Genomic DNA, 72,089 nt, shown 5'->3' with positions numbered 1-72,089 from the left:
AGATACTACATTTGCCATGCTGCAAATGCACAAAAGCCTACTTTCGCTAAAGCTGTGTTCATTTTCCATCAATTAAAGCTATGTTTTGGATTATGTTGCCAAACAAAATTAAACCTGTTTATCCAACGGCTGATGGACTGGACAGAAGGCTAATTTTAGGAGCTTGTCTGAGGGCTAATCCACTCAGCAAGCCAGCAGAGAAGAGCACAGCCTGTCTGTCTTAGGGTTAAGCAGGTATCATGCGGTCTAGGACGGTCACTTGTGCACTACGCCCCGTGTCATGATTTGATCCCAACTATATCTGACAAAGCATTTGTCTCATTAACCGATAATTAAAAGAGAATGCCAGTGGAGAGAGTAAGGAGAACAAATGCTTTGATGCTTGTCTGAGAGTGGCAAGCTTTTACAGCTGAGCGTAATGAGAGAAACAGTCGCCAGCTGGGAGCTTTTTGATGACATCATTGGCTTTGATTTCTCAAGCGTGCATATGTCATGTGCATATGGGCATTGGCTAGTTTAGGATTCCATTAAGAAGGAAACATTTTCCTATGGAATTATGCAAACAAAACTGTAAAAACATTCCTTCCTGTTGTTCACTTGATAAGAGCGCAGTTGAGAGCTCATGTTTTATGAGTATTGAAAAGATTCACTTTATAGCTGTTTACATTTTATAGTCATTTAAAGACCTCTCTATGTTGTTCGTACAACGATACCCTTTATAAACTTGGATTCTCTCTATCTTGGTATTTACAGTGCAGAAAGCCTGGGCTACATTTTGTTGACAAAAGAAAATATTGGAGAAGCTGGGAGCAGTATAAATTGGTTTCTTGTTAGATACATGTTCAGTAGACTTTAGGGCACCCAGCTATTGTTCCTGGCTTCCCTTTGCACAGTTCTTTTAACAACAGGCTTTGTTTTCTGTTCCAGTCTGCCAGCATCTGCTGCAGCAAACATTTTCATTAAAGTCTGGCTAAAAAAAGGCTTGATTTTGGATTTACATGAATACGTACTTGACGATTTGGCCTGTCGAAATGCTTTTAACCAGCCTGATGCTCAGAACATATTGAGCCATTTATCAGTACTCTGGTAAATAAAAACCTTCAAGGACAATCAGTTTTCTCCACTTGTCATGATTTGGTGGTTTAATATGTGTGCATGTGATTTACATGTTAATTTTTCCTAGGAAAGGATGCAGTATTTTGGCTTTCAAGCATTTTTTCAGAGCTGGTATTTATACTGTTTTTACTGGTTGAATAACTATCTCATCATGAAGGAAAAAAAACGTAAATGCCCTCAGAGAAGCATTCAAGATTGATAGCAATCCAGTCGCTCAATAACCTCAGGAGGTGGTTTGAGATGCATACAAGATGCAAAAGTGTAAATGCATCAGTGGTGTGCGGTGGTGTTCTGAAATGAGAAGGCAAAGTCCTTTTTTTAATCAAATGTCACATTTTCTTGGTTAAATAAACATTACTTACCCTATCGGTAACACTTTCTATGAAGCCTGTATTTATAATACATTATAAGGGTATTCTTAAGGCATTATAATGAATGTATAATGCAATTATAAAAGACCTTATATCTACGTATGAGTATTTATAAGAACAGTTTTAATGTATTTGTTTGATTACCTCCTCATTGTATTATCGTATTATAAGTCCCATATCTTGCCATGTTACGCATGTTACTTATATCTGCTTATATCTAAGTGTTTTGTGTTAAGTGATTTGTTTACTTTCTTTTTAAAGTCCCCATGAAATCAAAATTAAAGTTTTTTGGCTTTTAGTATGAATATGTTAGCCTTAAGGTTATTTATAAGCTCCAAAACAAGGACAAAATTCACATTTACAAGATATGATCATTCAAAACATTCTGTCCAATCAAATGCTCTCTAGAGTCCATAGCATCCCGCCCTTACACTATAAATAGACGTTGAAGCTGCGACTGAGATCGGTCACCTGTTCACAGTGTTAGTGTTTTCTGTATGGTGAATGGCATGTAGTGCACAATGTAGGCGATAGGGAACGACTCAGACAGTGTAAATTTGCTTTCCATTGGGGCACATGAGGTCTGGTTTCACGTTGTGTCACGCAAGCTGTGGCAGCGCACACAGTCTACTCCAGACTTCGGTCCAGAGACGCGATAACACGGAGCAGATCATATGCGCAAGTCGGCCTGTATTAAACTACACAGCCTCAGCATGATTATGATCAGTTTTGTTTTAGTAAAGGTAATCTATTAGACTGTGGCTGTCATAAGCTTACAAATGCGGCTTTACCAAACTCAACGGCTCTGGCCCGAGCAGACATAAATGGAACGCTATTGGCTATTTAAAAAGTAGGTGGGGCTGCGCGATATGTCCCACCCTGTTTTCCTGTTTCAGTTAAAATTATGTCACCACATAGAATAACACTGCATGTTTCAAGGCACTTCAGTGGACCTTTAAATTAGTCTTTCCATTCATTCCAGACTCGGAATACACAATAATACAAAAGGCAGGATTTATCACATGATAATCATATCCGATCATATCGCAATGAAGACATTGCCTCCTCTCACATGATTTTTCTCCATTCATTCTTAATAACGCCCCACAAAACTCACCACATGCTTTAGAGGCTCTGTTAAAACTCAGTGGGCTCAGGGGAGGCGTGACAGATGCAGATTCCTGCTGTAATTTTCCCTGCTGGTGTCGCTGACAATGTTTCTTTAGAAAAATGAGTGATTTATACACTGTTCGGTGTTATATTAGATTTTTGTACTACAAATTTTTTGTAGTGCACTGCCTCCCTTGGTTTCTCGAAGAAAACACCCTTGAAATGCATCTGGTTGTTCAAGGCATAACCTTCACTTCTCCCAAACAGACCTGTCTCAGCACATATGGACGTTTGGAGGCCTTGTGTTCCACATGTGAGCATGCAATCATGTATAAACAATTTTAGCCCCCTGCTGTTTTTAGTTTTAATGAGCCACATTAAGTGCAGCAAAATTATGCTGCTCGCTATTAGCATCATCGCGGAAGTGAATATTTGCATACTGGGCAGGAATATAGATCAGATTTATATGTTTTCTGGAGACACATTTATTATGGTGGTATTTGCATACACTACCAGATAAAAGTCTGAGAATCTAAATAAGCCATGAGTGAATGAAATTGTAGTGGTTCATCCTTTAAAAAAGTTCAAATTCAATCCATAATGAATGAAAGAGTGTGGGTTCATAGAAAACACCGCAGGCAAAACTGAAAAGTTTGTTCAGAGTATCTGATAATGGCTTAATCATAACAGCTGAAAAACTTGCTTGAATGAATAATAGATTTGGAAAGGAGTAAGGACACAAGGAGATAAAAAGAGAACAAAAAAGAGCAAAGGAGGGCAGAAGCTGTCTACATTTTTGCCAGGATGTGTGTGTCTCTGCAAGGCACATGCTTTTTAAGCACCCCAAAGATACAGCTTTGATGGAACACTGTTATTTCCTAGTCTCACCATGTTCCATGTCAGACACTGTTGCTGTAAATCTAATACAGCAGGGTAAATGCTGCACTGCAGATATTGCCATACTGTTTGATATGTAAGCATGGCAACCGCTTTTTCTTATCCTTTTTCTTGTCCAGCAAAATGTGTGTGTGTGTAGCCTAGATATATATATATATTTAGTGTATATTGTATATTGTGTGTGTGTGTGTGTGTATATATAATTACACTTGATTATATAGAAATATGTTTATGTATATTTTTGTTTGGAGGTTATTTGAAGGCTAAATGTGCTCCATCATTAGAGAAGCAAATTGAAGTTATTATGACTGCGTTTTTTCCCTTCGTTTTACATTCACATTTACGAAATACTCCATCTGACATTATGCATAATTACTTTTTTGTTAGGGCTATATGAATATTCATGAGGGCCCTCACTTTCAATCTTGTTCATGTCAGTCAGATGTGAAGCACAATGAGTCACCGCTCAGAGTATGATAATATCACAGGAATGAATATTCATGAAGGAGGAGTGTGCGGCGAACACGCATGTGTATTATGAGCAGAGGAACCGTGTCAGCTATAATTAGAGAGTCTGAGCTGCTTTTATGCAGGTAGCCCAAATCCTAAACCATTAATATTAAACCAGGTCCTTCATGTTCTTGAAAATTGTGCAAAAAGAATTCGCAAGGCTTGTCTGCTGCTTGTCATCCTAAGTTCACTGTCCCTTCATCTACAAATGACATTAATTCACATCCACAAGTGTAACAAAACACACACTGCTGGAGACTCAGTCTTATTTTCCTTTAAAACATCCTCCTCCGCAACAGATTTTCTTGCTTAAAACCAGCCAGTCAACAATGTTATGCACCAGTGGATCCTGTGAGACCCCAGCACATGGTCTGCCTGATTCACCTCAATCCTACAGCAGAAATGGAAGCACAATGGAGGAGAATCTCTGTGGCTATGAGTAGTGTGTGGATGGTGTATCTTTAAAGCTGTCTTCCCACAGCAGATAGTGAGATTAGTGAATCCTCTGGGAGAAGAACCAAGAGGTACAGTTAACCCAGTGACTACCAATAACTAATGCTTTATGGCATCATTTCATATATATATATATATATATATATATATATTATATTATATACACACACACATTATATACACACACACACACACACACATAATTGTTTTTATACTGTACAAACTGTATTTTCTATCCCCTTACCCTAACCCTACACCTTAACCTACCACTTCGTTCTATATGATTTATAAGCTTGTTTACTCATGGGGACTACAAAAATCTCCCCACAAGGTCAACATTTACTGGTATTACTATATTATGGTCTTCATAATCAAGTGAATACCAGTACAAACACACACACATCAGTCTTACTTTAATATATCTGTAGGGGAGAGCAGGGCACAATCTAACACTTTTTGAATTTCGCGGTTTATGTAAATCCACGTGGGGTTCAGAGTACAATTTTTATCCACATTATTTTCACACTTGTCTAGTACAAATATATCGCTTTGTTTCATATTTACAGCGTATACGTTTTTCGTTATTTACCTCAAAACAAAGGAAGTGAAACGTGACAGCATGCCTCGTAGGTGGGGTACATTGTAACATCGGAGGGGTACGTTGTAACACGACAATATGACATCTTAAAATGTTATCTGATCGAATGAAAAAATATACACAACAAACTAAAATATTTTGTCAGTAAAATACATGTGTTAACTTTCTCAAATGAAGTAATGACGTTTTTAAAAAAAATGAGTTTGACAATGAACACATCGCAACAATGCTTTGAACGGCCCTGAATCGCAACACACAGCTGTACAGTAGTACAATGTGGACAAATAGATGAAACACATTTAGACATTCAGAAAAACACTCCCCTCCCTCCACACACAGCTCTCATAGAACACCACACACATATACAAGCCAAAATGCTTTATATTTCTTGAAATAATAACATCTGAACATTTAACATTGATTGTCAGCCTTTACTTACCTGTTTCTTGTGGTTTCTTATCAAAATCCTTAGAAGTAAATAGTGTAAATTGCGTCGCTAATGTCACAGAATAGCATAGTTTAATAACAGTGGGGCATATTGTCACACAGTGTTACAACGTTCCCCATCTGCGCCACTGGAGTTTAAAACAGGTTAGTGTCTTCTGCTAGTTTGCGAAGCATTAATAAACTATCTAAACTGATAAATGACAAACTGGAGATTAAAATAATAGCAGTTTTGTATAATTTTAAATGAATACTAAAAACTGAAATGAAAAGTTTACTTCAGCCAGAAATGTACTTTTACTATGGTAAAATAAATATTCAGCAATATCTTCAAAATGCTTTTGAATTTTGGCGCTCTTTTTTCTCTGCATAGTGTTGCTATGGCAACTAGTAAATACCGTAAATTTGGTTATGCTAGCATGTGTGGAAATATTTGAACCACATGTGTTACAATTAACCCTGCGTTAGGTTGTGCCCCGCTCACCCCTATATATGTATGTATACTGTACATAGAGTGCATTTTAACCCTTATTAACCAATTTAATCATATAGATATCCCCTGTATCCTGGCAACTGTACACTTTTACTGTCATGTGACCATGTATTTTGAAATCACCAGAGGTGGGAACAAGTCATTGTTTTGCAAGTCACAAGTAAGTCTCGAGTCAAGTCCCGAGTCAAGACAGACAAGTCACAAGTCAAGACGGGCAAGTCCAAGTCAAGTTGCAAGTCCTCAACTTTAAGCTTCAAGTCCTAAACAAGTCATTAGTGCTGTTTACCCAAATTAGTTTTTCTGTATTAATTACTACAGTAAATTTAAAGTCAATAATAGTCTATAGTAGGTATAATTATAAAAGATAGGCTACAATAATTAGTGTCATTTCATTGAGGAATTATTTATTGTTTGTGAACAAATATAGGCCTAATTGAATTCTAGCCCACATAATTCTAGCCCACTTTCATTTGTTAAGGATTTTGATGAATCAGTTGAGTCAAATATTTAATAACTTGCTAATATTTAATACAAATGTTAATTTATCGTGAATCCATCAATTTCTGACATGAAAGTGAGTGGCTAGTAAACAGGAAGAATAGAATGAACTTTATATGTAGGCTACATATTTCACATGTTTGACGTGAAAAAAAATCTAATTATATTTGAAAGGTTTAACCAATTATTAGGCTACTGCTGTTTCAATATACATTGCTGTTTCTTCTTCTTATTATTATAAGTAGTTTATAGTGATTATGTGTAATTTACATGTCTAAAAGTCATCAAATTTGGGACTCGAGTCCGAGTCAAGTCTCGAGTCATGCGACTCGAGTACACAACTCTGGAAATCACATATTATTTCTGCTAGACTGTGAAAAGAAGAAACACATGGGAGAAGTGGAAGGCACCCATTTACTCTAACAAAACGTTTTTGGCTTGTCAAACTAAAATTTTAGCATAAAAGATGCAATGGCTGTTACATCAAAATAAATGTATCCAGGTCTAAAAAAATTTATGATGCATATAGGTGATTTATCAATAAAACCATGCAAATCGTTTAGCTAAATTTTAGCCTGAGTTGGTAAGCTAGCTATTTTTTTTTCCAAAATGCCAGCTATGGGGCAAAGTGAGCCAAATCTGTGGGGTAAGTTGAGCCAGCACTTGAACTTACCCCCACAATGTGGCACTGTAGTTAAGTTAGATCTCTGAAGTAAAAACTGGTATTTTAATGTGATATTACGCAACTAGTTTATCATCTATATATATTATTTGTAGTTTATTTGATAGGGACAGTTTACAAGTGCATCAAAAACCAGAAGATGCTTTTCATCACATTATAATCAAATGTATCTTTCCACCTGTAGTCCCTAATGGCCGGTTTGATATTGCAGAAAAGCTATAATGCCAATAATCTTTTGACTAAAATATTTATTAGTTTCAGTAATATTTAATCCTTCATTGTAATCCAGTTTTTATTTAATTTTACTCAACAAACTTTGGTGTTCAACACATTGTTTTAGAAATGCAGTTAAAGATTAAAAATTCTTCATTTGATTGGTTCTATTTTAAGTTAGCTTTAAGAAAAGAAATATGACTGTTTGTAAAATGTAAAAATTTGGTCAATTATTAAGTTAGTTTTTAAAAGAAGTCTTTAAAAAAATGAATTAGCTTGAATCAGATTCACTCATCTTACCCCCCTTACTTGGGTCAACGTACCCTTAACCCGGGGCAAATTGGGCCACAGGAACACTTTTTTTTATAAGAAGCCATATTTTTAGAACCCTTTGTCATAGATAAATTCTGATCATTTAAAATGATAGGAAACATCCTGAAATTACTTTAGAAATTTTCCTTATCTTGAGGACCACATAACGTCACCTTAGAATTAGAAGGTTCTATCTGCGTTCTAAGTGGTTTTGAGAAATTGAGCTTTAAAGATTTTGCATTTCATATAGCAAAAACGATATAGGGAACAAATTTCTTTACTAAAAATCTTCTTAAATTTTAAAATGGGGATTTTAGGAAAAGGTCAAATGCAGATAGAACCTTCTAATTCTAAAAAGTAATTTTCCGCTTGGAACTATAAGGTTCTATCTTGCAAAACATTAATTAAAGCAACTGTTTTCAAGAAATACTTGTAAATACTTTTAATTTTTAGTTTTAGTTTACTTATAATTTGTTTTAAAACATAAATTAGTGTTGTAACAATGTGTCAACATGTATGAGAAAGGTAAATTTAATGCTTTTCACATGTATTTCATATTTTAGTATTAACTTTTTTTTTTCTTGTTTTAAGTTAGGCATAAAATATGCAAAATAATTTTGTCCATAGCAGCTGTTAATTTTAGGTAGGATTATAGTAGGTAATTACACATTATTGCAAAAACAGTTAAAGCACCTACTCCTAATTCATCTGACTGGGACTTTATTCCTTAAAAAGTGGGACAGGGAAAATGTCTGTCTCTAGATCGGTATGGTCGGGACAACATGCTGATGTTTTTTTGTTATTGTAATTAAGACTTTAAATCTTAATATTGTCATATTTAAGATATTTTAAGACTTTAAACTGCATAAATGTTTCGCCAATCACCATATGAATCTGACATGGATGGACATATAAACTACTGCAATAGGAAAAAAAAAACTCTCTTGATATTTTAAGAACAGTTACAAAAGAATTAAAAATGCATTCCTTACCTTTATAAAACTTATAATGGTTCGATTTGAGCAGCTGATTTTACCATAACTGCCATCATCAGATAATATTATTTGTTTTATGTCTGCGGTAATTATAAGTTAAAAACAATTGCGTCATCATTATATTTTAAACAGTGCCGCTTTGAGGAATAAAGGTGAATTGCACTTGATTCTGCAGACATGTAATTGTTGTTTAACGCTAATCTTTGCTGTCCCAACGGGGCACTCACTAATTTCCAGGGGTTTCATTACCACGACGTAAAATGGGTGTTTCTGGGGGCGTTAGGAAAACGCCCCTTTCTAAAAAAAAAAAAAAAAAAAAAAAAAAAAAATATTAAGAGAGGTCACCGATCATGTGCAGTAAGTCATTTTTTTTTTGCGCGGGCATTTCAAAACCACTGATGGATAATGAAGGACAACACTAGGGTTGCCACCCGTCCCTTAAAATACGGAATCGTCCCGTATTTGAGAATGAAATTGCGCGTCCCGTTTTGAATCAATACGGGACGGGTTTTGTCCCGTATTTTTTATAATTTTTTTTTTAAAGCAGCGTCTAATGCAAATAATCACTGCGGTAAAGCCAGCCGCGGTTCAGAAAAACACGGTCAAGCCAGCTGCGATTGATTTTAAGTGTGCGCGCATATTACAGTGATTACGGTAGTTTCAGGAACAACACAGAGAGAACGCGCTTGCAGAGCGCTTTTCATTTAGACGCCCAGGACTGAGAGATAATACTACAAAATGCTCGTGAATTTTTACTTATTTATTTGCATTTCTGCTTTAATATCCGTTTTATTTATTGGTGTACTTGACGGTTCTTTTCTGAGAAATGGGACATTATTAGACTTTAGAGTCTAATAAGTAGAAAAAAAACAATGATCAGTTCTTATTCAGGACGGCCCATATTATATGCAAAACTCATATGAAACCTTTTTACTGCAGCATTTTTGAGATATGGGACATTATTACATTTTAACGGGGTATATAGACCCCATTTCTAAAAAGTAGAAAAAAACAATGACCAGTTCTTATTCAGGATGTCCCATATTATATGCAAAACTCATATGAAACCTTTTTACTGCAGCATTTTTGAGATATGGGACATGATTACATTTTAACGGGGTATATAGACCCCATTTCTAAAAAGTAGAAAAAAAAACAATGATCAGTTCTTATTCAGGACATCCCATATTATATGCACAACTCATATGAAACCTTTTTACTGCAGCATTTTTGAGGTATTTCATGATACTGTATATGAATATAAATATGAAGGGCACGAAACCCCTGCGATCGTGGCCAGGTATTTCATGATACTGTATATGAATATAAATATGAACGGCACGAAACCCCTGCGATCGTGGCCAGGTATTTCATGATACTGTATATGAATATAAATATGAAAGGCACGAAACCCCTGCGATCGTGGCCAGGTATTTCATGATACTGTATATGAATATAAATATGAAAGGCACGAAACCCCTGCGATCGTGGCCAGGTATTTCATGATACTGTATATGAATATAAATATGAACGGCACGAAACCCCTGCGATCGTGGCCAGGTATTTCATGATACTGTATATGAATATAAATATGAAGGGCACGAAACTCCTGCGATCGTGGCCAGGTATTTCATGATACTGTATATGAATATAAATATGAAAGGCACGAAACCCCTGCGATCGTGGCCAGGTATTTCATGATACTGTATATGAATATAAATATGAAAGGCACGAAACCCCTGCGATCGTGGCCAGGTATTTCATGATACTGTATATGAATATAAATATGAAAGGCACGAAACCCCTGCGATCGTGGCCAGGTATTTCATGATACTGTATATGAATATAAATATGAAGGGCATGAAACCCCTGCAATAGTGGAGGTATCTGAAGCAAATGTACGGTGGCCGACAGAGGCCAACGCGCTGCAAACAAGAAAACACATGCAAACAGAAAAAACGACAACAAATTAAGAAAACATCTTCATCAATTTGACAACACAGGCGCTGCAAATCCTCGCAACGCAAACACAAATACGGAAACGCGCTGCAAATTCTCACAACACAACCAAACTCAGAAACGCGCTGCGAACACACGAGGGCGCTGCAAACTAACAAACGCGCTGCATATAGCTCGGTCCACAACGGAAATGTTTCAGGGGGACCTCAAAAGGTGACGAACTCATCTGGGACCTGATTATTTTTATCACTATATTACCTGATTATTTATATCACTATCACCTTTAAGTGATACTATACTATCACTAAAAGGTGATAGTTCACCGATAACACCTCTGCTCTGACCAACAGCCACTGAATAAATAATCAGGTCCCAGATAGGTTCGTCACTTTTTCAGGTCCCCCTGAAACATTTCCGTTGTGGGCCGAGCTTTATTCAGCGCGTTTGTTAGTTTGTAGCGCCTTCGTGTGTTCGCAGCGCGTTTCTGAGTTTGGTTGTGTTGTGAGAATTTGCAGCGCGTTTCCGTATTTGTGTTTGCGTTGCGAGGATTTGCAGCGCCTGTGTTGTCAAACGGATGAAGATGTTTTCTTAATTTGTTGTCGTTTTTTCTGTTTGCATGTGTTTTCTTAAGTTTGCAGCGCGTTGGCCTCTGTCGGCCACCGTACAAATGGCTTTTCCCTAACTGCGCATGATCAGTGACCAATGCAAATTCTCAAATAGGCCACGCCTGCCTGGTGACGCAGTATCGCTGTACTGAAACCCCTGGAAAAAAAAAGTGCATCCCGTAACGGAGCAGTCTGGCGACATGACAAAGAACGTTGATCCTGATTGGTCCTCTTGTTTGCATTCGAAGTGCTGATTGGCTCACAGATAGAACCTTATAGACCTTTTTCCTGAGTAAACGATGAGCGCCGCAATTACGAATTCTAACGTCAGATTGAATGCTTTTCTGTTCCGGTTTCCATAGGAACCCATTCAAATAGCGTCCATCTGTTTTTAATGTAGATAAAGTCCGCTGCTTCGTGTCATCTACACACTCATTAAAGTGAGGCACTGACAAATGACGGTCATTGCGACATTGCCAAGTGATGGCGCTATTGAGCCATGTGCTTTTTAAAAACATTTTAATAGGTTTAACATTAGTTTATTAGCTCGGAATATACCCTAATTTGACTAGAAACAATGCAGACCGGAAATGCAAAGCATTCTTTCAGTTAAGAGTCGGACTTACTTCTGTGTTCAGGAAAAACGTCTATAGAACCAAGTTAGAGTCCGACTCTGTAGATAGAACCTTTTTGTTTTCTTAATAAAACGTCCTAAAATGTACACAACTTTAAAAAAAAAAAAAAAAACATTGCATAATGTAAATAAGTTGTCACAGAATAAGAATATGTGAATAACTCAATTTTGACAAAAATGTCAGATAGAACCTTATAATTCCAAGGTGACGATAAAAAATGTAAAAAATGGCTCATCTAACTCCATTCACCCCTCCTGCTTTAACATCGTTATTTCCTCAAGTCATCATGAAAGCAGCATGAAAAAACGTACACAAACAGAAGATGAAGCTATTGGGAGTCATTGACCACACTAACAAGGGTAATTAATAGGAATGTCTAATAACCAACCATCTGTCAAAAAAATCTGTTGCAAAGGTTTTGAACATGTTAATGTCTCTTAAGTGACAGTACTGAGTTACCACTTGTATTTATCCCTTGAACTGACTTTTTTTTCTTTATGACTTACAATCCAAAGTCATGAGGAAAACAGCATGAACCTCCATATGAATTACATGTTGGAAACACATTTCATTGACCTTATGAACATCACTTCTCTGAAATGTAACAGATTGTTGGAGGAACTATGAGGATTTAAGATTTAGTGTTTAATGCAGACTGCATACCGAGAGCTAGACAAAGATTAAAGAAAAATACCAGAAGACTGCTTTTATTCAACTGTCTCTGGGCTGTGTTTCAGTATCTCACATTCTGTGGCAAAAGGAAGAGGTGTGGCAGCATAATACTCCAAGATGGAATTACTGGAATTAGAAATATCCTCTCTCCTTCCTACAAGGAAGGGCTTGTTCCAGTTTGATAGCAAATTGCAGTACAGGCAATTGCCTGAAATCAAATCCAGATAAAAAAAAAAAAGAAAAAAGAAAATGTCAAACATTATTAAATCGCTCCTGTTAAATGATTATAAGGGCTAAAACTGCTTATCGTTGTCTCTGAGTCACATATCATCCCTCTACACACACATTTCCTCGCATGACTCCATCCTTATTTATTAATTCTCCTACTTACTCTGCACCTTTTGATCCGCTCTCTATAAATTGGAACAAATTGAATCCAATTCATTATCTGAAACAGAGAATATGTCACAAGTCCAAGGATGGCACCGGTCCTAAATCCACAAGCTATTTTCATGTGGCTAGTCTCACCTCACTGAATGGGAAGGACACTAACAGCAGTACAGGCCTGTGAACCTGCAGCGTGCACAGCATGCATTTGGACGAAGGCACACTGCTTTCTGATTAATGAGAGTGATCTGTCAGCTTCTCCGTATTAATATTTCTCTTGCTTTCTTTTTTTAAAGCATTTTTTTCCCTTTCAATAATGTCAGAGACTTGCTGAATGTGCAGTTGTGATTAAATTCCTCTCAAGCCTGCTCTGATAATGACAAACTGTCCTCATTTCCCCTCCTACAGAGAAAGCTACCCAACCATCGCGAACGGGAGACGCCGGTCGAGCTCACGTTGAAAGAGGAGCAAGGGTTCAAAATACAAAGATGGAACAGAGTCAATATTCATGTGCCAGTGTCGGGAACAATATGCCTGTCATTAGCCAAATGAAAGACTGCGTTTATTAGCATTCAGGGTGTTTAGCAAGCTGAGAAAGCAAATATGGAGCAGTCATTTTTATTCAGTTCACTTTCAGCGTTAGCTGCTGCTTTGTTTTCATTTGCATCGTGACTTTTTATAATGTGTATCTGAGCGCCATTATTTACAACAGATTGAAAATTATGGCAGGCTCATCAAGCAAAGGAAATAGATTCATGCGTATTATCTTATGCGTTTGCTCCTCTCTAGCTTTAAGTGCTAAGCCAGAAGAAGATGACGGCTGGTGGGACGGTTGCAAGCGATGCCCGGAAATCGATGTGCCAAGTTGCATCATGAATCAAAAAAACACAACTTTCCTACAGAGCCTAGTTCCTTCTTATTTAATTCAGCTAAATGGCATTAAAATACCTTTTATCTCACTAACCGCAAACCACAGCTGAGACATTTTTTAAGTTGTGATAAGAAGCACTAAAGTATAGCATGCAGGAGAGAAATGTATTTGCTCTGGCAATATTTGGGTAAGATTAAAAGAATGAGTCCCATGGTAAGCAAAAGCAAAAAATAACTACACATGAAGTGGACATAACAATAACAATAAGTACAAAAACTCCTTTATACTGTCAGCAAGCGCTATCTCAAGGGGCTTGAGGGGAAAAATGATCTGGGCTTGTAATTCATCTTGAGGAGACATGTTTATTTTCGCTTGTGCTCCCTTTTTAAACCTACGAAAACACATGTAACGAATCGTCTCCTGGGCTGGAACCAAAGTCAAGGAAGTCATCCTACCGGATATTTAACTATAAGCCTGTATATGCTCAAAATGCCGGTGCCAACAATGAAATGGGATGGCTCATTAATTAAATCGCTGAGTCATCTCGTTCCTCATCTAAAACATGCATGATATGTTATTAGAAAAAAAAAAAGCCATTGACTTCAAGGACACCATCATGTCGTTCTGTATTTGCATTTCAATTTATTTCTCTCTTGGGCAGTTTACTGAGATGTCATGCTGATCAGAGCATTTCGGACTGGAACAAATACATTTCATCTTTAATACTCTGCTTGAATCTAAGCACCATCTTGCATTCGGGATGGTAGAGTGTTTTTGAAGAGCTGTGAAATATAATGGCCCAGAGTGGTTTTTAAGCAAATATGTGGCCACATGGTCAAAGGCTAATCACAGGCAGAGTATTTCAATGCTCCTGTGACACTTCCTCTATGGATTGTCTGATTTACAAGGCTGAATGGAAGGGCTCTCTGCAGGAGCTTTGCCCATGTAGCCATTCCTTCATGTCCTTTCAAATAATAGAAGGGTAATGACTTCCCAAGGCGTCTCTGTTTAGTCTGATTAAGACTCTGCAAATTGCAGGATGTAGGACCATCTATTCTCCTGTTCTCTGCAAAGATCGTATAAGGGAGGAGAGTCTTGAAAAAAGAAACCGGCAATGTCGACAACGGTGTTTTATCTGCTTAGCAAAAGGGGACCCATCTCTCTATCGCCCGACTCCTCACACTTGATACCTATCCCTCTCGAAATAAGTACAAACCGACCCGTCAGAAGACTTACGGCACTATATGGAATGTTAAAAATAAGGAGCTCAGGAGAATAGCTCCCAAAGGACCCACAAATTGACGTCACCCTCCTATCACTCAATGAGCTCCCCGTCTTTACAACCTGCTGGTGCAGTTTGCCGCAGGCAATGACTATACTTGGCAAACATTGTCACTACTAGGAAAGTCACAATACCTTCATCTCTGCCGCTATGTGGAGTTCTCTCAATGCTTCTGTAATGATTTGACTGTGGAATGCTGTCACCATCCCATAATTAGCATTAAAGGATTGTTATGAAACATGCACCTTTGCATCATTTCTCTCGAGTTTTCTTTCGAGGGGATGTCTTTAAGTTTGTAAAATTGAAAACATCAGCATGCAGTCTTCAGATCAATACATTATTACCTTTAAAACCCTCTAAATTCCTGAATTAAGCCTGAATAGACACAAGAAACTAGGCTTAATGGGAAACAAATCACACAGGCACCTCACTAACTGGAAGGCTTAGAATCTAAAGAGTGTGATTTATGTTCAAGTGCCTCGCTGTTGGCTTACACAACTAGGTAGTCCTTCTTCTCTAAGGGTTTTTGGCTAAGGGATGCCCACTTTAGGGTTACTTCTATCCTAGCATGGCTCTGCAATGTGCATAATGTTTCATTTATAGACTCTAGCACAAAGCCTACACACAAAAAAAAAATTCCCCTAAGCACTTCATACAAAGGGAATCTTCTCATTAATGGTATCAAATTGAATTTCCGTCAAGGCACCTGCGTCCTTGTTAAAAAGCGAATAGCAAAACTAACAGAACATCATGAACAACAAATTGGAAGGCAGGCACAGACTGAGAGACTGCGAGAGTTATTTGTCTGATGTTATGTAACACTGGGTTTATTTCAATCCTGGTTTATTTTTGTGTCTGGAAAAACTCTCTGCAAAATGAGAGTGGTGTATCTAAGCACCAGCAACTGGCTTGTGCTGCATAACAGAAAACTGTGTGAACACAATTCCCTGCAGTTATATGTGACGCAACGACAGTTTATTGAATAAAACGAAGGATAATAAAATACTTTCACCGAGTTCTGCAGAAAAAAAAAACATCCCACATCAAATTCAGAGTTTAAAGATGTTATCTTTATAACACGAAATTGAAACATCTGAGACTCCTGAATGTTACTCATTGCCTCTTCTGATGGACTAACCTTTCCATGGCCTTTATTAATAGCTTCAAAAGACTAATATTCATGCTGACATATCCTAAAGACAGCAATGACAACACAATTCCTGGGGACTCTTTCAATAAGTTAATATTAGAGCTGAAGCCATGGCCTCATTGTTATTCTACAAGTGCTCTGTGTCTCCCCTCAGTTCAAAACCTGTTCTGATAGGAATCTCCCAGCAATAGCCAGCAATTTCAAAGAAATACAAAGGGAGCGGCGAGAAGAGCAGTGGGCAGGAAAAAGAGAGGAAGATGAAAAAAAGAGTAAGTGAGGACAGAGAGAGAGAGAAAATGGCCATCAAAGCACCTAGTTTTCTTGTCAAATCATATATCAGCTTTTATAAAATATCTGGTTTACAGAAGTTCATTACTGTCAATTAGTAGCAGACGTGCAGGTTATATGTGACCCTGGACCACAAAACCAGTCATAAGGGTAATAATAAAAAAAAAAAAAAAAATTAAGATTATACATCTAAAAGCTGAATAAATAAGCTTTCCACTGATGTATAGTTTGTTGGGACAAACCATGCATCTGGAATCTGAGGGTGCAAAAAAATCTAAATATTGAGAAAATCGCCTTTAAAGTTGTCCAAATGAAGTTCTTAGCAATGCATAATACTAATCAAAAATTGGGATATATTTGAGGTAGGAAACGTACAACATATCTGCATGGAACATGATTTTTACTTAATATCCTAATGATTTAATCTATTATTTTGACCCATACATTATATTTTTTGCCATTGCTTTTGATAAATATACCCGTGCTACTTAAGATTGGTTTTGTGGTCCAGGTTCACATATAATCTTTTTGGCTTTAAGTTGTTTACGGAATTATTCATTTAAAACTGAAAATTCTGTTATATTTTTTTAAAGATATTTTGTAGAATGTTGATGTCAAAACAACATTGAACCTATGGACTTTGTGACACATTTAAAATATCTTCTTCCACAGAACATGATGGGCCGTAAATAAAGGCAGAATTTTTATTTGGTGTGGCGGTGGGGGTGAACAATCCCTTTAAAACACAATATATGAGCCATTTTGCTTGATGGAACTGATTCGGATCATCTTGACATAAGGCAAAGCGTCACATGTTGCATGGTTTCATGCAGTGACTCATCAAAAATAAGGAGATCAAATTTGGATTAGAGAGCAAAAAACCCTCTCGCAACCATTTGCAAAGCTTGAAGTAATATTAAGATGACTCACACGTCTGTTGTGCCTACTGACACCTTGCAAAATTGTTGTTTTCGCAATAAACACTCCATCAGATATGGTAAAGTAATGGAACAGACCTGACATTTTTTAGCTACTTCATTGTCCCTCAGACCAGGGAAAATCTCGAACCAGAAAAATATAAACATATGTTCAAATACAAATACTCATCATATTGTTCAGGCAAGGCCATAACCTTCTCTTGGGTGCAGATGCTGTCACAAATGTAGGTTATTTTATTTATTTAAAGGGCAGCTACAGTATTATGCAAAATTCACTTTTACATGTTGTACATAAATGTGTGTTGGCAGTGTGTGTGCACATATAATGATAAAATCCACCTGCCCCTTTTTTTTTAAATCCCCTTAAATCATAAGCAGTGTTTAGAACAAGCCGTTTGCAGAATCTGTCAAATGTGACATCACATTTTACAAGCCCCATCTGTGACTGTTGACAGACACAGCTGTATTAGCAGAGACCATGCTTTGAGTAAACCACACACAATCCGCCATTTTTATCTTCACTCTACAGCAATTCAACTAGGAAAGGTCTTTTTATTAAAACTACAGAAATTATTCAGTCAAGAGCAGTGGGGGATTTTCTGTTTTTATTGTTTGACCATTCACCCTCTTTTCCCCGGACATGTCCTCTTTTTGGACCTACAAAATGTGTCCTGCCAGGCTTTCTAAATCACCCAAAATGTCCTGAATTCAGCTTTTCCTTTCTACAATCGGCATTCATTGTGTGCGGTTTTGTATTAAAGCCATGCGTTGGACTGTTTTCTTAATCCTGTTCCTGCTGAATGAATTGCATATTCTTTTTAAATGTTTAAAATATTGCATAATTCACATTTGAATGAAACGCTTGTATTGAAACATTTTGTATTCTATCTATGATAAAACTGTACAAGATGTAAAGTTTTGTGAAGGATGGCCACTGGCAGGAAGCCTTTCAGCTGTTTAGGATCAGTCTGCATAAGTGTGACTGTAAAATATATATTTTAGGTATGGAAATGACATTTTTGAGTTTTGATATGGTATATGGTCATTGCGCTACTATGCCCCCACTTCCTCAACTTCCTGCCCCCACTGTCCTTTTTTTTTTTGGAAAACTAAAATATGGTCATACAGTATTTACAGCATAGACAGCAGTATAGCATACTGTCATTTAATACACAGATCTAATACAAACATGCAATTTTCTTTCCCAGCTGTTTGCCGTCACAGACATAACCGACTGTTTTTGTAAGTTAAGGCCGGGACACACCTAGCTGACAGTCGGCTGACGGTCAGCGTTTGGCAAGTCTGTTTGGTGTGTCCCACTCAACGTCTCTCATTGGGCTCACATCGGCAGCAGTTTGCCTGATTCAACATGTTGTAGAAAGTGAGAACGTGTTGAAGAAAGTGAGAACACTGACTGGATGTTCAGTGTAATGAACGAGTCAGTGCCTGAGAATTAAAGCAAAAGTGATGAAAACGAGCGAGTAAATGAAGGCGGCACAAACAAAAGTCTGTTCTAATGTTACATGATTTTACTCAAGCATTCCAATATACAAACATTTTCATTTTTATATGAGCCGCTTTATACTCCACCCCAAGATGAAAATTTTGTCATTAATCACTTACCCCCATTTCACGAGTTCGCCCTTACATCTAATCTGCTTGAGCATATAGAAAGCATATTGTGGGTGCTGTCCTGGGGGAGGGCTCCGGGCCCGGAATACAGGATGAACCCAGAGAACTCCCCCTATCCCTAGTATGGGATAAAAACAGACTAGAAGTGGGGAGTTGGGGTGGAGGAGGCATGCCAAGAAACTGTCGCAGGACGGAGGTAAGAAGGCGGTCTGTTTATATATGTGTTGTGCTGATTAGGATGATTGGCTAAACGAATTACACCTGTGCCGAATTGGTTGATTATCTGATCGTGCTCATCCCGAACCTTGTTAATAAAACATCATGTCTTTCCAAACCCGTAAAAGCTTTGTTCATCTTCGGAACACAATTTAAGATATTTTGGATGAAAACAGGGAGGCTTCACACGAGAATACTTTTTGTAAGCAAAGAAAATAAAAATCCCGACTTTATTCAAGTATTCGTCTTATCTGCATCACCATAGAGCCATTTTGGAGAATATCCGCTGGACCCAACCTGCGCACGCTGTTCTCTGTCAGCCGATACGTCTTCTACATTCTTTATGCTTTGATTTGAACGAAAACAGCGTATCCATGTGGTGCGGCTGACAGAGAACAGCATACACAGGTTGCGGATATTCTCCAAAATGGCGCTACGGTGTTGCAGATGAAACGAATTGTTAAATAAAGTCATTTTTATTTTCTTTGCGTAAAAAAAATATTCTCTTCACTTCATAAAATTCAAATTTAGAACCACTAATGGCAAGTGGACTATTTTGACTATTGTTTTCATACTTTTTGAGCCACTCAGTGGACATTTCACATCACAAATTTTGCGTCTTGTGAAAAAGTTATCACAGGTATGTTTTACGGAACAACATCATAAGCCTAGGTTTTTTTTTTTGTAAATTTGGAAATGAGTTTTGATATGGCATATGGTCATTGCGCTACTATGGGGACTCAAACCCCCCTCCCAGCCCACTTCCTACTCCCACTGCCCTCTTTTTTGAAAACTAAAATATGGTCACCTTAGTTTGGGTCATATTTACAGCATAGACAGCAGTATAGACACTGTATATTACATACTGTCACTTAATACACAGATCTAATACAAACATGCGATTTCTTTTCCAGCTGTTTGCCTTTGCAGACATAACCGACTGTTTTTGTAAGTTTAGGCCGGGACACACCTAGCTGACGGTTGGCCGTCAATCAGCGTTGGGCTAGTTTGTTTGGTGTGTCCTACTCGACGGTTCACATCGCCGACAGTTTGCCTCATTGTGTGATGGCCAGTGGAGAAAGTGAGAACTCTGGATGTTCAGTTAAGTGAACAAGTCAGTGCCTGAGAATTACAGCAAAAGTGATGAAAATGAGCAAGTAAGTGAAGGCGACACAAACAGTTTTGTTTTAATATTACATGGTTTAACTCAAGCATTCCAATATACAAATATTTTCATTTTTATATGAGCTGCTTAAAGGGTTACTCCACCCCAAAATGATAATTTTGTCATTAATCACTTACTCCCATGTCGTTACAAACACGTAAAAGCTTCGTTCATCTTCGGAACACAAACAGATGTATTAGTTTGCAGTCGGCTGTAGTCTGTGTGGTGTGTCCAAACGCAGCTTTTTGGTCCAGACGCTACCAACGGGAGGTGACAACCACGCCAGGTTTTGACGCTGCTAGTTCTTTGAAATCGGCTTGGTGTGTCCCGGTCTTTATGTGCAACTTAAGTCAGTGGTTCCCAGCCATGATCCTAGAGGCCCTTCAGCACTGCACATTTTGCATCTCTCCTTTGTCTAATTTCAGGTCTCTACTAGTAAGCTGATGATCTGAGTTAGATGTGTTTGATTAAGGTGGCATGGAACACAAGCAGTGTTGCACCTGATCTCATGATGAAAACGTATCTGTGGGAACTTTTTCGCAAGAGGCATAATACATACCAATAAGTACATACACTATATTGCCAAAAGTATTCGCCTTATTGCCTTGACTCCCATATGAACTTAAGTGACATCCCATTCCTAATCCATAGGGTTTAATATGACATCGGTCCACCCTGAGCAGCTATAACAGCTTTAACTCTCCTGGGAAAGCTGTCCACAAGGTTAAGGAGTGTGTTTATGGGAATTTTTGACCATTCATCCAAGAGCGCATTTGTGAGGTCACACACTGACGAGAAGGCCTGGCTCTCAGTCTCCGCTCAAATTCATCCCAAAGGTGTTCTATTGGATTGAGTTCAGGACTCTGTGCGGGCCAGTCAAGTTCATTCACACCAGACTCTGTCATCCATGTCTTTATGGACCTTGCTTTGTGCACTGGTGCACAGTCATGTTGAAAGAGGAAGGGGCCAACTCCAATCTGTTCCCACAAAGTTGGGAGCATGGAATTGTCCAAAATGTCTTGGTATGCTGAAGCTTTCACTGGAACTAAGGGGCCAAGCCCAGCTGCTGAAAAACAACCCCACACCATAATCCCCCAAACCCAGACTCATCCATCAGATTGCCAGATAGAGAAGCGTGATTCGTCACTTCAGAGAACGTGTCTCCAGAGAACGTGTCTCCAGAGAACGTGTCTCCAGAGAACGTGTCTCCAGTGGTGGCGTGCTTTACACCACTGCATCTGACGCGTTGCATTGCACTTGGTGTATGTATGGCTTGGATATAGCTGCTCGGCCATGGAAACCCATTCCATGAAGCTCTCTTCGCACTGTTCTTGAGCTAATCTGAAGGCCACATGAAGTTTGGAGTTCTGTAGCGATTGACTCTGCAGAAAGTTTGTGACCTCTACGCACTATGCGCCTCAGCATCCGCTGACCCCGCTCCGTCAGTTTACGTGGCCTACCACTTTGTGGCTGAGTTGCTGTCCTTACCAAACACTTCCACGTTCTTATAATACAGCTGACAGCTGACTGTGGAATATTTAGGAGCAAGGAAATTTCACGACTGGACTGCACAGGTGGCATCCTATCACAGTTCCACGCTGGAATTCACTGAGCTCCTGAGAGCGACCCATTCTTTCACAAATGTTTGTAAAAACAGTCTGCATGCCTAGGTGCTTGATTTTATACACCTGTGGCCATGGAAGTGATTGGAACACCTGATTCTGATTATTTGGATGGGTGTGCGAATACTTTTGGCAATATAGTGTATCGCTGCAGTTTCCAACAGAAATTAACACTAGAGAGGGTAAAACAGTGAGCATTTGTTATTGTTTTTGTACACAGTTATGATTACAGCTCCTTATGTTTCACTTTCCGGACATAACAAGCTTGCCCGGTAGCTCAGCCAGCACAGAATTTGACTTAGGATGCGTAATCCTTGGGTACGATTCCAGGAAAAAACATATTCGATTATTCGAGCTGAAAGATAAAAAAACAAGCTAAAACGGCATGCTTGCAATGGCGTTTTTACATCACAGTCCCTTTTTTTTTTCATACTAGCAGGTAGGTTTAGTGCAGATGGTACGTTATTTTAAAATGTCACAGAGCATTACAGTTATAGTGCCACTCAAAAGACATTTTTAAGAACTGCGGTGACACACACAAAACCATTTCACATTGAATATGTCATGAAACAGACATAGAGGTACAAATTCTGTGTCTTGCGAAAAAGTTCCCACAGGTACGTTTTCATCATGAGATCAGGTTGGAAACTTCACAGACACATTCTGGGGACACCTGAAACTTATATTACATCTTGTAAAAAGAGAATAATAGATACCCTTTAAACTAATTAAAGTAAAGGATTTAATCTATGAAACCTTTTTACAGACTGTGATGATACGTTTCCACAGTTAACATCATAAGCCTAGCTATTTTTTTGTGAATTACCATTCTAAAAAAGAATGTAAACTTTCAACACTATAATTTGTGTTAACCTTGGCATTAAATTTTAAAAGACTTTTCAGAATACATTTAAACTGTTTGTAAACTACATTTTTATTCTAAAATGTCCACACTGAATCTAAATTGTATGTCTATGCCTTAACAGCTCTGTTAATGTTTGTTTCTCACATTAAATTATGAATTACATTTAATGGTTTAAATAATATAGCAAACATTTATATCATTAAACAATTCAAATATTAATAGCTTAACTACTTTCATCTTACCTCGAACACTTTCATTGTTGGCTTCAGTAAACAGTAAAGCATGCTTTCTTTTTGGTCATCTCAAACATTTACTTGAATCGCTTTTAAAAGGCTTTTAAATTTGACAGTTTCTTTAAACCACTCAAGAAGACCAGCCTTACAAAAATAAATCAATAAATAAATAAAAATACAAAGGGGGACAATTGGGCCATATTCAGTCCCCCTTAATATCTATAATAGTTATGGCCCTGTGTTCAAAAATGGATTTCAATGTAATTTAGGATATTTAACTGTAGTACTGGGATGCAGGTTTGTCATTGTTCACTCAGCTGCATATCTCTGTTGCTATGGCTGCCTCTACGAACTAATGTGAGCATTGTTACCTGCAATTTGACTGCTCTCAGACACACCTGACTCTTGAAATAGAAGTCTTGCTGAAAAACAGATGACAGATTTTCCATCAAGAACTCGCTGGGACTTTTATAGCACACACCTCTAATAGCTTATTTGCTAATACGCTTCTAAAATAAATAAAAACATGAATCACAAACACAAATAATTTCACACTGCTAATTCACACATGCCCACTTGTCTCACAGCTTTAATCATCAGTGCTTTAGCTTGTGTTTTACCTCAGCGATGGCAAGGGATATAAGATGTCACTCTTGTAATTGTGAGGACATAGCTGGTTGATTCAAGGCTTTGAATCGATGGGGCCTGAATCAATCTGCAAATGAGCATGTGTGCAAAACAAGCAAAGCCTGTGGAAGGGACCCGGGATGATCGATGTCTCTAGAGACGCAGCTCAGCGAGAGCTGAATACCCTGATTTTCCACTGCTAGGCATTGATGAAGCATAGCCAAAAAAGCATTGTGATTACCTTCTTAATGTATCCTTTCTTTTAGGCATGCAGAAGATGACCGCATCAGACCTTCATTACAAATGGAGAAAAACATTACATATCCTGTTGTATATTCATTGCCCACCTTGTGTGACTCATTTCAAAACTTTTCAACGTGGCTCAAAGGTATTTTACAGTGTTGATGAAAAACTGGAGGGGAAAAAAGAATAGAAAAATGAGATTTTCTCCAGCACACGGTTCGTTGAGTCACAGAAATTACCTTGAATTATTTTGAATCTACATAAAAACATGTTAGCCCAACAATACTCCTTCAAATGTCTGAGCAAACCAATTCATATTCAAGAATATTCCTGATTTATCAAGGGAACTCCCATCATGCACTGCAGCATGAATGAATTATTTGGTTACTGCTAATATTGTTTTGCTTTTTGCTGACTTAATTTATGCTGCTGTTATTGTTTTTTATTGTCACTATTAGTTATTTGTGGTGCGTTGATGTTCAGAGCATCATTTTACTTAATTATGTTTTTTTGATTTTCACAGTAATTGATGTTTGTGCATTAAGCACTGGGCTCTGTGTATCTAAAAAACTATAGCAAATAATGTCTCTCCTATTGAATGTCTTCTCTCTTCTTCAGTGATAAAAATGTTCACGGAATATTAAGGATATAAACAAGACATTGTTTGTTAAGTAACATTGCATTACTAGGGGTTACTAATATGACTATTATATTGTGTGATATATTATATTCTTATTATAAGACTCTTTATTATAACCTTGATTTAAACTAAACAGTGTGGCAACTAATTCAGTTATAACCAAAAGAATCACTCATATTGTATTTAGATATTCTAGACAGGTTGTTTTTTACTCACAGCACCATACAAATGAAAATAATAGAAGCTGAGTCATATGCACCTGGTAATAAGTTGTATTTCAAGCATTGCTCAGACTCATTTAATGATGTTCTAGTCTTCAATCATAACTGTGAAGCACAAAACATAACACATGCACCACAGGACACACAGAGGCCAACCCGAGTCTGTATAGCATTGTTACCTCAACTCTTCATATGCGCCCACTCTGAATCCTCTAAAACCTGTCAGAGAAGGTTATGTGCTTGAAATCGATAAGAGCAACTTATGTTCAAAGTACCTGCATACACACATAGTCAATTTAGGTGGCTTTGGGTTACTGCGCTCCTGCACTAACAGATTCATTTCAGCCCACAGCAGACATTTTCAGCCTTTTGATAAACAGGTTTGGTGGTCTCATAACTTCCTCGCCAGGATATTCAGGTCATTAGCCACATTCCGTTCTCTTGGATTCATTCAACAGTGCAATTGTCCCTTATAGAAAGAGAGAAAGAGAGAAAAGAGAGAGAGAGAATTAGTCGTCCATCTTGATAGATGGTGCTCAGTGGGAGCTACGCACAAAGACAGCAAATTACGCTTGACCCCTGATTGCCTGCAATACAGCCCTGCTGTTTTCAACAAGTAGCCAACATTTTCCTTCATCTCTAGAGTTTGGGACCTCTATGCAGGCAGAATCTAAATTTTTAGCTCGGATCCATACATAGACTTGTCTGTATAAGACTATGGGACCTCTATGCAGGCAGAATCTAAATTTTTAGCTTGGATTCATATGTAGATATCTGTATAAGATGAGTCAAATAGAAGAACAAATATGAAAAATACAGATTTCAGCATTTGATTTGATTCTGATTGACAAAACATGCCTGAGGGTAATTAATTCTTCAATAAGTCTTTTGATTCAATATTCAATACATTTGATTCAATAAAGGTACATTTTAATTTCTTAGAAATAATTCTGTAACTACTTCTGTAGCCTATTGCCCTCCAAAGGCAAAGTGCAGTAACTACGCATTTGGTCAAAATTGAGTTAAAGGAGAACTTCGGTGTGATATTGACCTAAAGTGTATTGAATCATGATACCGAGTGTGAACGTACCTTGCATATCTCATCTCGGTTTGTGTCCAGCTGTCCGAAATCTGGGGTCAGTTAGCCGATGCTAACAACAGGCTGTCAATGAAAGTCAACAGGGCATCGGAATAGCCACGTAAATAAATCACTGTTTTACGCCATTTACGAGGCACAAAGTAGCTCCACACTTCATTGGTAGACTTCCAAGGGCCCCGACATTTAAAACGAGACATTGAGAACTCAGAAAAAGCACCGGTAGTTTATTTACAAGTAGATTTATACAGACATGTTCCACCAGGAACAGACCGGTCACCGCCATCTTAAATGTAGTCACGATAAGTCGAGTGTCGAGCACGAAGGAAACTACAACCTGATACGTTGATAACCTGATAAATTCCTTGGTGCTCGACACTCGACTTATCGTGACTAAGTTCAGGATGGCGGCTACCGGATTTTCTTTCCCAGGTACTGTCTGTATAAATCTTCTTGTAAATAAACTACCGGTGCTTTTTCTGAGTTCTCAATGTCTCGTTTTAAATGTCAGGGCCCTTGGAAGTCTACCAATGAAGTGTGGAGCTACTTTGTGTCTCGTAAATGGCGTAAAACAGTGATTTATTTACATGGCTATTCCGATGCCCTGTTGACTTTCATTGACAACCTGTTGTGAGCATCGGCTAACTAACCCCAGATTTCGGACAGCTGGACACAAACCGAGATGAGATATGCAAGGTACGTTCACACTCGGTATCATGATTCAATACACTTTAGGTCAATATCACACCGGAGTTCTCCTTTAAGGCTTAAAATGGACTTTGTGACAACTGTTTTGTCTTGTGGCAAAGTCCCTGGTTCAATTTTGTCCCAGAGAAACGAGAGTGTTTCAGAGAAAGAGTGTCAACATGTTTGACTAGCTGGCGTTAAAAACTTTAAAGGCATTTTTCTCAGTTTCTGTGTTGGCGTAGTTACTGCACTTTGTCTTTGGAGGGCAGTATAAGGAATGAACTTACAATATTGTAATATATTAAAGTTAAAATTAACAACAGAGCCAATTTAACAACAAAACATTAACATTTTTATTGCTATTTATATTTAAACAGGGCTATAGGCTAGTAATAGGCTCTCTGCAGCCGTTGAATTTGTTTACGCATCAACAGAAAGCTGCATAGACCAAAAAACAATCTTGAGATTTTATGAAACAATATTTTTCTTAACTCCTGCTTTCTCACCGCTGTCATTTTTGTTGTTTTTACTTTGGTATTGAGAGGAAATGCACAGCACATATTTACATATTCATCTAAGCACTGGTCATCAGTGTGAATGGTGTCTGGATGTTTGTAAAAAGAATATGGAATGTATTCCAACTTCTTTTTACTTCTAAGCAAAGAACGGAAAAAAACCTTACTGTGAGTTTATTGGGGAACCGAATCAGTTTAGTCTCTTATAAGCAAGGGCACTGTAGATTCAGTGAATTGTGCCCAATGTTTCTACATTTTTCATGTACATATTATATTGACTTTCTTTCATGTTGCAGACCACAAAATTGCAACTAAAATACAGATTTTCCATCCAAAAAATTTAATTCTAAAATAATAAACCTCACAATTGAGCCTTTAAATCATTTTTTAAGAAAAGTCAGAAGTATAAATGATTATATTAATTTAAAATAGGGTTATATGTGGGTGGATTTTCGCATTGGTCTGAACTGCAGATGGGATTGTTGAAAATGCACATTAATTCTCTACCAGTAGAAGGCGCTTTTGGAACGGCAGAAATATAGTGGTTTCTCCAGTAAACAAAGGAGCGCTCTGCTCATAATGGGATGAAATGAAAATCCCATCAAAACTTTTTGGAAGACAGTCAGTTTCCTTTACAGATTCATTCGTATAAAGACCTGAATTAGTGAGAATGAGAAAAGTGTGAAAAATATAGCCTACATTGCCAAGGAAAGTCCACTGATGAGTTACCAGCATAAGCTACAAATGCTGAGTTCAGCCAGTTAGGTCATTTTATTGGGTTGTTTTTAATATTTTTACCCAGGTGCTGGGGGTACTTTTTCTGCACTCTAAAAAATGCTGGGTTGATATTTTAACCCTAATGCTGGGTTTAGCTTGTTGGGTAATTTTATTGGGTTATTTTTAATATTTTTTACCCAGGTGCTGGGTCATTTTTAATGCTGTATGTAATAATCAATGTAATATATGACCCTGGACCATAAAGCCAGTCATAAGGGTCAGTTTTTTTTTAAATTGAGATTTATACATCCTATGATGCTTTCCATTGAAGTATGGTTTGTTAGGATAGGACAATATTTGGCCAAGATACAACTATTTGAAAATCTGGAATCAGGGTGCATAAAAAGCAAAATATTGAGAAAATCGGCTTTAAGTTGTCCAAATGTAATTCTTAGCAATGCATATTAATTCATTACTTCAGACTTATGTGCCCTCTAGAACAGGGTTGGGGAACCTTGATCCTCGAGGCCTGGTGTCCCTGCAGAGTTTAGCTCTAACCAAAAAAAAAAATACCAACCTGTATCCTGAAGACCTTGATTAGCTTGTTCAGGTGTGTTTGATTGGGGTTGGAGCTAAACTGTGCAGGGACACCGGACCTCGAGGATCAAGGTTCCCCATCCCTGCTCTAGAAGCTTGCGTTCTGCAAGTGAACGGCATATTATTGTGTCATCCCAAAGAGGCACAAAATCACTTTCACTGACTTTCAAATCAAAAATTAAATTTAGATATATTTACGGTAAGAAATTTACAAAATATCTTAATGGAACACGATCTTTACTTATTATCCTAATGAGTTTTGGCTTAAAAGAAAAATCAATCATTTTTACCCATACAATGTATTTTTGGCTATTGCTACAAATATACCCATGCTACTTAAAACTGGTTTTGTGGTTCAGTGTCACATATTGTAAACTATGCTGTATTCCCCCAAATAAATACAATTTGTCTTATATTTTTGTCCATGCATGTTTTGGCCTAATAGTAAAAGTTTATCTTTTGATTATTGCTGTTGCCTCCATAATTCTAAGTGTGATTTTCAATTTTCATCCCATTTTAAGCCAGCAACATATTAATTTTTAAACAATAGTTGACTTAAATAAAACAACCCAGCATGTTGGGTTAAAAAATTTAACCCAACCAGCTGGGTCAAAATAACCAAGCATGTGTTCTGTCCAACATTTACCCAGCGCTGGGTTGCCAAATAACCCAAGTTGGGTTGTTTTTAACCCAGCATTTTTTTAAGAGTGTATGTGCCTGCCCAATACTAAATTTAAAATACATTTATTTTTAGTTATTTTAACTAAAAATTTAAATGAAACTAAAAAAAAGAAAGAAAAGGAAACTATACATTTATACATAAGGATTACATCAACCAAAAAAGTAACTGTGTATCCGTCCTCTACTTGGCTCTCATAAGAAAGCGGCATTTAAAACAACAAAAATATAATAGACAGTGTTGCTCAATATTTAATTACAGCTTCAGATGCATTATATTTGCATTTGCTATAAGCAGGATAAGCCTACAAGAAGCACAATCTACTTTGACCTTTGACACGCAGACTGCTGTTGTGGTCCTAAACATCGTAAACAGCAACCCTTCGCGTATCTGCGCTTAATGCACATCTCATATATGAAAAGCTTTTTAGTGGGCCCTTGGCTTTTAGGAGCTCAAGGGAGTCACCTACTTTGCCTAATGGGTAAGTCCGCCTGCAAGAGTGTGAGCACAAGCACATAGCATAGGTTGCTGGCTGCAGTTCACATCCACCGGTGTCGCTAATAACAAGGCTTTCTGAATTCTACTTAATTCTCACTATTCCTAAAAATAGAAGCAATGAGAACAAGTTTGTGCAAGCCATGTTTACGTATAGTTTGGATCTCTGTTGAATACAATGAAATAAATAAAACAGTAGTCTACCGCAAAAAGAAGAGCAAGCTTTCTGTTGTGTTGTCTTTGTGAGCTGCACGCAAAAAAACCCAAACATAGCAGTCCGATTCACAAACGTTAATCACAAACATGAACTGCAATCATTGTTGTCTAATTCCTGAACCAAACAAATGTCCTTAGTCTTAGTCCATACAGGAAACAAATATCAGATTGTCATTTAATAAATATAGCAATATACAGGCTATTTCCAATATGAAGGCTGCACAGCGGTTCCCTCCCTGCAAAACCAAAATTCTGTAGTGAACACCAAAATATCAAAAAGATATTAAACAAACAGGCCCAATATCTCCATTTACTGAAACACAGCCTGAACATTATATATGAATGTTATGCCTGGGTTTCACTCAGAGATGACATACTTCATTCATATAGACACTGATGTAATGGATTGTACTCAGTCAAACTCTTCAAATAAATGGAATCTATTTGCCTTAATGTTATATCTGACATCTTTAATGATCTTGTGTCAATTTTAAAAGACGTCGCAATAAAATAAGACAAAGTCATATTGTATTCTGTGGGTCTACTGAACATTATGGACATTCTTCATTCAGCATCAGCTGCATTTAGATCTCTGCCTGATGGTCTGGAGCAGTTTTGAAAGGAGGGTGCATCAGATTTGATCATATTTTGATTGCACAGAGTAAGCTGATGAAACCTGCTCGACAACAAGAGGCATTGCCTCAGAGATGTTAACTGCAACAGCATATGGAGGGATGATGAGACCAGCCTCTGAAGGGGTTTGAATCACCCAAGCTCAGTTCAGACCAGCCCTGTAGCTTCTTGCAGGCATGGGGAGCTTGTGAATTACAGGGCCTTTGAGAATAATGTTCATTCAAATGGATGGGCAGGCAGAAGCAGTACAAAATGGTTTGCAGTAAAACATGGCTATACGGATTTCCCTCGAATACCATTTGATAGAGTCTTTCTCCGAGTCCTGACTCTGGCACAACACAGTTGTTTTCCCATTCCACTGACACTCAAGCTGTTAAGCACAGACGTACTAAAAATGACTAATACAAACATGTTTGAAGTTGCAGAGGGCACATCCGCACACAACAATTCTGGCGAAGTACAAAAAGGCCATTGAGACAACAGTGCCATCTCCTGGCTACATTTCATGAATGTACATAATGCTGTATATATGGTTTGAATCTCAAGTGCCTAGTACACACAGTTCCAGGGTCAATAGTACGAAAGCATAATATTAACAAACGATACTAAGAACTTAAGCTAAAGCTAAGAGTTAAGCAGATCCAACAGAAGTCATTAAAAGCATCAACATGATCATTTTAATGCTCTGTGAAATCGCCTTCTGATGAGTTCAGCAACAATATAGTTCTATTAGCATTCTATTAATATTCATATACATATGTAACCCTGGACCACAAAACCAGTCATAAGTAGCACAGGTATATTTGTGGCAATAGCCAACAATATATTGTATGGGTCAAAACTATTGAATTTTTCTTTTATGCCAAAAATCATTAGGGTATTAAGTAAAGATGATGTTTCAGGAATATATTTTGTAAATGTCCTACCGTAAATATATCAAAACTTATTTTTTTCTTCGTAATATGCTTCATTTGGACAACTTTTTTCACTTGGACAAAAGGCAATTTTCTCAATATTTAGATTTTTTTGCACCCTCAGATTCCAGATTTTCAAATAGTTGTATATTGTCATATCCTAACGAACCATACATCAATGGAAAGCTTATTTAGCTTTCAGATGATATATGAATCTCAATTTAAAAAACTGACCCTTATGTGGTCCAGGGTCACAAACTATACTTTAATATACTTTAAGCATATTAAAGGATAAATTAAATTCAGTGACAGTAAGGATATTTATAATGTTGAAAACAAATTACTTTGAACTTCCTAAAGAAACTTAGCATAACTGTTTTCAACATGAATGATAAGAAATGTTTCTTGAGCAATAGATCAGGATAAATAGATCAGGATATTAAAATAGTTTTTGAAGGACTATGTGACATTGGAGACTGGAGTAATGGCTGCTGGAAAGTACATTTATTACATTTTAAAATATATTACAAAAAACAGCTATTTTAAATTATAGTAATATTTCACAATATTACTGTTTTCCTGTATTTTTAATCAAATAAATGCAGCCTTAGAGCAATTCTGTCAAAAAAATGTACAAATCTTAACAACCCCACACTTTGAAGGTACTGTATAATGAAATAATAATGAAAGATAAAAACAGTATTTATAATTCTTTAACTGGATATAGCTTAGAAATGCTGAATTATTATTGTAGTTTTTTCTTTCAATATACAGTTATAACAGCTTATCAGCACATTTATTTTAAAGCTACTTCATTTTAATAAAAGCAGCTGCCGAACTAGTCAACAAATGCTAATCATGACATTATGATGCCATTGTTGCTAAGCATCAAAACATCCACACGAAAAGAAGAATGGCATTAATTAGTTTCAGAATGTTGTAGACTGCCATTCTAATCAGCATTCTTACATTTCATTCCGTCTGCAGGTAATTGACATTTAACTTTGTAAAAACATTGAAAAGAATACTGTTGTGAACATCAAAACATTTAATTGCAAATACTGAACTGTACATTTTCAAAAACAAAGCGCAATAAGCATGTATTATTTTAAAAATAGTAGTATCATTTAATAATTTTACAGACTGAAATGTATCAAACAATGCCTTTTTCTTCAGTGGGAAGAGCAGAAGGGTCCAGGCCGCTTTGTTTCATCTGCACAGCTATGTCAAATAAGTAGTCATAACATTCACACCTGAAACATAATACAGATTTAAAAGATGATTAAATAATGTATACATTAACAAAATACAGCCATGAGGTGTAAACTTCATTCAACCCAGGCTCATGAAAAAACATGCCTCTATATAAATTTCTGCAACACCGTGATTACATACCTTACTGCATGTTTCACAGTAGTTTCAAAGTGCAATGTCCACAGAGTGGCACTAAACACACAATCAATACGTGACCCTGACACATTTGTTACGTTGGTACTGGCGTTTTTATCACGCTGCTTGAGGTACGTATTGCGGTTGTTTAAAATTCAAATATCTGAGAGTGTCGCTAAAGTTTAATCACGTTGGAAATATCCTCTACACCAAACCCAACCCTAAACCTACCCGATAATGCTAACAAATGCAAAAGCGATATTAAAACACATTTGCTGATGCAGCTGTGCAATTTAACTTCCTTATGCGGATTTGAGCTGTTTTGTCGACCGTAGTTTCATGGGGTTTGTACTAGAGCTTTTCATTTAGCTACCAAACAAACCTACTGAATTAGAAAAGTCATGCATATAAAGCTGTATGTGTCGACAACGTGTAAAAGTATCACTTTTCAAATTGCGCAGAATGTTAGAATTGTTTTGTAGTCATTGCATAATATTGGAACATTTGGCTTAATTAATCAAAACTCTGTACCTGTAAATCATACTTTGTGTGAAAAGGAATAAAAGTTGTTGGAGTTTTGCTGCCTATCGTGTTCATTTCAACTGGAAACTGCAGTGATTGCAGGGGTGCAAACTCAGGGGTGAAAAAGGTGACAAACTAAACCAACCCAAAATATTTAAAAAGAAAATTGCCTTTAAAGGAGTAGTTCACTTTCAGAACAAAAATGTTCAGATAATGTACTCACCCCCTTGTCATCAAAGATGTTCATGTTTTTTGAGGAAAACATTTCAGGATTTCTCTCAATATAATGGACTTCTTTGGTGCCCCAGAGTTTGAACTTACAAAATGCAATTTAAATGCAGCTTCAAAGGGCTCTAAATGATCCCAGCCGAGGAAGAAGTGTCTTATCTAGCGGAACGATTGGTTATTTTCTAAAAACATTTACAATTGATATACTCTTTAATCTCTAAACAGAGTACACACAGAGCTAGACAAGAGGAGCCTTTAAGGTTAAAAAGTATATAAATTGTAATTTTTTTTTTTTTTTTTAGAAAATAACCGATCGTTTTGATAGATAAGACCCTTCTTTCCTCGGCTGTGATCGTTTAGAGCCCTTTGAAGCTGCATTTTGGAAGTTCAAACTCGGGGGCACCATAGAAGTCCATTATATGGAGAGAAATCCTGAAATGTTTTCCTCAAAAAACATTATTTCCTTAGGACTGAAGGAAGAAAGACATGAACATCTTGGATGACAAGGGGGTGAGTACATTATCTGTACATTTTTGTTCTGAAAGTGAACTACTCCTTTAAAGTTGACCAAATGAAGTTCTTAATAATGTATATTACTAATCAAAAATTGAGTTTATTTACAGTAATTCAGATATATTTACATTAGAAATTTTACAAAATATGAATATGATTTTCGAATGACCTATTTCCAGGTGAAAATGGTGAATTTCACCGAAAAGTGACAAGTTTGCACCCCTGACGTTCAGTTTTACAGAAATGTATATAGAGCCACGTATTTCCAATGAGCCTATCTTTGATTTCATTTCCTACAGCTCACATTGTTTTTGCTTTCTCCCAGGTCTCTCCCCACACGTAGACCCCATGTCTGCGGACGAGAACAGCGCAGGAGTCGGGGTACATCTCCATGGCTCGAGCCATGCGCTCTTTCAAGTCTTTTTCCTCTGGTGTGTTCTCAATAACTGGAACAACTAGAGTGTCATCATACCTGAGTCAAAACACATGCAAAGAGTAAAGTAAACGCATTATCATTAGAACTGTTCTGTTTTTGGATGAAATACTATGACATAAGTTAAGCATTTTAACACCAAGTACAACCTGTAGTTTGTACCAGAGTTTCCTTTTCGAATCCCCTTGATCATCTCTTGATGCGTGATGCGGAATTCCTTGCCAGGAAACAAGAGAGTTGCCATGACAGCAGACTTCGAGTGTGTATGGATAACTGCCTGAGCTCCTGTAAAAAAAAAAAAAAAAGAAAGAACAATCATTGTAAATACAGTAGAGAACAGAAGCAACCCACTGTGTGTGGACAGGTACCTCTCATTGTGTAGGCGTTCATGAAGAGGGGCGTGCATTGGCTTTTCTTCAGGTTCTTCTGTGGAGGTGGACAACTGATGTCCTTCTCATCAATGTCACACACAAACATGTCCTCTGGCTATAAACAGGAGTGGAATGATAGTTTGATGGTGTTATTTCATTACACGCAGCAATAAGCTAGTGCTGTGTGGTGCATATGACAATAAAATAAATAAATAAATAAAACTTACTTGTATTCTCTCCTTCTGAACACCTGAGGGAGCTATATAAATGTGCTCACTGGAAGAAGAAATAATTCTACATGACATTACATTTTATACATTTGCAAGGACATGGTACATGGATGTTTTAAATTAAATCAAATAAAAAAAAAATATGGGAATTAAAGTGGAAATTCACCTAGAAATCTATCATCATTTACTCTTCTTCATGTTGTTCCAAACCTGTATGACTTATTCATCTCTAATACACAAATTAAAATATTTTTATTGAAACCTAAGAGGTTTCTGTCCCTCTGTTGAAAATCCAGGTAGCCAAAAAGGTTATAAATGCATCTTATAAAGAATTCATATGAATCAAGTGGTTTAATCCAAAACTTGTGAAGAAGTACACTACCAGTCAAACACTATTGAACTGTAAGATTTTTTTTATGTTTTTTAAGTCTCTACGGCTCACCAAGCCTGCATTTATTTGCAAAAATAGAACGATTTTGAAATATTTTTTTTTACGATTTAAAATAACTGTTGTCTATTGAATATATTTTAAAATTTTCATAATTTATTCCTGTGATTTCAAAGCTGATTTTTAGCATCATTATTCCAGTAACATGATTCTTCAGAAATCATTCTAATATTCTGATTTGCTACTCGAAAAACATTGTTGAAAACAGCTGAGTAGATTTTTTTCAGGTTTCCTTGATGAATAGAAAGTTCAGAAGAACAGCATTTATCTGAAATAGAAATCTTATGTAACATTATAAATGTTATAAAAAGTCTTTATCATCACTTCTGATCAATTTAAAGCATCCTTTATATACTGACTCCAAGCTGTTGAATGGTATAGTGTAAAATGTTACAAAAGCTTTTTATTTCAGATAAATGCTGGTCTTTTGATCTTTCTCTTTATCAAAGAATCCTGAAAAAAAATTACTCAACTGTTTATTGATAATATTAATAATATCATCACAGGAATAAATTACATTTAAAAAAATATTTAAATAGAAAAGTTATTTTAAATAGTAAAAATATTTTAAAATTATACTGTTTTTGCTATACTTTGAATCAAATGTGACAAGTTTACAATCGCTTTACACGATGAACAGATTTAATTTAGGCTTTTATTTGAATCTAAGCAATGGTCAATCCACATACATATAGTATGTATAGTACACAAAAAAGCTTGGGCATGTGTCATTTTTTTTTGAACATTTTAAGATTTGGTTACTTGAGCTTTTATTTGAATCAGAAACCTTTTAATGTGTGTTTTGAGAAAGAAAGTCTAACAGGTTTTTTTTTTTTTTTACAAAATGAGGGTAAGTAATTAAAACAGATTTGTTTTTATTTTATTTTAAGTTTCTGTCACAACCATCCATTTATACATGTTATTATAAAATACTAACAATAAAAAAGAAAAACATTAAAATGTTGAAATTCAAGCAAAGATCAAATATAAATTGTTTGGCATAATCTTTTATGATTCATTGCTCTAACCATTATGCAGGAAACAAAAATCTATGTATGAAGTGAATATTGCAGAACAAGGTAGATTTTATTGATGGTGCAAACAAAGTGCCTTGACTAACCCATGCCGCAGGCTTATTCCTCCCCCGGTTCCTGTCACCCAGCCCAACTGATAGAAGAGTCTGCAGAGCTCTGGGATCAGCACACGAGGATGTTCCTTATCCTTAAACAACAATATAAGATATGTTACTGAGTGATTACCCACATAACACACACTCCTGATCAGATTTGTAATGCTGCTGTCTCGATTCTGAGAAACAAACAATATCGAGTATTTTAGAGACTCCACAACACCAGGCACTGGGACGTTACATTTATAGTTTTACCCCAGTTTCCTTTCCGTTGCACTCCGTGTGTACAGTGCTCACGATCGACGACATTGTTAACACGCTGAAAAAAGACGGTAAAACAATGCTGAAAAAGGCTCAAGCTTTTATAATTAACATTCCAGTTAGTTTCGAGGCACAAAACAACTCAAACCAACACGTGATCAAACAGCAAGCGCTGCAGCGGAAGACGGAAGTGCAGATCTGTAAAAGATAAAAGACCCCCAACAAAAAGAAGGTAGGTACATGTCAAAAATGAAAAAACACACACAAACGCTTGCTTTTTTTTAACAGTCTATGGTTTGCTTAGTTCGCTAAATATGAACATAGACTTTTGTTGTTGTTTTTTATTTACAGCTATACAAACTGTTAACTGTTAAAATATGGTCAAACAGGTACACACATATGATTAAACATAATTAATAGCAACATAACAGGTGTTTGTCCCAAATGTAACAGTGCAAAAGATACAGTTCAGGTCAAAAGTTTACATACACCTTGCAGAATCTGCAAAATGTTAATTATTTTAACAGAGGGATCATACCAAATGCATGTTATTTTGTTATTTAGCACTGACCTGAATAAGATATTTTACATAAACAATCTTTACATATAGTCCACAAAAAATAGTTACATTTATAAAAATGACCCTGTTCAAAAGTTTACATACACTTGATTCTTAATACTGTGTTGCTACCTAAATGATCCACATTTTTTTTTTATTTATTTTTTTTTTTTAGTTGTTTTAGTTGTTTAGTTGTTCATGAGTCCCTTGTTTGTCCTGAACAGTTAAACTGCCCATTGTGCTTCAGAAAAATCCTTCAGATTTTTTTTTTTTTCTGCATTTTGTGTATGAACCCTTTCCAACAATGACCATATGATTTTGAGATCCATCTTTTCACTCTGAGGACAACTGAGAGACTCATATGCAACTATTACAGAGGGTTCAAAAGCTTACTGATGCTCCAGAAGGAAAACCGATGCATTAAGAGCCGGGAGTGTAAACTTTTGAACGGAATGAGGATGTGTACATTTTTCTTATTTTGCCTAAGTATCTTTTTTTTTTTTTTTTGTACTGCCCTTCAAAATCTACGGAGGATACTTACATGTATTACATTACATACTTACATTAAATTTAAAGTTTTCTCTCCCTGGCTTTTAATGCATTGTTCTTTCTTTCTTTCTTTCTTTCTTTCTTTCTTTCTTTCTTTCTTTCTTTCTTTCTTTCTTTCTTTCTATCTTTCTGTTGGTATGCACAATTTTATTGTACAAAACAGGGTATAAACAGGGCTTATACAATAAAAAAGTGTGATTTATGTCCTCACAAGAGTTTCAGTTTATGCTGTCCTTGTAGGGATTACCAAAATTGTTTTATTGGACAAGCACTATCTAGTATTCCAGTGTCACAGTGTGAAAGTGAGTACATGTGCGTCACATGTCACACAATGATACACGTGCCACAATTGCGCTTTCCGGTTTTCCGAAAAATAATCTTGTGTATCTAGCCTAATGCATTGTTTTGGTGCAGCTGTGTTCAGAGTAGCATTAAAAATGTGTGTTGTTAAGGTTGAAACAAAATTACAATGTAATACAGTTCACTACTGTACACTTAGACATAAATTATCTAACACGGATGCTATAATTGATGGATGGCACTTTCTGGTATACAGCAGAGCTGTAATTTCTGTGTAACATTACGTAAGATTTCAATGAAACGGGTTGTTGGATAATTATTATTATATATGAATTGTTTACATGATCGTTTTGTTAGGAAATCCATTTAGTGAACTTTATGTGCATTAAGAAATATAATAGAGAAATTAGTGTGTTTTTGTAAAAACATGACTGCACTATATCCGGAGGACTTGTAGTTCACAGCCTTAACACTGAGCCCAAGAATGGGATTTTTTAAATCCTATTCTGCACAATTTTGATATTGGCCACTTGCAGAATCATGCAGCTCATGGTCTTTCATTAACTAATAATGTAATGATAACTCCAGAAAAACAAATATCCTTTTTTCATCCTGGAACGATAAAAAAATTCTATTCCCCCTTTCTCAATATGTTCAAACGTCATAGATTGAATTGACCTCCAGTGACTGAAACTCATGCTGCTTTGGATAAACGTCATAGGTAGAATGCTAAGGAAATTGCCAAGTTATGCAATAGTTTATTATTTAAGTTCCACAAGATCCAACATGAGAAAAAAAGTTATAACCTCCTACAAGCCACCTTCACTTTCTTCTCTTGCTTGAATCAGGAAGTGAACGTGTATCAGCAGACATGAGGGCGAGGCAATTTTTCACACACCTGAGTCAGCCACACCACAGCATGATCATACTGACTCACCATAATATTTGAAGCCACCCTCCTCACTACAAACTAGTCTATTTACTCCTAATACTTACCTTTTTCATTTTAGAAGATAAAGACAATATATTTATTCAAATGTATACATACATTCTGCTTTATATTAGCTGTCTTTAGTATGTAGCCTCTTTACATTTTTTTAATAAAATGTACTTACTCTATTCATGTATTACAAAACACTTTTGCTGCTATTGAGATGCAGTACAGGTAAGGTTAGGGAAAGGTTTCATGGTATAGTTAGGTTTAAAGTTGGGATAAGCGATGCATGAAATTACATGCAGGCATATTTATGGTACATTTCACATCAGGAAGAAAATTAAAAAACAATATGCTTTCTCAATAGACAACATAGTTGACAATTTTACCATTTTGACTCACTTCAATGGCAGACCATGTCTGGCCAACCAAATATTATTTTTTTGAGAAAGGACTCAAACTGTAATGTTTATTTGAATTAAAATCAGAAAAAAAAATCATAATACCATAATAATATACACAAAAGTTGAGGGGATATTAATATACTCTCCTTGACAATAGATGTAACATGTTAGATACACAAGCACAAGGATTATTTAAACACTGAACAAGCACTAGGAAATAACTTCTAGAAATAACACACTTAACACAACCAATACTTGAGGAAAATTCAGGGCTTAAATATGTGAGGAGAAACGGAACAGGTGTGGAGAATAATTAACAACCATTAAACTAACTAGAGAACCCAGGCAAGGCAGGAACAGAACAGTAAACCAAACTAAACCAAAACAAAACATAACCAGATATACATGTGACAAAACTCCCCCCGCCCAGAAGGCGCGTCCTTGTGCTGTAGAACAGTCCAACACAGATGGGAGGGTGGTGGTTCTGGAGGAGGATGCAGAACAGGCAGAAGGCAGGAAACCAAGGGAGATGATGGGTTGAAAGACCAGAGTGGAGATAGCAGTGGAAAGAGCCAGGAGCAGGAGCCAGGGTGACACCACAGGCCTGAAGGGCCACGATGGAGCTGACGGCTCATGTTAACAAGGTGGAGACAAGAGTCCGAAAGACTGCAGTGGAGCCGGAGTGACAGAGGACAAAGGCAGAGCCAGAGGGAATCAGGAGTCCAACGGAGCAAGAGGAACAGAGAGACGGCAAAACTAACGGAGTGAAATCCTGTACCAGAGGCAGGTCAACGACTGACCAAGGCACAGCCAGAGGGATAAGGGAGCCTGGCAGAGCCAGTGGGATGACAGGCCACTCCAGGACCTCAATGTGCTTCTTCTTGAGCCTGTGTGTTTTGTGTCATTGTCATGCTGGAATACCAATCCACGACTCATTTTCAATGCCCTGGCTGAGGAAAGGAGGTTCTTACCCAAGATTTGACGGTACATGGCCCCGTCCATTGTCCCTTTGATGCGGTGAAGTTGTCCTGTCCCCTTAGCAGAAAAACACCCCCAAAGCATAATGTTTCCACCTCCATGTTTGACAGTGGGGATGGTGTTCTTGTGGTCATAGCCAGCATTCCTCCTCCTCTAAACACGGCGAGTTGAGCTGATGCTAAAGAGCTTGATTTTGGTCTCATCTGACCACAACACTTTTTTGTGCTTTCTTAAACAGGGGAATCTTGCAGGCGCTGCAGGATTTTAGTTCTTCACTGCGTAGTGTGTTACAAATTGTTTTCTTTTCTATAGTCCCAGCTGCCTTGAGATCATTCACAAGATCCTCCCATGTAGTTCTGGGCCGATTCCTCACCATTACCATGATCATTGAAACTCCACAAGGTGAGATCTTGTACAAAGCCCCAGACCGAGGGAGATCGACAGTTAGTTTGCAAATAATCGCACCAACTGTTGTCACCTTCTCACCAAGCTGCTTGGCGATGGTCTTGTAGCCCATTCTAGCCTTGTGTAGGTCTACAAATCTTGTCCCTGACATCCTTGGACAGCTCTTTGGTCTTAAGAGAGTGCTCCTAATCTCACCTTGTTACCTGTATAAAAGACACCTGGGAGCCAGAAATCTTGCTGACTGATAGGGGTTAAAATACTTTTCACTCATTTCACTCATTAAAATATAAATCAATTTAGAACTTTTTTGAAATGCGTTTTTCTGGATGTGTTGTTGTTATTTTGTCTCTCACTGTTAAAATAAACCTACGATTAAAATTATAGACTGATAATTTTTTTTGTCAGTGGGCAAACGTACAAAATCAGCAGGGGATCAAATAATTATTTTTCCCACTGTAGCAACACGATGTCCGCCATTGTTGATGTTAGGCTTGTTTAGGATGTGTCGGTCATGGTGTGGTGATGTATCATAAGCAAGTCTGGTGAGTTTGTGTTTGGTGCTGCCATGCTAGCATTGCTAGGAAAGATGAGACATATTCAGTGATGTAAGGCTTGGCTCTGTGGTGGCTCTCTAGCCTGTGGTAAGGCAAACCAGTTCTTAAAAGGCTTGCCAGTCGAACCAACTCTGAACCAGCAATAGCACTGGCTCTGAATTAGCACCCAGTTCATGCTGGTGGAAAAGGGGTATCAGAGCACTCGGATGGAGCTGACAGAGAATGAACTGAGGGACTGAAAGGAACCAGAGGATGCAAGGCTAAGATACACGCAGTGTCTGGAAGAGGAGGCAGGAAAGGGGGGCTTACACAGGAGATTCTGAGCAGGGGGAACCAGCCGGGATGCAGGAGATTCAGGATACACTGGAGGTTGAGGAGATGTAGTAGATAATAAGTTGGGCGTAACCAGCGGGTACACAGGAGATGCTGGAGATTCAGGAGACACAGGACTAAGCTGTTCGGAACCAGAGGAGATGAGAGAAATGAGGGATCAAAATCTTTCAGTATATTCAATAATAGTTCAGAGGCTAGAATCAACTCACTGTCAGGAGTGTGGGGAGGGCTTCCCTCCATGCCCTTGTACTCCACCAGTACTCCCTCGGGGATAGGCGATGTTATAGGCTTGCGCACTTGCTCAGGCTCTCCGCTAAGCTCTGGCGCAATGATTGGTTTAAATAACAGCTTCGTGAGGTGCAGGCAAGCCAGCTGGGTGGGCTCTGGATTTGGAGTGGGGCTGGTCAAATCCTTCTCCGCAAGGCTGATGGTGAACGCTGAATTGTTCACCAGCACCCACTCCACGAATGCGGGGAAAATTCTCCTGGCGATCGTTCCCTGGGAGGAATGGTCCAGATTGTATGTTTGGACTTATGACACAGGACTAAGCTGTTCGGAACCAGAGGAGATGAGAGAAATGAGGGATCAAAATCTTTCAGTATATTCAATAATAGTTCAGAGGCTAGAATCAACTCACTGTCAGGAGTGTGGGGAGGGCTTCCCTCCATGCCCTTGTACTCCACCAGTACTCCCTCGGGGATAGGCGATGTTATAGGCTTGCGCACTTGCTCAGGCTCTCCGCTAAGCTCTGGCGCAATGATTGGTTTAAATAACAGCTTCGTGAGGTGCAGGCAAGCCAGCTGGGTGGGCTCTGGATTTGGAGTGGGGCTGGTCAAATCCTTCTCCGCAAGGCTGATGGTGAACGCTGAATTGTTCACCAGCACCCACTCCACGAATGCGGGGAAAATTCTCCTGGCGATCGTTCCCTGGGAGGCATGGTCCAGATTGTATGTTTGGCATGCCAAATCCATAACGCTTGAGGTAGAGGAGTTGGACAACGGGTAGGTCCATGGTTGAAGAAGGGAAAAGAGGTATTTTGTTATGTGTTAGATACATAAGCCTGAGGATATATTAAAAACACTGAGCACTGAGGAAACACTAGGAGATAACTTCTGGAAACAACCAGCTTAACACAACCAATGTCGTACAATAAACAAAGGAAATCTCAGGGCCTAAATATGTGAGGAGAAACAGAACATGTGGGGACTGTACAGCCATAGAAAGTAAATAGAGAACTCAGGCTGGCACAACAGGAACAGAACCAGAGGTCTACCAATATTGGATTTTACCGATACCGATAGCTAGGTTGGCCCACACTGGCCGATACCGATTAATCAACCGATAGCTTTTAAAATAGCTACTGAATGGAAAATAAATAGTGCTGTACTATTTAAATAAAAAGTAGCCTACTAAACCATATTTTGTAAATGAATAAAAATATTAATATTAATTATATATTGATCATTACAGTTAGTTCACAGTTCATTATTGTTAACAAAAGCAATTTTTTAAAAAGAAATTAACACTCCAACAAGGAACAATACTTCTATTCTACAGATTTATCAATCTTAATGTTACAAATGGACCTATATTGTAAAGTGTTACATCAACAGTCAAGCTAAAGATGGCCATCATTAAATATTTACACAAAGGCCACGGTATTGAAATTACATACATATGGATTCTGTGCACTTTCACAATTTAACCGCTCCTATTCTAGAACATTTGTGATTATCTAATCAAAATATGTTTCTTATTTGAACCTATTTTTCTAAGGTATTTAGGTTGTAGAAATATAGATAATCTTTACATTTTTTTATTCATTATTTTGAACTCAAGACTTACTCCATTCAGAAAGTCAACTACAGTCGGCGCCGATAGCCTTGTGGGCAGTGCGTCGACATGCAGCGCCGTTGCACTCCAGGCGTCCAGTGTTTGAATCCCGCCTCGAGGACCTTTCCCCATCCCGCCCCCATCTCTCTCCCACTTCGCTTCCTGTCATGTCTGATCTGTTCTATCATAATAAAGGCAAAAATGCCAAAAAAAGTCAACTGCAAAAGAAATTTTATTTAAGAGACATGAAGACATTTTGAAGCAAAATATATGTGAGATTATAGTAAGTATTCTCCTAATGTATAAAATATGATTTTCTTAGAATATAAGTAAAACAAAAAAGTGAATTGTATCAAACAATTAATTTAAATGTTAGTACATAGTAGCTAAAGGCACTTAATACGTTGTTCCAGTATTTTATACAATGTTTTGTCTGTAAATGACTTCCTCCAGTTGAAAACATGAATCATTTTATTTAGATCACAGAAATGTTGCAAACTGTGCAGTACAGTGCCAAATTACTACACATGTACTTGCAGCAATACTAAAATTGCAGTATACATAAACAGACTAATCTCTGTAACTCCATGAAAGTCACCAAAACTGTGGTTTTCTCTGAAGTGATTTATGCAAAGGTGTCTGACATGTTAATGCTGGCTGCACAGACGCAGATAGAGAGGAAGTGTGAGAGACAATGACGAGGGTGTGTTCTTCAAAGCACCACCCATCATTGCGCAGAGTGTGTCAGCAAGTACTTTAGTCTGAGAGTATAAAAAAGGTGAGGCACATCCCTAGAGTTCAGAAAATCACAAAAACTCAAGGAGGATCATAGCATTCTAAGGACCATACCGGTTCAGGGCCAGATATACTTCCCTTTATCCAGCACATGAGACAGCACTGAACATGTGGACTTTGTTACTTGCAGTATTTGCTACTGGATCACCAGCTCTACTTCAGGCAGCCCCGGTTCAGGGTGAGTGATGGTGAATGTGTTACTTATTTATCTCAAAGTTTCTTTTGGTGGCGGGTGCCTTTACCTACTGTATAGTCTTTGTCAAGTGCATTTACAATGAGGTGAGGTCATACTTGTGATACTGATATGACGGTAGTTGTGAGACTCCAACAAAGACTGTTTATAAACCGCATGATTTATCTGAAGAGACCATTTCAGCTGACCTCTGCTGTTATCTGTGAGATTTTAGAGATAGGGGAAATGATTCATAGAGGAAAACAAAAAGTTCCCACACATTTCCTCTAATAAACTTTCTAATCATTATAAATGCTACAAGTGAATTTACACCTCACATCATTGTAATACACAAAAATGTATAGTTAAATTTAGATTGGCTACAATTATCTTTAACAGTTTTATTAAATTATTAGTGTTATTAAAAATGAACTTTAAGTGACTGTTAGATAATAGCAAACGTAATCATAAGGATCAGCTCAATGCGAATACATTTTTTTTCCCATTTACTTTTAGTGCATTGACGATGTTCTCTGTAGATAAATTTCAGATGATATAACCTAAGATAAAGGCCTAAGGCTGTATTACATAAACGTCATATCTTTATGAACGGAATTAAGATCTGACAGGTGTTAACTGATATGAGTATGGCTACAGATAAGATAGCATTCCGGAGTAATGAACTTTCTGCAGTACAACCCATGGCTTAAGTTTATTGTACACATAATACTTTCAATCAGTTCCTTAAATTATTTAACCTCGTGTGACTCCTCTCTCAGACTTTAACTTCACTGCAAATGGCTTATGTCTTAGTATTTTCTTATGTTTTCCAGTACAAATATCTAAACATTCTTAAATCAAGATACAAAATTAACTCTCTTGCATATGAAAAATAAAAAAAAGTAAACTCATTTAGTTTGAAGTAAGTTTCTTTGATCATTTTTAGGAAGAAAAACCTAGTAAAACTTAGTAATGTATTTGGATTTCAAGACAGTCTGGAAATCAAGGCTATAATAGTGTCTCAATCCATTTAGTGGCAGTTTATAGTCACATTAAACTGACTTTTTCCCTCTTCTGTGCACTTTATATCACTTGTTCCACTAATTGATGTCTTTTAAATCACATGCTGGTCTAAACATGTTATTTTAAGACAAAACGGAGAGGTGATTTACAAAGTCAGTGGATTACAGATGTCCTAGATGTGTTACAGATGTGCGTCTGCACATGCAATGAATCATTAAGAGATTTATCTAATGATACCTCATGCTAAATTGCTCATCCGTTACACACACACACATCTGGCCCTCATTTTGAAAACGAATCATTAGTGTGATTATACAAGAAACACAACGTCTGACTTTGAATATTCACATTATTTTTTCCTTTTGACAGGTTCCGGTGACAGATGTGGCTTTGCCGGTGTTTTCCATTTTGAGGGAACCAGCCGTTACTCTTTTACTTTCCAACAGGGTTTGGAATTGTGTCAGAGTTTAGGTTACAAACTCGCAACACAGGAACAGGTCAATGACGCTTATAAAAAAGGCTTGAGAACGTGCAGGTAAAGAAAGCAGGCTATGCACAATAGCCTTAGCCTGGAGCTAAATAACGTGTTCAGACATAAATGCACTTCTTTTGATATTACCTAATGGCAGTACTTAATTTTTAAATGAACCCCACACCTTTGTTTAGATACGGCTGGATAGATGGACAAAATGTCATGTTCCTCCCACACGTTAATGGTCCAAATTGTGACTCCAGTTCCACCGAGATCACCTTTCGTTCTGAAGCGGCAGAATATCTTTCTGATGTCTACTGCTTTAACCCGTCAGGTGAGAGTAGAAAGAAAATGGGGTTTCTCTTACTGAGAAATACCATAAACTGGTTTTGTCTTACTGACTTTTTTTCCCCTCCATTAAAGATGCATCACTAAACTGTGAAGATACTGGTAAAACGAACTCTGAGGGCCTAACCAATGAAAACACAGCCACAGCAAGTATGTTCCCTCTATTCCCTGCAATCGCATTACTTTTTGAGTTGAGGGGTGTGTATTCTGAAGAAGCAAGACATGCGGCAGACATACACTTCATTGTTCATTATCCAACCACACCTATCCCAAAGCATTAGTCATATCTCTGTGACCTCACGCATTTTTTACGCACCTGCAGTACCACAATGAAGAAAGAACAAAAAAGTTGCTGATTTTATTTGAATACTCTGGAAGCGATTCTTTCATCATTATTGTTTCTTGTTTAACCATTCACTCTACCACAGTTGAAAAGTATCTGCATGGTTCAACATTCCACTACATTATTTTGCTTTGGCATCAGCACAGAAATGCAGAACACTGATGTATCATCTACACATTTATGCTTATTCACATTAATCCTTTATCTGTTTTCTCACGAAGGTGAAAAAACACATGAAGACATTCTTACAGAGGTTGAGACTGAAGGTTTTCTACTAGATGTGGAGGAGATAATGGGAAAAGTAAAAAGAGATACCTCTGTCCCCAAAACTGACGAGGCCAACGCTGATGAGAAACCCCCTGTGCCTGCTTTTGATGAACCCTCTACAGTGACACACAATGAAGACAGCAAAGTCCCAACAAGCAAGCCCCGTTTTGGAAAGAGCTCATCCTCTGTTACTCCCAGTGTTTTGTTCTTTGATACAGAGGGCAGTGGATCGGGATCAGATAATGAGAGATTGTTTGCACATCCTGAGCCTAGTCAATTCACAACAACAGCCATTGCCACAGAGGCAGCTCAGAGTACATCCATGCCAGATGAAATTGAGAAGACTCCAATTAATGGAAAGAAAACTCGATTATTGGAAATCAATCCTGAAGGTAAATATCCTTACAAATCCTGACCCTTAAATGTTGGATATTGTTGGGGGTTGGATGGGGATCATAAAGGCCATAGTGTCAATGAGAATTGTGTGGCAGATATGTGCCTGGTTTATATGGAAGTAATTGCAACTATATATCACACAATGATATTTCTCATAATTCTGACTTAATATTTCATGACTATATTTCAAATTTTAACTTGCAAGATATAAACTCACAATTTTGAGAAATGAAGTCAGAGTTGTGATACAAACTCGCAAATGCAAGTTATAAAGTCAGAATTATGTGATATATAGTCAGAATTGCTTGACATAAACTCACAATTGCGAGTTATGTCAAAATTGCGTGATATAAACAATTGCGAGAAAATGCGAGTTTGTATCTCGCAATTCTGACTTGTTTTCTCATAATTGCATGATATAAACTCACATTTGCGAGTTAAGTCAGAATTGCGTTATATGAACTCGAAATTGTGAGTTATAAGGTAAGAATTTTGAAATATAAACTCGCAATTGCGAGTTATAAAGTCAGAATTACATGATATAAAGTCAAAATTTGCGAGACATAAACTTACAATTCGCAAGATAACTTTTTTCTTGCGGACTCTTCTGTTCCTAATTCAGACTTTTTTTTTAGAAATGTGATGTAAACTTGAAATCGTGAGTTATAAAGTCAGAATTGCATGATTATAATGTCAGAATTGTGTGATATAATATAAACTCACAATTCTGTCAGAACTTTTTTTCTTGTAAATGTGAGTTATAAAGTCCAGTTTTGATGGGGGGGGACTAATTGCGAGTTTATATCTCACAATTCTGACTTACAACTCACCATTGCGTGTTATAAAGTCAGAATTGCGAGATGTAAACTCGAAATTGTGTTATAAAGTCAGAATTGCATGATATAAAGTAAGAACAATTTTTCGGAGAATTACGTGAAATTAAATCGCAATTGTGAGTTATATTGTCAGAAATGCGTAATATAAAGTCAATTTTTTTTTTCTCAGAACTGCGTGATAGAAACTCAAAATTTAGAGTTATGAAGTCAGAATTGCTTCTGACTTTTTTTCTTAGAATTGCGTTACATAAACTCAAAATTGTGAGTTATAAGGTAAAAATTTTGAGATGTAAACTCACAATTCTAACTTTTTTCACAGAATTGCGTGATATAAACTCACAATTGCAAGAAATAAAGTCAAAATTGCGAGATAAAAATCTTTTTCTCGGAAATGCAAGTTTGTATCTTACAATTCTGACTTTTTTTCAGACTTTTTTCTTAGAATTGCATAATATAAACTCGCAGTTGTGAGTTGTAAAGTCAGAATTACATGAAAGTCAAAATTACAAGACCTAAACTCACAATTGCCAGATAACTTTTTTCTTGCAGACTCTTCAGTTCATAATTCTGACTTTTTCTTCTCAGAATTGTGATATAAACTTAAAATTGTGAGTTATAAAGTCAGAAGTTTTCTCAAAATTGCATGATATAAACAGTTGCGCGAAATAAAGTCAGAATTGCGAAATAAAAACTTTTTTTTGTAAATGCAAGTTATAAAGTCCAATTTTGAGGGGGGGAGGGGCTAATTGCAAGTTTATATCTCACAATTCTGACTTATAACTCACAATTGCGTGTTATAAAGTCAGAATTGTGAGATTAAAAAGTCATTATTTTACTTAGTGGCAGAAATGGGCTTCCATAATCCTGCTGTAACAAGCTCAAGCCTTTAGCCAAAAACATGCTTCCATAGGAGCTGACAGTAGTTACATAAATGAGATACATTTTAATTAATATTAACATTTAATATAATCATGTGGTATGTTTATGTAAATTTTATAATGGTGTTAATACATAATACAATATGTTAAGTCATCAAGTCTCATTACAAATGTATATTCTTCAGACGCAGCGAAAGTGGCAGAATTACCTCCATCTGCACCCATTCAAGAGGAGAATGGACCATCTAGTAAGTTCCTGTGACTGCATTGCAGATACCACCAGTTGCTTGACTTTTCATTCAATTGACAGCATAAATCTGTCAATTAAAACTACAATTTTCTCTCTTCTACAGCTTGGCTGATAATCTTTGCCTTCTGTGTCGTTGTTGGAGCCATTGTGTGCATACTTGCTGCTATTGCTACTAGAGACAAGTAAGTTTGCTTGTTAGATTTTTTTTATTGAGTGAATTCACCACAATCATCAGACATTGCAGTCCAGCTTCAGTTTACTGAATGTAAGTCTTTACCTAGGTGGTACGGACCGAGACAGAGCAGAAACATCACAACTGAACCGCACAAGGAAGACTACAGTAAATCAGAAACACTGCCACTGTCACAAAAAGAACAGGAGATAGTTGCACTGATGAGTGTCACGAAGCTGCCCAATGGTCAAAAGGAGGACATTTCTGCTTCTCTGGGTGAATGTGAGAAAGAGTATTTAATGTAATATTTTAAATTCTGTGTATTGTGTATTAACAGGTTTCAACTCTTCTGTACTTCTTATTTGCACTAGTGATGTTTTTTTTCTGCTCAGAGCCCGATTTTTAATGCAATTTGCTTGGGTTTGTTGCTTCAGAATTAAAAAATGCTTCTTGTATTTTACATTTCTTTTTTTTAATCTAAAGTATTATTTTTTTCTCACTAATAAAAAATGCTTATTATCTCTTATTGAATGATGGTTAATAATGATACGGTGAGAAAACATTTTTACACTGGTTTTCATCTGTTTGTAAGTACTATGTACTGTGTGAGATATGATGCCGTTTTGAATGTTAGACATCGCCCTGTCTTTTTAAATAGAGAAACCCTATGCAGTTTGTAATACAATGAAGCAATTGTAAATCTTTCAATTTATTAAATTACCCATAAAGATGTATTTTTGTCAGCTCTCAGAGCACATTTATGGTGGGATGAGTCTTTCAATAAAACATGAAATTTGAACAAGGTATGGGAATTTTAACTAACTAACAAACTCATTACAGTTGAGGTCAAAAGTTTACACCCCCCTTTCAGAATCTGCTAAATGTTAGTTATTTTACAAAAGTGAATAACATATTTCACATAAAATATGTTTACATAGTCCACAAGAGAAAATAATAGTTGAATGTGTAAAAATGACCCCATTCAAAAGTTTACATTCCCTTGATTCTTAATACTGTGTTTTTATCTGAATGATCCACAGCTGTGTTTTTTTTTTTTAGCTATAGTTGTTCATGACTGCCTGATGTTCTTCCTTCAGGTCCCACAAATTCTTTGGTTTTCCAGCATTTTTGTGTATTTGAACCATTTCCAACAATAACTGTATGATTTTTATATCTATCTTTTCATTAAGAGCAAGGGTAAATTAAACTTATTTTGTCTTTTGGGAAAGTAAAATGTAATGTAACCATTATCAAATGTAACCATCTTCTATAGCCTCTGAAAAGCAGTACTAATTGAAAAAATATGATATTTAGGCAAAATAAGAAAAATTTACACATCTCCATTCTGTTCAAAAGTTTTCACGCCCAGCTCTTAATGCATGTTTTTTTCCTTCTGCAGCATCAGTGAGCATTTGAACCTTCTGTAATAGTTGCATATGAGTCCCTCAGTTGTCCTCAGTGTGAAAAGATGGATCTCAAAATCATACAGTCATTGTTGGAATAGGTTCAAATACACCTGTAGGAATTTTCTGAAGAACAGCAGGCAGTTTAACTGTTCAGGACAAACAAGAGACTCAAACTTTTGACCTCAACTGTAGTTAATTTGTTCAGTTAAATGCATGAGTAAAATTGTATGATAAATATAGTTTACTGTACATTTATTTATTTATTCAATATTTTGCATCGCTGCCTAAAGACTTGAAAAAAGGAAGAAAAAGAAAAACACCACTGAGACAAGAAGCATTGCCTTTATTTACAATTTGTTATAGGTGTTTCATAGAAAAATAGAGGAAAAAGACAAATTTAAAAAGTGAATGCAAAATCAAGTTTGGTTAGACAAGTAATACAATGTCTTTGAAACCAAACAGGGCTGCACAAATAAAAATAGCAGGATGATCATACAATATTTGTTAATATACATCACTGTACCTCTACAAATGTGTCAGGCCCTGCCTGAACAGATATTCCAACAGTGCACACTTTTACATTATAGATACTGTATCTAGGTTGTGCATAATTTCCTTAAGATCGATAGTCAAGATCTCTGCACTCTACAAGGTTGTTAAATCTGTAGCAAGCCTGGTTTATAATGATTAGTAATTTGACTTTTTCCCCTAGTGTCATTATTCCTACCAAAATGTTAAACAATACACAATATTTGAGACAAAGTATCATCATGAATTGTAACAGTGAAAAATATGCTTACATTTATACATACATTTATTTACTCATCAGTCAATGTTTCACAGCCACCTGTTCCCTGTGATTTGTACTGTATTATAGCAATAACTACTTAAAACAACCTATCTATTAAAATACTGAATTGAATACATGAATTGCCGTTGTTTTAATAAAACAATAGGCAAAAAGCAATGAATTTCTATACTTTAATTTGCATGAAAAATATATCTAAAATATAACCGCATACATATTTGTATTTATTTATATACAGAAAGTGCAAGGAGGCACTTTAATGAAAACATTTTAAGATTCTGGTGCAAAAGAGGAATGCTGTGAAATAAATAGTACAGATATAATGATAGATCTCAATTCTGTCATCTCTTTTCTCTTACATGCTAACAACCTGAGCACCAAATAACTTGAGGGCTTCTCTCACCAGCGTGAATATCGAATCCATTTAACTGGACTTAATATCTGAGTATCCAAGAAGGCTCCTCAGAGAATCAAACACTATTAGCGATCTAAAATGATGCAAGAAAACGGGATTGCATTTAATATTAATGTCATAAAGTCTTCTGTCTGCAGTTTGCAGTGGATATCTTCAAGGCAAGATTGTAACTTAGCAAATAAATACATAAAGAAATCGACAACTTAACAAAGCACACAGATACATACAAAACCTACTCACATGCAAGTCCCTTCCCTCAAACACTTATTCAGTCCTTGCAGATAACGTCAGTCGACTCAATGTCATACTTCATGTCTGATTGCTCTGTAATTCCTGACGTGGCATTTACGTCGGGCAGCGGGTAAAAATAAGTACCAGCATTTGGAGGCAAACCACTATTTCAGAACCTCTAAGTACATTGGTAAGCTCTTATAAGAGGCTGATCTGGAGTGCCGCCACCAAGGGTTAATCTACCTAAGCCAAGCCAGTCAAAGGTATCTTCAGCAAACAAGCTGCACTTCTCTCCTCCTGCCACTAGTAGTACTTTAAGGTCAATCTGGGGCTGGACAAACCATTGCGATCTTTCTATGCGCTAGCCTTAAGGCAGCAGGTTTCAGACCGATCCTCAAACCCAAGGCCTAGAATTCTAACTAATCGTAATCCTGCTCAACTGAACCACCTGCTACTTCGAGCTATATTTTCTTCCCTTTGTGTGTCACATGTACTGAGATCATAAAAAAGTCAATGCTTGTGCATATGAAACGTTCTGTGGTAACTTCCGGCTGTTGATATGTACAAAATTAGCATTTGGTTTTCACCAGAAAGGATAAGCTTGACTCAGGATAAGGCGGAGCTGGATCTGTGTGCTGTGTTACTCGCGTATCCATGGTTCCTCCTCAACAAGTGAGAAGTCCGCAGGGGAGCCATTTGAGGCCAAGGTTACCTGAAAGCAATTATCAGGGACAACTAACTGTTGGACCAAGGCACAGTCAAAATGCATTAACCGGTGCTAACTAAACTGTTTACGGTTTGGAGCAGAGAATCCAGGTAGTTTGATATTTCAACAGCACAGTTTATATCCAAATTCACAGAAATGTACCCACCACAAGACAGATAATAATTAGCTGCAGCGGGATTCCTTACAGAATGCTGAAAGACTGAATACAGATAGAGAAAATTATTTAAATTGTTATATTTTTTAAATATAAACTGTATTTTTGTTCTAATTACAGCGAATCTCTGCCCAAAGCTAATCTAATAAAGGGGTTGTTAAAAAGTGTCACGCGAGCTACCACACAAACCTATGCATTTGTGAAACACAGGGTCAAAAGAGGCATAAAATTCACAAAAATAAGAAAGAAAACAACTGCAGAGACGGAAATCAAGTTTAAAAGAAATTAAAGAAATGAAATAGCAGCCTTTGTTGTTTCAAAATGTGGATTGTAAAAATAAGGTGTGCATTAATGCACTGCTTTGTTTCACTTTTGTTTTTAGTCGAGAACAGCCAAAGGCATCTTGGCATTAGTACTATACAAACATTTAAATGATTTACTGTGCACATATGTATAATTGCCAGATCCAGACACTGATATAAATCAAAACCTGCTATTTCACCTAGTACCAGAACAAATAAATAAATATTTTAGTTTTTAGTATATATTTATTCCTTCATTCTGTTTAATGTTTTATGCATTCGCATCAGGAATGACCAAAAAAATACAAAAGTGTAAAAAAAAAATCACAATGGTACATACAATGTCGGGGAAAGAAATAAAAGCATCTACATACAGGTTTCTATGTCTGTGAGAGTAAAATGTACCTTGCATTCATCTATTTGGACCGGCTGACAGGAGTTGTGAGATGCATATACACCGTGGTTAGTGTTATTCTCAAAAAAGGATTGTTTCTTGGCCATCTCAAAGTCATCTGGCCTTATCTGCTGCGCATCGAACAGGTCAAGCTCATCTTTAGAGAGGTGGTACACGATTCCCGCCCCATACGAGTCACCAACGACATTGACTGATGTTCGGAAGCGGTCCCTGTTCGGTAAAACAGAAGGATACAAAGAAAGGTGCCACATCTCTTAAGGCTAAACGACTTCAAATGCCATTAGAGCTTGTACTAACATGCAAAGTGAATGCATAAACATGCCATTACATTTGCTTTAATGACAAATCTTAAAGGGGTCATCGGATGCAAAATTTACTTTTACATGTCGTTTGAACATAAATGTGTTGGCAGTGTGTGTACACAAACACTCTTTAATGCTAAAAATCCACCCAGTGCTTTTTTTTAAATCCCCAATAATAATGATCACTTTCTCAGATCAGGCTGTTCTAAGATTGCTGGCAGAATGACGTAGTTCTGCACAGGCCCCTCCCACAACTATTGATTGACATGACCGCTGTAGCATAGACCTGCCCTGAGTGAGCTGTGAACATAACGTATTTTTTACTCCCAACATCTGAGTCACTGAAGACGCATAGGATTACTTTCGTTTTTGAAGGCAATGCGCCCCCGATCTGCCTAAATGCGTCTATGTTCGCGCAAATCATTCCTGATCCAGCTTCACCTACAGAAGAAGTGAGTATAATGGGGCGCTCACACCACACTCGTTCTGCGGCGTGTCTGGGTCTATTGTTGTTTCGGATTTTTACGCTCGCTACATCGTAATCATGTCTCTACTAGAGCAAGCTCCTGATTGGTTAACGCTGCACGAATTTTCGCCAAAGTGCAGATTTTTCAACTCTCGCGTCAAACGCCCGAAATGATCATTTGCACGCATCACGCCACAGAATGTCTATCGCATCTTTACATTGACTTAACATGTAAATCACTTGCGCTTATCGCATCATTCGCGACTGGTGTGAACGCACCATAAGGTGTTTTTTTTTTTTATCTTTGCAAATAGTCTTTGCAAATAGTCTAGTCTCTAATAATGTGCTAGTTAACAAGTTTCACGGCTAAATGCAGCTAAAGTTTACAGTCTCTCAAAGAACGGCTCATCACCCCACGGAAGAGAGGGCGGGGTAAGCAGAGCTCATTAGCATTTAAAGGGACATGCACCGAAACGGCTCGCTGTGAACAGAGCTGTTTTTGACAAGGTAAAAAGGGTGTTGTTTTACAATACCATTGAGAAATTTTAACCAAAGTATGTTATAGATTTTTCATTAAGACCCTAAAGATACATATCAACTTGTGGAAAATGGGCATCCGATGACCCCTTTAAACTGGAGATCATTTACATATCACATCTCAATCATATAATATAGCCAAATTGATTAAATCCTTTTTTGACAACTATTTTTTGAGACAGATGCAGATAGAGATTGGTTTAACTTACAGTAGCCAGTCGACTGCTACCAATAAACTGATGTCTTGAGTCGGTAATCCAACAGCTGTCAAAATCAGTAGCATCGTCACCAGACCAGCACTGGGAATACTGGCAGCTCCTACGCTAGCGAGAGTTGCTGTAAGGCTGCAAACAAAACGTAAATATTTGATTTGATAAGATTAGCTACAAACTATACAGAATAATACATCACATGACTCATTATCAGTCATACTTTGTAAATAGTGTAACGTGATTTTATCAATATTTAGTTTCAAACAAGTGTAGTTCTGATGATAAAATGAATAATTTTACAAAAAATGTCTAATTTGTCATTATTTATTTACCCTAATGTCGGACCAAAACCATATGCTGTGATTTGGTTTTTCTGTAGAACTGAGAAAGAAAACTTTCAAAGAATCTTCGAGCAGCAGTTGTTGATAGCTACCATATCTATCAAGCCAGAAAAAATGCTATATTTCCAAGTCTTCTGAAACTATATGACCGTTTTACAGGGCAAACACGTTGAAATTTAATCAGTTGTTAGCTGCTGCTGCCTGATCAAAAGAGCTTAACTCAAGAACCAGATCAGTCCAATTCATAAAAGAAACCACTTTTCAATGAACCAGTTAATAGAATTCATAAACCAGATCGTACTGTTCTTTTCTGATTTAATAATCTGGATGTACCCAGAGAATACTATAATAAATACAGAGCGCAATTCATATGGACTACTTCTCTGGTGCTTTTTTGATATCATCATAATAGCTTGAAAACTGTGTAAAGATTCTTTTAGTTTTGTTCAACAGAAAAAATAACACTAAACAAGTTTGGACGAGTAAATAATTACTTAATTTTCATTTTTGGGTAAACTATTCCTTTAATATAGATACCAGGCAACTGCCTGCAATGTATCAGCAGGTATATGCCATCAAAATAACATTTTTATAAAGTATATATATATAAATTTCTGCGTCCAAACATTTGGTCTTACCTGACTGTCACAATCTGACCAGGATCAAGTTCTATTCCATTCATCTGGGCAATAAAGATGGCCGCTACGGCCTCATAAAGTGCTGTACCATCCATGTTGATCGTTGCTCCAACAGGTAATACAAATCTAGTCACTCTCTTGTCAATGCCCAGATTTTCCTCCAGACAGCGGAAAGTAACAGGTAATGTCCCAGCACTGCAAAAGACGCATATCAATATTTCAGAACCCATTCTTGTCATTTTTCATAACTTCCAAACTTGCCAAATGAAACAATTGCCTAATTTTCAAAGGTTTATAAAAAACAAGGCACAGTCACTGTTGCTAATTACCTTGAAGCTGTTCCTAAAGCAGTGACCCATGCCTGGAAAACTCCCATGAAGAATTTGAATGGGTTTTTCCGAACAATAACAAAATATATTAAGGGAAGGAACATGGCTCCGTGAATAATAAGTCCAATGATGACAGTGACCATGTACATTCCCAGCTGCTTGGCCACAACTTCCAAATCATTAATTGAGATGATCTTTCCACAGATCAGACATGCAATACCAATGGGGGAATACCTGTTATGGGACGGAGATGTGTGGCAAAGTCAACGAACAGGTTAATCAGACATTTAAATACAGTTAAAGGCAGTTAAACTGTTAAAGTCACCAACATCACACTACTGTTGAGAAGTTTGGGTTCAGTAAGAGTTTAATTCAGCAAGGAAGGATTAAATTTAACAGCACAACTAAACAATGACAGTACAGATATTTATAATGATAAAAAACAATGTTTCTATTCTAAAAAATCCTTAAAAATCTATTATGGTTACAACAAAAATATTAAAATATACATTAAAATAACAAATCTTTTAAACTGTTATAACATCTTGTGGATTTTTGATCAAATAAATGCAATAAAAGACTTATATTTTCTTACTGACCCCAAACCTTTGAGTAGTAGTGTACATTGTTGCAGTTAACAAATCCGTTGAAGTACAGATTACTAATGTAATGGAAATGGAATTCATGTAAACTTTACTAGTCATTAACAATCATAAAAGCTGACCACATGATCATGCCGACAAGCCTCATAACGATCTCGTTGAGAACGTTGAAGAACTCAAGCATCAGCTTGGCCTTTTCTCCCATCTTTCCCATGCATATCCCGAATGCCACAAAGAACCCAATGATACCTACAGAGACACACATCACCGCCATGTTAATTTGAAGTACGTAAATGACAATTTCATGCATATACTATGTGATCAAAGCCATTTAGTACCTAAAACATTCATGCCGCTTTTGAATTGAAGAGACTTCTTGATGACATATTTCGCTGCGCCCTTGGTAGCATTCCGTCCAAAGCGAGTCGGAGGTGGAGGAGGAGCTACTTCTACCTTGTTAGTAACTGTCTGGATCTACTTGAGGAGACAGACGAACTGTTAATGAACTCAAAATTAGCAGATGAAAGATCAGAAATTAACTTATGGTTGAGATTAAATGAATGCAATTATCTAAAATCAAAAGCACATTGGACGTACACACCTGCTGAAAACAAGCCTGAACGAGATTTTCTGGAAAGAGATTTCTGATGAGATCAAAGAGGGCATCTAAACTGGACACTTCGTCATTCTTTTTGCCCTCGCCCAGGTTGGCCTTCAGTTTGGGGTTACCAGGGTGGATGAGGAGCACCAAGATCACCCCCAACACAGCTGCGATGACGGTGGTCGACATGTAATACACCATGGCCCTTGTGCCCAGACGACCACTTGACTTGGCATCCAACCCTGCTAATCCTAAAAAATGGCATTTAAACTAATTACATATCACTGCATTGGCATTACTCCTTTTTTTGAACTACTATAACACTGTGCACTAAAGGTAACACACAAAAGGTAATTCTCAGGGTTAAGTTCCATAATTATTGCTGTGATTACTGTGAGTAATGAATTTGGAACGTTTTGAATTTCTAATTCCATTTCTTTTTTTATAACATGTTTAGACATGTTCTTCTTATGAGCTGCTAGTGATCCACCCTACATTTGAAAGGCATGCTTTTTATCTTATACTGGATTACAAAGACAAAGTTAAAAGGACAAACATTAGCTTAATCATTACTAAATCATTGTTGCTGTTGTTATTCCATGTTTCAAATATAAGAGCTCTGGTAATAACTTTGACTCTGAGGTCATTGCAGACTTTTTTTTTCTTGCATTGTTGATGAAGATATATTTATGTGGGTGTAGCTACCAGCATATACATAGAAAAAAAGTGTGAATAGCACTAGAGGTGTTCAGCAAAGCGTATAACAGTACCTGTGATCAAACTTGAGACGATCAGAGGCAAAATCACCATTTTTAACATCCTCATGAGAATATCACCCGGGAAGGCAATGACCATAATGACGTCAGCGGGGAGTGGAGATGCGTATCGCAGTAGAACACCAGCTGCTGAACCAGTGATTACACCTGAAATAGACACAGAGAGTTACAGTGAACATCAAGGGTACAGGAATGAGACTTTTCACTGAGAAGTAATATTGAAGCTTCTGTGAAGTGTAACAATCATAAAACGCAACGCACTTATAAAAGCACCAGTATGTAGGAGCATTTAAACTATACTATTGTGAGTGTACTCTGATACATGCATGTAAAATTTGTACACTTTTAAGAGCTTAGAAAATAGATAGATTTTTATATATTTCATATGGACCTCAAAAGCTGAGGAGTAGGATTAAACAGAATGAATTTCCTCCTCTATAGGCATATATTAACCACTGTAATCAACAATGGTGCCAAAATGGTACTTAATAAGCATGATATCCACCTTGTTTTCCTCTTAAGAGCGGGCGCGGCCATTTGTAAATTTTAAGGGTTTGGCTTCCGGTCCAAACTGCCTCCAGCTATTTTTAGCTGTACAAAACATCTTTGGTGTGTCTTACCATATTATTTTAATGTATTATCTTAATTATGAGTACTGGTTTGTGGTGCAAGCAGTTTTACTGTTACCTCACGTTGTTATTCTTCTAGTTATTTCCCTATAGCAGCTAATGAACCAAAAGTCTCGCCCATTGTGGATAGACGTCTGTCTTTAGGTCATGTTTAAAGATGCATGGGTCAGAAAGGATGAACCAGCTGAAGGAAAAACGTATTTTCAAAGAATATGTATTTATATAAATATTAAAAGAGTGATACATACAGCTGAAGTCAAAAGTTTACATACTCCCTGCAGAACCTGCAAAATGTTAATTATTTGACCAAAATAAGAAGGATTATACAAAATGCATGTTATTTTTTATTTAGTACTGACTTCAATAAGATATAGATATTAGCTGCCTGCTGTTCTTCAGTAAAATCTTTCGGGTTTCCTCAAATGCTTTGGCTTTCTAGCATTTTTCTGTATTTGAACCCTTTCCAATAATGACTGTATGATTTTGAGATCCATCTTTTCACACTGAGGACAGCTGAGGGACTCATATGGGACTATTACAGAAGGTTTTAATGCTCAATGATGCTTCAGAAGGTAAAATGATGCATTAAGATGCAAACTTTTGAACATAATGTAGATGTGTACATTTTTCTTATCTTGCCTAAATATTTTTTATTTTATTTTTTTTGCATTAAGTACTGCCTTTCAGAAGCTACAGAAGGTACTTACATGTTTCCCAGAAGACACAATAAGTTAAATTTACCCTGATCTTCGAATCCAAAAAGTTTTCACCCCCCTGCTCTTAATCCATGACGTTTCCTTCTGAAGCGTTTGAACCTTCTGAACCTTCTTGTGACTTCAACTGTATATTGAGTATCACTGAGTATTGTGCAATGCAAAAAATATTAGCAGACCAATAGTGTTTTGACATACTTAGTGCCTTAATGAAATAACTTCTAATAAATGGAAGGCTGTATTTTATTAATTTATTCCTGCCACTGTGTTGCATTGCCATATTATATGTAAAAGCTTTTAGGTCGTTATAATTATCATATGCATGAATATTTGACTGCAACAGTAACAAGTGTGACAGACACCGGGGAGCTACATTCACCTTTAGTACGAACTAAAGCACAACACAAACAAATGCTGAGGAACTTGCCAAGAATTGTGAGCGTAAGTAACAGATTCTTCATGAGTTTGTCACAGCAGCCTCCACACATGGACTCTTCAGGTGGTGGAGGAGGGTCCAGATGACTCTCATGCATTCTGATCTCCACTTGCTTTTGCATTTTGTTGGCACTGGTGGGCAGAAGAAGTGGAGCATACAGTAAAGTATGTCAATATAAATTATCTAATCAAGAAACACTTGCAGTACTAGCTATGCTTTCATTTAACATCTTTCTGAAAATAACCACTTTATGCAAAATTCATTCATTCATTCATGTCATAAATACAAATTGTCAAGACTGTGACCAAGATATATTTGTGTATGACATGCTGCAAATGCATCAACACTGAATGACAATGTTGTGCAATTCTTGCGTTTACATCTAACATATTTATCTACACATTTTGTACAGATGCAATCAAAGTAAGTGAACCACAGAGTGGAATGCAAATGCGCACTGAACAAAACGTGCAAAAAATGTTCTTTTGGCTCGAAGTATATTTGATATGAAACAGTAACCATAACAGTAACCACAAGGTGCTAAAGCACCATGACACATATTTTACACAATGACTTCTTTAAGTACTACACTAATATATCATACTAGTTTTACTGTAATGGACTTTTTGCTAATCTTATGGAAGTCTAGGAAAGATCAGAAATAATACTGGCAAAACTTTAACTTCAACTTGTGGTTGTTTCTTTACTTTTGTCTACCAGCTGTATATCAACTACTACAGGCAGTCATGTCGTGTCACATGACACGAGAGTTGTTCGGCTTTACTGTGGCCTGGATTAAAAGGTTCTTAAAAGTCAACCCCCTCGGTCAACACAAATAACCTTGTTTGGTTACATAACGTGTAGTCTTGCCGTAATTAGGCACATGCATGCAACAGTATGTTTTATTCAGGGTTGCCAGGTTTTCACAACAAAACCCGCCTAACTAGCCCAAAAGTATCCCAGTCAGATTCCGGGAGGGTAAAACAACATGTTTTTTGGCGGGGTTCCCCTGGTAAAATTAGCATTCCAGGGTATAAATGTTACATTATTGGGGTCGCTTCAAACCGTGGACATGAAAACAACCCGCTGCAACTGTGTTAAAGTAGCCCAGTTCTGCTGGAAAACCACTGACTTGGCAACATTGGTTTTATTACATCCAGTTTCTATCAAGTTGTATGTCTTTCTTGCAACGGTGCAACGGGATTACAGTTGATATATGTATTTTGCAGACCTTTTTTTTGGACCAGCACTATCTAATAATACCTGCAAAGCAAAATGAAAAGATAACAATAACAGCTGCCAACAAAATACATAGAAAATCAACACAACAGATTGTAGATCCTTTAGTGTTTGTGTACATTGTGAACTCTCCGAGTAGCTGGACTCAGGCTCATCTGAACAAGATTAAAAAGCTGAATGATGCCAAGGAAATCAGAGACTGTCTGATACACACAGCTCCAGTCCTAATGAGATGAAAGCTTGGTAACTGGTTAATTTTAGTCATTGAGTGCAGAAGTAATTGTGTTGCACAACAGTTGAGTATTGAGCATGTAGGAAAAGTCAAGGTGCCAATGAGTGTTTTGGTTTCAAATAGTAAATAATAACATTTGGCTAACTTAAATGATGTAAAACAAGCCCAGAAGATTCGATCAGTAATTATTAATTCTGAAAACAGCACATACATTTATTGCGAAGATTGTCCATTTATACAAAACCGTTGAGTCCAATCTTATTAGGGAGTACATTAGCTCTATCTCATTGACATGAAGTCTGAGGTGAGCGACAAGAGTTTGTCTGCAGGTTATTTACAGATTAACTGCTTGTCCTTTGGATCTTTTTGGAAATCAGTTCATTTGAAGCAATTATTGTACAGGCATTTCCAGACTCGGATTCATTTTGATTTGCTGTAGATTCCTCTATAAATGCTAGCCTTGCAGACTAGATGTTATGATAAATCTCAGAATATTTATCAGGTTTATTCAATTCTAAAATTGCTAAATGAAAATACGGATATGCAAGAATAACCCATCTTACCTGTTGTAGTGCAGTTACTGAAAAGGAAGCGTTTCACAGCAGTTTGTTAGACAGCCATGGGCTATAGAAATGGCTTTGAATGAAATGCTGTCAATCTACAATTTATCCATCAGGAAATTCGGTCCAGGTCATTAGAAATGTCAGTCAAATCTCCAAGCACCAGGTGAACAGCGATGTACTAAGTGATTGCTCTAATGCAATCAGCAACACTTCCTTGCAAGATCAATGAAAATGCCGGATAGGAGATTCCATGCACAATCCTCTATCTTCGAATTGATCTTATCCCACCATTAGTACTAGAGAAATGGGCAAAGAGGTGCTGCTCAGGGCTCCGTGGGGCAACACGGAGGAGGAGTCTAGCACCCAGATTATGTGTAAGTAGCAGTTAATATGCTTGAGACTCCTTGTCCTCTCTCTCTCACCTCCTTGTTTCACCTCCTCCATCTCACTCCCCAGGTCTGATCTTCTCTAATGAGCTCTGATGTGAATGAATGGAATCAAAGAGTGATACATGGCAATACATACCTATAACTTTAATGCAGAATAGATTCAAAGTCTGCAAACAAAACAAGATGATTAGTCGTACTGTGTGTGTGATTATTTACAAGTAAGACCATGGCAAAAATGTGGTATAAATTTATATGAACTGCTTGGTTCTTTCCATAAAGACATTAAAGCCTAAACTTTGCATTATTTAAAGAAAAACAATCTTGACCTGTGTTGACCTTTAAGTTCCATGTAGATTCAGGCTTAACATGACAGAAATAAACAGGGGCTTCTCATCACTTCTAAGCACAGACACTATCAGATCAAACAATTAGTAGTGCATGAGAACAGTAAGCTCTGAGAGCCTCAAACTTCTGGTTGCTTATAGATTTTCCTTATAAATGTGACCCTGGATCACAAAACCAATATTAAGGGCCAATTTATTTTTCATTGAGATTTATACATAATATGAAAGCTGAATAAATAAGTTTTCTATCGATGTATGGTTTGTTAGGACAATATCTGGCAGAGAAACAACTATTTAAAAAACTGGAATCCGAGGGTGCAAAAAAAAAAAAAAAGAAATATTGAGAAAATCGCCTTTAAATTTGTCCAATGAAGTTCTTAGCAATGCATATTACTAAATAAAAATTAGTTTTTTATATATTTATGGAAGGAAATTGACAAAATATTTTAATGGACCATGATCTTTACTTAATATCCTAATGGTTTTTGGCATTACAGAAAAATTTATTATTTTGACCGGTACAAAATGTATTTTTGGCTATTGCTACAAATATAGCTGTGTTATTCATGACTGCAACTTAAAACTTAAAAACTTAAAAAAAAAAAGTTTAGCAGCTGCCTTAAGATTGTAAGTTAAATCAACTTAAGTCATTTAAACAAGTTATATCAACTCATTTTTATTGTAATAAGTTAAAATGACTTGTAGTTTTAAGCTGATTTAACTTAAAAACTTAAGGCAGCTGTTGATTTCAGGTTTTTAAGTTGAATCTGGTGAAAACTTTTTACAGTGTGGTTTTGTAATTTTAACTATAAAAATGCGACAGTAAAAACCTGTTAATGCTAAGTTCCAGTACTATGTACCTTGAAAAACCATAATAGCTCTTACACTTGTAATACTGTGTATTTTACAGTATAATACTGTTAACTGTGCATTTTTGGAAGTAAAAATGAAAAATACAGTGAAAACCGTAAAGTAGCATTCCCAGAATTCCCTGTGTTTCCTAATATGTTATCATTATGTATATTTGGGTATATTCTATATATTCATATATATATATCTCAGCTTATGGCAAAAACTACTAAAGTTTGCTTCAGCATGTCGCTTTGTATTTACCACCGATGGTAGCAGCGGGGCCTTGCTAATTCAGCAGAAAAGGACTGTTAGATTTACCAGTTTTTGAACCGGTTAACCAGGTTTTTACCTGTAATATTATAGTTATTTTGGTTATTTGCAAACAAGTTGACATTTTCTGTATTTTTACAGAATTACTCTACAATATATTATTCTAAAAAATGATGACTAAATACATAAGACATTAAAAGTTTGTTCTTTAAAACTTAAAAAAAAACTGGCACTGCTTTAATCTGTTTGTAGTGAGTCTGCAAGTCCCACCAGAGTGTGAAACACTCATTTCATGCAAGTGGAGAGGCTGGACCTAGGCCACATGCAAGGAGTGTGCACAGGCACATGGTCTCACATCTGCTGTCTGCCCCCCACCTGTGTTGCACCACGGTGAATGCTGTCCAACACACTCTTCAAGCTCATCCACCTGACTCCAGTCTCCATGCTTAGCAGGCAGGTGTCTATAATTAACTAATCTGTTCCAAACCTCTCTAATCCCTCATACATAGACATTCACACACACATACACTCTCAGGTGAAAGTACTGCATGTACACAGTGTCACTTTTAAAACCTCACATACATGCATTATATTATACAGGTAAATTACTATGCATAATTGCATTGCAAAACTAAGGGTTTCAAATTACCTTGATTATGTTGTCTTGTGTTGGTGTGCAGTGATAGACGCCTCTAGGAATCTGAAACTGATATTGAATTACATGATTAACAAATAATCTATTGGCAAAATCAGATTTTCCCTGAATATGTTATGTGGCAGATGGCACTGCCCATTAGGAAAGGTTAACTACAATTACTACAGCTCTCAAGGGTCATGCAGCTTGATTAAGTAACTGCAGCATGTGGTGCATCACATGTGTGATGTCTGCGTGTTGTCCACCTGATGCGGATATTTGACTTAAGGTACAACAAAACGTGCACAGCACCTTAAAATTAAAAAAGATAAAAGTTAACCCTTAAATGCATGACTGTTTCGCCAATCACTATTACATTTTTGGGTCTTTAGCGACCCAGACATATATATCAAGCACGGATGGATCTCTAACTGCTGCAATAGCAAAAAACTCTCTTGATATTTTAAGAGCCATTACAGAAGAATAAAACAGAGCATATTTTGTCACGTTTTGAACGTTAAAAGGGTTCAATTTACATTCAGCATCTGGCTCATATTCACGATCTCAACCATATTTGCATTCAAAACTATGACTTTCAATGACTGCAAAATCATTGTTTTGATGACAGCGATATTTTATTGCGTACAGTAATTGCTCTGCAGTAAATCCATTCAAATCAATTCAAATTTTGCTGATGATATTCTTTTGTTTTATGCCTGCGATAGTTAAGAGTGAAACATGACGTCATTATTGTCTATTAAACAGTGCCACCTCGATGACTAAAGGTAAATTGCATGTAATTAGTCATCAGATATTTACATATTTTTGCGCACAAAAAATATACATACATTATTACACACCTAGGGTCTCTAGCGGCCCTACACACAAAATTTTTTTTCAGATTTTTAATCTGAAAATTAATCAGAAAACAGACATTCTTTTATATTTTATTATTTTTTCCTTGTTTTATTGTTCATAATGAATAGAATGGGGAATATTAAGAAAGCTGATGCCAAACTTACAAAAAATTAAGGAGGGACAGGGTAGTAAATGACGTCCCGGGTCGCTAAAGACCCGAGGTATGCATTTAAGGGTTAATAATGGATATAAAAAAAAATGCATGAATTCATTTTATTTTGTTAAAAAAATCATTTAAACTATATTTTAAAATATATTAATAGTAAATTATGCATAATTACATACCTTAAACCAAACTCTATTCCTAACTGTAAACCTATAAGTAGGCCCAAAAATGGACATTCTGTCATTAATTACTCACCCTCATGTTGTTCCAAACCATAAGACATTTGTTCATCTTTGGAACACAAATTTTTGATGAAATCTGAAAGCTTTTTGACCCTGCATAGACAGCAACGCAACTACCACTTTCAAGGCCTAGAAAGGTAATAAGGACAAAACAAAAATAACAACTTTTTTCAACAATTTCTTCTCTTCCGGGTCTGTCTCCGCAGCACGTTCACAAGCATGCAGTGTGCGCTTTCTTGAACACATGGCGGAAACTGACACGGAAAAGAAGAAATAGTTGAATAAAGTTGTTATTTTTGTTTTCTTTGCACACAAGAAGTATTCTCGTAGCTTCATAAAGTTAAGGTTGAACAACTGATATCATACAGACTATTTTATCAATGTCCTTACTACCCTTCTGGTCTAGTTGCTGTCTATGCAGGGTCAGAAGCTCTCAGATTTCATCAAAAATATCTTAATTTGAGTTCTGAAGTTAAATGAAAGTCTTACTGGTTTGTAACAACGTAAACATTTTCATTTTTGGGTAAAATATCCCTTTAACTTTACTACTTTACAAGACACCTTAAAATAAAATGTAACCACAAAAATTATGATTCAAATAACTGATTCAGGTAATCAAGTCTCCAGTTACATAGGTCAGTTCGACTCATTTAGACTCACCGGATCCAGAGGTGAGCTAATGGTGGATCTTGTATGAAAACAGGCATGTCTGTACCAGCCTCGACAGCATCACTGAAGCCAGTGGTCTGTGTTACTCATGAATCATGCATTAGTGAAAAGTAAATTTCAAAATAAATTTGCCTCACTGAACGAGGACCAAACATGTTGCAAGAAGCCTAAAGCTGAACAAGTGTTACAGGAATATGTGGATGTGATATGTTACTGTTGTATGTTATTTTTTGTACAGTTATTAAAGAAGCAATCTGATTAACTTAAAGGAATAGTTCAGCCACAAATGAAAATTCTGTCATTAATTACTTGTTCCAAACCTGTAAGACCTTCGTTTATCTTCAGAACACAAATTAAGATATCGTTGACGAAATGCGAGAGCGTTCTGGCCCTGCATAGACAGCAATGTAACTGAATTTGTTGACATTTTTTGTACCCACAGCTGGATAAGTTTTGAGTATTGCCTCTACACTCTCAGAAAAAAGATACAAAAGCTGTCACTGGGGTGGAAACCTTGTAAAAGGTACAAATATGGATCTTTTAGGTACTAAAGTGTACACTATAGGCACTAAAATGTACCTCTAAGGTACAAAAATACAGCCTTTAAAAAGGGTACAAATGTGTAGCTTTTGAAAAGGTACTGCCCTAGTGACAGCTTTTGTACTTCTTTTAAGTAAATGACTTTATTGCTATTCACCTTAAACTCTGATACTTTTCTTTATCAATCTTACCTACCCTTTCTTAGGATTTAGGTGCAACCACTCCCACAACCTCCCACAATGCAGTAATTTCACATGTGAAGCTTAGTCAGCATAAATGCATTCTGCAATGTTTGTTATTACTAGAAGAAAGGCTTTAATACATTAACACGCTTTTCACAAGTCTCAGTAAATGCATTTAAAGACTATTTGCAAAATGTGAGTCAACTAAGTACATAAATGAAGCACATGTTTCCAAAAGAGGAAAGACTTTAAACTTGAATTTTCGGATGAAGCACGATATCTCTCTTATTGTTCCTCAGATTAACTTGCAAAAAAGTTAGATAAACAGACAAACCTAGAAACCATAGACATAAACATTCAGCTCTGCCTAGACTTGCCCAACTTCAGGAAACATATCGCTATTAACATCCAACAGTGCACACATGGCCGTCACAAGCTGGCACAGGGCCCAGCGCAGGGTAGGGATTGGGGCCCACCTTGGTCGGTTTGTGAACTTATTGTGGTCCTCCTTGGTCTGTACCAATTGCACCACCCTAAGGATGGCCCCGCACACACACACCCACACCCACACAAACACATGCACAAGCATAAGGTCAGGATTCTACCCTGCAGGTTATAGTAACAGATTAGCTTCTACACCCTCTATTTTCAGACACACAACAACACAGAAGAGCGTAGAAAACAGCGAACAACCACCAGGGATATCCAATCCCATAATGCTACACGTCTTTATTATTACAAACTTTTTTTGGCATCCTAAACAGTTTACATTCAAATGTTAAAAGATTATTCTGTTTTTTTTCTGACATTTATATACTTACAGTTGAGGTCAACAGTTTGCATACACTTTGCAGAATTTGCAAAATGTTAATTATTTTACCAAAATAACAGGGATCAAACAAAATGCATGCTATTTTTTTATTTAGTACTCACCTGAATAGGATAATTTAACAAAAAAGACATTTACATATAGTCCACAGGCGTAAAAAGTTTACATCCCCTTTATTCTTAATACTGTGTTGTTACCTGAATAATCCACATTTGTGTATTTATTTGTTTAGTGGTAGTTGTTCATGAGTCCCTTGTTTGTCCCACTGTTTTTCAGAAAAATCCATCAGGTCCCACAAATTCTTTGGTTTTTCAGCATTTCTGCATATTTGAACACTTTTCAACAATCAATGTATGACTTTGAGATCCATATTTTCACACTGAGGACAACTAAGGGAATCATATGCAACTATTACAGAAGGTTCAAACGCTCACTGATGCTCCAGAAGGAAACACGATGCATTAAAACATGATGCCGGGGGGTGGAAACTTTTTTAATTTGAAGATCATGGTCAATTTAACTTATTTCGTCTTTTCATTTGTGTAGCTTCTGAAGGACAGTACTAAATGAAAAAATATGATATCTAGGCAAAATAAGAAAAATGTACATATCTTCATACTGTTAAAAAGTTTACACCACTGGTTCTTAATGTATTGTTTTTCCTTCTGGAGCATCAGTGAGCATTTGAACCTTTGGTAATAGAGTCCCTCAGTTGTCCTCAGTGTAAAAAGATGGATCTCAAAATCATACAATCATTGTTGGAAAGGGTACAGATATGCAAAAATGCTGAAAAAACGAAGAATTTGTGGGACCTGAAGGATTTTTCTAAACAACAGCAGTCAGTCTAGCTGTTCCAGACAAACAAGGGACTCATGAACAACTATCACTAAACAAAAAAAGCACACATCTGTGGATCATTCAGGTAACAACACAGTATTAAGAATCAAGTGTATTTAAACTTTTGAACAGGGTCATTTTTTATAAATTTAACTATTAATTTCTCTTGTGGACTACATGTAAATGTCTTTTATGTGAAGTATATTAATTAGGTCAGTACTAAAAAAAAATAACGAGCATTTTGTATGATTCCTCTTATTTTGGTAAAATAATGAAAATTTTGCAGATTCTGCAAGGTATATGTAAACGTTTGACCTCAACTGTATATATATTAGGTTTTATATTATTTCTATAATACTTGCATTTTATAATAATTTCTGAAGGATCATGTGACACTGAAAACTGAAGAAATGGCTGCTGAAAATTCAGATTTCCCACCAAAGGAATAAATGACATTCTAATTATTTTAAATAGTAATAATATTATTTCGCAAAATTACTTTTTTCATCGAACAGGTAAGCATAACAGAAAAATAAAACAAACAATCAAACAAAATATCTTACTGACCCAAACTTTTGAACAGTAGTTATAATAGCATCAGTGGTCAACACTAGTTAGGTTGCTGGTTTGATTCCTGTAAGGAATGAGTCATGAGTTATCACCAGTGTGTCCTTAAGGAGGAAACTTAACCTCAGGAAGCCAAAAGAGGGCTGTCCTTGTAAATTTACTGTAATCTTTGGACAAAGCTGATAAAATGGGGGGAAAAGGGAACATTTGTTAATAAAAACACTAAATACAACATTGGGTTTCTAAAAATGTTATTTATTCAAAAGCATTTTGAATAATAAATACACTGTCCCACTTTTTAAGTCAACAAGGGCTGCACTAAAGGCAAGAGTAAATACATATTGATTGTGAAAACGTATGAGCAAATTGGATTGTGAAACATCTTGAAGAGAGAGCAAAGACAAGCTAAGGCCTGCTCACCCAGTGACTGAATTCACATGGAACGCTTCCTCTTCGTTTTACCATGCAAACACATATCCTCATACACACGCAAGGCCATAAACTAGTTGTGAAATCTCAAGTTTTGCATTTTCTCCCATCAATGACCTCTTTTGATTTTGGCCAAAAAAGAAAAACTCATCTCAAAGGACAAATGCAACACGTATCATCTCTATTTTCCCCATTCACATGGAAAATTCCATTCAGACAATCGTGCTTTAATATTTGGTTTAAAGCTCTATGTAATGTTCTTTTCAATCCAGTTCTTAAAGTTTGCTACCCGTGTGTAGACGGTGTACAAATCTGGACTACAGCCCTGCAGATCATATCCGAAGCTCACTAGGCCCAGCAGTTCCCAAGAATGATGAGAATCAGCATCTTCTGATCTGCTGGGGTGAAAAGACTCCAGCCCAAAAGAGGGTTGGGAATCAGCAGAGGGCGAAAGAATAATTCCTCCAGTTTCAGAAGGGCAGATCATGGACATGCTGAGTGGATGTTGCCGTCCACATAGCATGTTGTCACTCATACTGATCGGTACCCCGTACCTTCTAAATTGCCTTTCGCACTTCACCACATCGGCTAATTCAATCAGTCCAGACCGGGTCGCCTTTGAGTCTGTGTCTGCCCTCTGTTGGCCTGCTACGGGCCAGCCAGTGAGGAAGGCCTGCTTTGCAGTGACCTCTCCACCCTGCAGATGCGGCAAGCACACAGGGGACACGTATTCACTGATTCGAGCTTTGTCCGACAGCTTCAATATGGCTAGGTCAGAGTCTAAGACGTGTGGGTCGTAGTTCGGATGGATCAAGATCTGAGCAACCTGTGTGGGAACAGAGATGATGAAAGAGTTGAACTGAAAGAGGCTGGTTGGTTTGAGAGGCAAATAATCCTACAGACTACCTGGCAAAGCCTAATCATAGATTATCGATAAGAATGTGCCTTGAGTTTTAATGCGTATATTTAGGCTGCAGTATCCTCAGTGTGGATTTGGGCTTTCCAAGAAATATAACAATAAATATGTTTGGATTTCACAAACAGATACAGTATATCCATTTTTAAAAATGTTGCATGTTTGAATTACATTGATAATTTAGAGTAACTGAAGTGATTTAACCTAAAGGATTAGTTCACTCCAGAATTAAAATTCTGATAATAATTTAAGAAAATAATTTAATCAGCCCTATGTTATCCGAGATGTTCATGTATTTCTTTTTTTAGTCAAAAAAGAATTAATTCCAGGATTTTTCTCCATATAGTAGACTTCAATGTGGATCAACAGGTCCAAACTGCAGTTTCAATGCAGCTTCAAAAGGCTCTACATGATCCCAGTCGAGGAATAATGATCATATCTTGCAAAACAATTGGTCATTTTCTAACAAAAAAA

The 72,089-nt window shown here is 36.8% G+C and overlaps 4 protein-coding genes across 6 annotated transcripts in view; 1 reads left to right on the top strand and 3 right to left on the bottom strand.

The window, feature by feature from the left end:
• Nucleotides 1-32,292: 32,292 nt before the first annotated feature.
• Nucleotides 32,293-37,183, bottom strand: LOC141331906 (methylthioribulose-1-phosphate dehydratase-like). The gene is made up of 7 exons (XM_073836949.1): nt 37,011-37,183; nt 36,747-36,847; nt 35,176-35,224; nt 34,946-35,063; nt 34,727-34,862; nt 34,449-34,616; nt 32,293-32,745 (listed from the first exon to the last, which is right to left on the bottom strand). Exons 1-7 carry the CDS (start codon nt 37,062-37,064, stop codon nt 32,646-32,648), a joined length of 726 nt encoding a protein of 241 aa, XP_073693050.1. The 5' UTR covers nt 37,065-37,183; the 3' UTR covers nt 32,293-32,645.
• A 7,493-nt stretch (nt 37,184-44,676) lies between these two features.
• LOC141331905 (uncharacterized) lies at nt 44,677-50,619 on the top strand. Its single transcript, XM_073836948.1, has 8 exons — nt 44,677-44,838; nt 46,225-46,390; nt 46,522-46,661; nt 46,751-46,825; nt 47,240-47,677; nt 49,581-49,643; nt 49,749-49,827; nt 49,927-50,619. Exons 1-8 carry the CDS (start codon nt 44,769-44,771, stop codon nt 50,120-50,122), a joined length of 1,227 nt encoding a protein of 408 aa, XP_073693049.1. The 5' UTR covers nt 44,677-44,768; the 3' UTR covers nt 50,123-50,619.
• Nucleotides 50,620-51,546: 927 nt separating this feature from the next.
• LOC141331049 (excitatory amino acid transporter 2-like) lies at nt 51,547-63,009 on the bottom strand. Of its 3 annotated transcripts, XM_073835903.1 has the most exons (12): nt 62,892-63,009; nt 60,849-60,988; nt 59,074-59,226; nt 58,304-58,554; nt 58,041-58,176; nt 57,825-57,951; nt 57,101-57,334; nt 56,772-56,966; nt 55,790-55,924; nt 54,266-54,485; nt 53,550-53,603; nt 51,547-53,389 (listed from the first exon to the last, which is right to left on the bottom strand). In XM_073835903.1, exons 2-11 carry the CDS (start codon nt 60,976-60,978, stop codon nt 53,586-53,588), a joined length of 1,599 nt encoding a protein of 532 aa, XP_073692004.1. In that variant the 5' UTR covers nt 60,979-60,988; nt 62,892-63,009; the 3' UTR covers nt 51,547-53,389; nt 53,550-53,585. The 3 variants fall into 3 exon arrangements, with proteins under 3 accessions (XP_073692004.1, XP_073692003.1, XP_073692002.1); XM_073835902.1 differs by having other exon boundaries at nt 51,547-53,603; XM_073835901.1 differs by lacking the exon at nt 53,550-53,603.
• Nucleotides 63,010-70,513: 7,504 nt separating this feature from the next.
• Nucleotides 70,514-72,089, bottom strand: part of LOC141331904 (inactive serine protease PAMR1-like) — an 11,347-nt gene continuing 9,771 nt past the window's right edge. Inside the window, exon 10 of the mRNA XM_073836947.1 lies at nt 70,514-71,525. Coding sequence (XP_073693048.1) covers nt 70,947-71,525 — 579 coding nt within the window. The 3' untranslated portion in view covers nt 70,514-70,946. The remainder of the gene's footprint in view (nt 71,526-72,089) is intronic.

Source organism: Garra rufa, chromosome 3, assembly GCF_049309525.1.
Source record: "Garra rufa chromosome 3, GarRuf1.0, whole genome shotgun sequence".
Lineage (NCBI taxonomy): Eukaryota > Metazoa > Chordata > Actinopteri > Cypriniformes > Cyprinidae > Garra > Garra rufa.
The sequence above is the reverse complement of the archived record's forward strand: the minus strand, read 5'-3'. Positions and strand labels throughout refer to the sequence as shown.

Coding starts and splice junctions, on each gene's coding strand:
- LOC141331906 (XM_073836949.1), bottom strand. CDS start 37,064: ATGTCGTCGATCGTGAGCACTGTACACACGGAGTGCAACGGAAAGGAA. Junction 35,064..35,175: donor TTCAGAAGGAGAGAATACAA/GTAAGTTTTATT, acceptor TCCTGTTTATAG/CCAGAGGACATGTTTGTGTG. Junction 32,746..34,448: donor TGGGAGAAAGCAAAAACAAT/GTGAGCTGTAGG, acceptor ATTATGTTTCAG/GTGTGAATGTTATGACTACT.
- LOC141331905 (XM_073836948.1), top strand. CDS start 44,769: ATGTGGACTTTGTTACTTGCAGTATTTGCTACTGGATCACCAGCTCTA. Junction 46,662..46,750: donor CTACTGCTTTAACCCGTCAG/GTGAGAGTAGAA, acceptor CCTCCATTAAAG/ATGCATCACTAAACTGTGAA. Junction 49,644..49,748: donor AGAGGAGAATGGACCATCTA/GTAAGTTCCTGT, acceptor TCTCTTCTACAG/CTTGGCTGATAATCTTTGCC.
- LOC141331049 (XM_073835901.1), bottom strand. CDS start 60,978: ATGCAAAAGCAAGTGGAGATCAGAATGCATGAGAGTCATCTGGACCCT. Junction 58,177..58,303: donor TTCAGGCTTGTTTTCAGCAG/GTGTGTACGTCC, acceptor CTCCTCAAGTAG/ATCCAGACAGTTACTAACAA. Junction 55,925..56,771: donor GGTCAGATTGTGACAGTCAG/GTAAGACCAAAT, acceptor TTTTGTTTGCAG/CCTTACAGCAACTCTCGCTA.